Here is a 72,089-nt window from a genome sequence, read left to right as displayed (position 1 = left end):
TAGGCAGCTCATTCCTGATAGTAAATCAGTGACAAGATATTCCTTCTCTTCATCTCCCCCCAGTTCTTCTGTCAAATATCTTTAATGTGTTCTCTGGTTTCAGCTCATGGAAAGTTTCTACCTGTTCTATCAAAACTCCTCATCATTTTGAACATTACATCTCCCTTTTAGCTTTCTCTGCTCTGAGGAGAACAATCCCAACTTCCCTAGTCTCACTGAGTGAGTTCCCTGGTACCATTCCAGGAACTCCCCTCTGCACCCTCTCCAAGTTTTATGGATCCACATGGCTCCTGGATAAAGATTATTTTTCAGGGTCCATAACAGCTTCTTGAGCATGATCGAGCCAGAGCCTTCAGCTTTATGAGAAAACAGAGAGTCCAGGAACTCTCTTAGGTTGGCTGCGCAGTCAAAACAGGAATGTTCATGGATTTTTTTCAATGACCTAATGTGAGGTGGATTTGTGTGTGGCACAATTATTTTCAATAGGAGATTCATCCAGTGAATAAGTACTTCTGTAAGTGATGGGAAACCTGCTCTTATCTCTTCTGTGCAGTTCCATGCTCCATTGAAATCTGTGAACATTCATTTATCTGCAGCTAATATGAAACACTGCAGGATCATTCTTTCTGCATGTTACAGCTGGAAGTAGCATTACATTCATCACGCCCACCAACCTCAGATAGACAATACGTAAAATACATAGTCAATTACCACAGCACTGGGATGAGGGATTGGAGAGACTGGAGAAGTTGGGATTGTTTTCCTTTGAGCAGAGAAGGCCAAGGGGAAATATAATAGAGGTGTTCAAAACATGGAAGGATTGTAATAGAGTAAGCAAGGAGAAACTGTTTCCATTGGTGGAAGGGTCATTAACTGGAGGACACAGATTTAAAGTGAGTGCTGAGGTACAATCCTGGGGGAGTAGGGCCCCCGTGGAGCACAATTAACTTGCTTAATTTTCTGAAGGTGGCGGCATTCATCTTTCTGGGCCCAGAGCGGATGGAGGTCATCCTGTGGTCATCTGCAGTTTTTCCCAGTGAAAAACAGGGAGCCTTTCGCCAACCAGGCTGCAGTCACTTTGGTAACATTGTGTAGGAGCTGGGCCAGGGGAAGGTACACAGAAGACAGGCACTAAGGCAGTGCACAGCAGAGATTAGTTTACATTTGAATGCAATATTGGATGATTTGATTTCTAATTTTGACTTGGATTCTTTATTTTGTGGTGCCTTTTGTTTCTACATTATAGTCAAGTGGGCAGTTCGAGAGGGATGATAAGGAGTGTGGGACTGTAGGTGGATGGGGAATTGTGATTCTGTTTACTAGTATCACATTTGAATTAGTCCTTCATATACATCCTAGGGGGAAAGGCACTCGTTCTAGGGTGCCTGTCCCCTTCCTCTTCCTCTTCCGCTTGCTTTGCAACCTCATGCTCCTGCCCGCCAGTCGCTTGCCATATAGTAACAGAAATACCTGGAAAAACTCAGCAGGTCTGGCAGCATCGGCAGAGAAGAGCACAGTTGACGTTTCGAGTCTCATGACCCTTCATTGCTTGCCATACAGTTGGTGCTGAGGGCTGTGCCCTCAAGATGGTGAGAGTTTGCAACATGAGGCAGACCAACACGAATGTGATCTACCAAGTGCTGTCGGGCTCCTCCGAGTGACTTAGGCAGCGTTTCAGCATTCCAACGGGCTGCTCTATCACATTCCATGTGGCAGCGCGCCTCTTGCTCTTTGCATGCAGCCTAACTGCGCAGGAGTTGTGGACTGGGAAGCACCAGCCATATTGTCAGTTGATAACCCCCTTGAGTCAGCCTTTGGTGGCTCAAATGCAGCTGCCACAGTGGGACTGTTGTAGGATGACGGCAGCAACATGACTTCCGCCAGGATACCATTGATCTGCATAATTCACCGTCCACGGTCACACGCTAGCTGGACATTGAGGGGATTGGCATCCCTTTCGATTCTGCTACATGGTACAGTTGACATGCAGTGCCAGCAAAGCAACGTGTGTGCGCTCAGTGGTGCCCTGCACCATTTGGAAGTTGCAATCCTAAAACAAAAACACTTGCTCACTCTTCCTGCTGCTGTCTGGCAAGAGGAAATGGGGTATGGTTATATCCGTTTGAATAGAAAGCCTCAGTGACCTACCTTGTACAACAGTGGATGGCAAACCGTGAGATGTTCCAGATACCTCCAGCTCTAGCCTGGAAGGATCCAGATGCAGAAAGATATCGCCATGGTTTCTTTCACAGTCATTAACTATACCATCCTTGCTGTGCTCTGAGACTGCTGCTGTGGCTGCTGCAAATGGCAGATTTCAGTGGTGATCTCCTTCCTGAAACACAGACATCTCCCAAATTCTTCCTCACAGAGGTTCAGACAGGATAATCGCTCCCTGAACGCTCTCAGTGAATATGGCCACCTGTTAAGCTGGCTTCTCTCCCTCCTCTTCCTCCCTCTTCCAGCAGCTTGTTCTGTTCTGCATGACCTCTACTGATGTTTCCAATAATGCTGTACTCCAAAGGTCATGCCTACTAGGGCGCTATATCCAGAAGCAACTGGTTTGTGCAGAAGCATTGAAGTCATCACTCCTTCAGCACCTGCCACACCCCTGCCTACAGACTACTGCAACTTGAAACAACTATCCAAAGCACCAGACACTGGTAGAATCAAAGCAACAACCAGATGGAAACAGCCAACAGCTAACCTGATAGTAGTTGATGCTCCAAATCACTGGTTTGGAGGGTGTGGCCTTTCCTGCTTTTGGCTGCTTCTTCAGCTGTACAAGATTATGAGGTGGCATTAGCTGGAGCATTGAGCTCCAAAATGGCATCACTGGAATCAAATGCCTATTGTATGCAGATTGTTGCCATGACCTGCCTCATGCTGTACTGATGAAAGGTCTTCTGCCTGAAATATTCACTCTATTTCTCTTCACTGATGCTGCCTGACCTGCTGAGTATTCTTTTGTTTTTCCAGATTTTTTTTTGCTCTTGTTCCATGATCTTCCTACTCCGCATATTCCCAGGTAATGTTCACTGCACACGAACTTCCACCTGCAACAATATGGCATCTGGTGCAATGTGCCTCACAAGAATGCACAAACATCTCAGGAACCCTTTTGGAGCTCCTGTCACGCCCAAGAAATCGATGCCAATGAGCCCATTTCTCACCCAGGGGACAAGTAGAAGAATGGATGGCAACTATCCACAAATTAGAAAACAGGGAATAATGGTAAAATATGGTTACTCCAAATGGCAAAAAATTGGTGTTGTATGATGTTGTATGTGTCTGCAAGCCATTGTAATGTAGAGGTCCTTGGCAGGGCAAGGGTTAATAAGGGACGCCCACGGTATGATCTATAGAGTCACATGGTAATAGACTGAGAGAACAGTTGGAAAGAACACCCTGGAAACAGCCTGCATGGAGGTAACAGCAACATGCATGACAGTAACCTGGGATCTGTAAATAGTTAAAGGTTCATAATAAAGGGCTCATGTTTAAATACAAATCTCAAGATCTCATCATTGAGACATCTAAAGGACCCATAGTACAATGTGATGGCAGCAGTGGGATATCAGCGCTATTAGCATAGTGCAACAAAGTTGGCAATGTAGTTGCTTCTACAAGGTATCATATCAGAGATATTACCATAATACAATATGATGATCCATGGTGATATGAAAGGGGCATCGAAATGTATGAATCCAGAATATCATCCCAATGTATGAAAAACCAAAAGAAACTGAAGCTAAACTAGATAGGCTCATACCTACGAAGAAAACTTGAAGAAAAATGTTGAAGAAGCTGAAGTTGAAGTTGGAAGTGAGGAATCCACCAGAGTGAATGGAAGTCCATTACAGAAAATTGCAAGAACTTGAGTGATCTAGTTCATGAGATGGTGAGCAAAAATACAAAAAGGTAGCTGTACTTCCATTTTAGAATAGGTAGTGATCGCAAGGGCTCAGCATCCAGAGGACATCTGGAAAAAAAGAGTTAAAAAGGCACATAAAGAAGTTGTGGCCCTGAAGGATTCCTTGAAGAATCAATATATAGCCATGGAAAAACATGAGGAGCTAAAAAGTATTTTGAATATTACTTCAGAAAATGCTGCATTGGAACTATCAGTAGCAATGAAACAGTGCACTGAAGTCCAGAGTAAGTTGGCAAGAGTTCAACAAGAAAATAAACAGTTGAAAGAACAACTGATTGTCCTTCAAGATCAAATGCAAAAGGAATGTGTAACAATTTAGCAACATGAAGAGATGAAATAGTCATTCGATAGTACAGAACTTGAGTATTGCTGAAAGAAGAGACGTGTCAAGGCTTTTCATATTGCACTCTTCAGGACACTTTGCAAGAATACCAATATAAGGGGAAAACAACAATTTATACTGTATGTGAAGAGAGTGCTGATTGGTTGGCAAGCGGACTCTGATTGGTAGACGCATTGCCATAGAGAAGAATCAGCGATGGTGACTGATAGTTAACTGCCAAGCATTGTTTGAAATTTAAAACAGCTTGACCCTGATTGGTCAAAGCATTGCCCTGAGGAATGAGCCAGCGAATGTCTGTCACTTATTTTGTTTAGCTGGAACAGGCACAATGTGTGTACATGTTCTTTCTGTCTGCTTAATATATGCAGCTTTCGGTACATGCAAATGCACCACATTGCAAGCCAAACCGACAGTATATTGGTATTCTTGTGAAGCGTCCTGATGAACGCAAGACGAAAAGCTTTGACATGTCTCTTTTTTCAGAATGGAAACATGGCAGAAGAAATTCAGGGAGACTTTGCTGAATTACAGGACAACTCAAGATGAAACAAGTGAGCTTCACAGAGCAAAGGAAAACCCATTGAAACCCATCCACATGTTCCAAGAATTCCTTAGGACAAAGTTTATTCCGCTGTAAAATTATGAAGAAAAGCAAAATGTCACCCTGGAGAAACTGGAAAAACCAGTTGGCACTGAGAAGACTCAGCAATTTTTATATTCCAGGAGGAAGCCAAAAGCTACAAGCAACAGACTGAAGGTCTGAAGAAGCAGTTGAATGAAAAAGCAGGCGTCATTGAAAGGAAAAGCCGTAGAACTTTCCAAATTGGAAGCGGATAATGAAGCCATGAATTGCACCATTGCAGAACTGAAACAAGTTAAGACTTTGCCGGAGACAGATCCGGCCAACAGTGACACCGAAATGAAAGGCAAGGACAAAGTTCTGTTGCAGACAGAGAAAGAATCCACAGAAAGGAGATCGGAAAATGTCCATCTGACACTGAAGCCCAAGGCACCAAAAGAAGGAAAAGCTGAGCTGAGTGAAAAGATTCTTGAGCTTGCAAAATGGTTTGCAAATAAAACAGTAAACAAATGTTTGGCTGAGATCGTGAAACAAGTGGAAGGGAATGTTCCATTTGCGAAACTGACAGGTGCAACAGGCGGTAAAGAAGGCAAATGGTATGTTGGCCTTCACAACAGGGGGATTCGAGAACAGGAACAGGGATGTCTTGCTGCAATTAGACAGGGCCTTGGTGAGACCACACCTGGAATATTGTGAGCAGTTTTGGGTCTCCTTATCTGAGGAAGGATGTTCTTGCTATACAGGGAGTGCAGCGAAGGTTTGCCAGACTGATTCCTGGGATGGCGGGGCTGACGTATGAGGAGAGATTGAGTCGGTTAGGATTATATTCGCTGGAGTTCAGAAGAATGAGGGAGGATCTCATAGAAACCTATAAAATCCTAACAGGACTAGACATGGTAGATGCAGGAAGGATGTTCCCGATGGTGGGGGAGTCCGGAACCAGGGGTCACAGTTTGAGGATACAGGGTAGACCATTTAGGAGTGACATGAGGAGAAATTTCTTCACCCAGAGAGTGGTGAGCATGTGGAATTCACTACCACAGAAAGTAGTTGAGACCAAAACATTGTATGTTTTTGAGAAGGAGTTAGATATAGCTCTTGGGGTGAAAGTGATCAAAGTAATCAAAGTGGGAGCAGGCTATTGAGTTGGATGATCAGCCATGATCATAGTGAATGGCGGAGCATCTCAAAGGACCAAATGGCCTACTCCTGCTCCTAGTTTCTATGTTTCTATGAAACGCATACACCTAGCAAGAGCATGGCAGACACCACGGAGAAAGGAAATTCAAGCCCACTCTAGGACTGAACCGAGTGCAGAAGGAACAGGACAAACTCAGTGACTGGAAAAAGCACATAGGTTGTTAATAAAGAGAAACACAACTCGATGGAGCACAAAAAGTGAATCAAAGGAGATAACCAAGTACCAGAAACACAGAGTACTGCCACCATTCCTCCAAATGTGACAGCCTGAGATGTGGAAGAACTGTCAAGGCTCAAGACCATCTGAATTTATAAAGTCAGAGACTTGCGGTGGGGGAGAAGGGATAGCAAGTAAAGATTGCATTGTAATACTCCGTTGGAAGGGAGGAACATTTCCTTTGGGGAGGAATCAGAGATGTTGTATGACGTTGTATGTGCCTGCATGCCAATGTAAAAGTGCTTGGCAGAGCAAAGGTTAAAGTAGGACTGGAGAATAGCACCACCTCCGGTATGATGTATAGAGTCACATGGCAATAGACTGAGGGAACAGTCTAGAAAGAACACACTGGAAGCAGCCTGCATGGAGCTAACATGCATGATAGTAACCTGGGATCTGTAAATAGTTAAAGGTTAACAATAAAGGGCTCATGTTTAAATATACCCATCTCAAGATGTCATCATTGAGACATCTAATGAACCTAAATTACAACAATTGGGACAATTACCAGCTCACAAAATTAACAACTTAAAGGGAAAAAAAGCATTTGTAGAGGGAGTAATGGTAATGTTACTAGACTAGCAGTGCAGAGGCCCAGGCTAATATTCTGGGGATCGTGGGTTCAAATCTAACCATGGCAGCTGGTGGAATTTAAATTCAATTAATAAATCTGCAATTGTAAAACTGGCCTCAGTAATGGTAACTATCATCAATTGTTATAAAAATCCATCTGGTTCACTAATGTCCCTTTGGGAAGGAAATCTGCCATCCTTACCTGGTCTGGCCGACATGTGACTCCCACAGTAATGAGGTTGGCTCTTAGCTGTCCTCTGAAATGGCCTAGCAACGCTAAGTTCAAGGCCAAATCGGGGTGGTCAACAATGTGATGGTCAGTGACAGTCACATCCTATGAAATAAGTTTTTAAAAAATGAGTTGAAGGGTGCAGGAGCAAGTTTAACTAATGGGGATCTCTGCAAGAATCCCCACTGCAGAAAGTTCCTATTCAATAGATATGCGAGTGTGATCCTTTGTGACATTAATGATAGACCAATAGGTCAATGTGACGCATCTAATGTGTGGACGAAGAGAGTTAGCGTGCTTCTTATTTTTTGTCTGCCTAATGTGTAAGTTTCTCCCTGTCAGGACACAGCCTTTCCATCGGCAAGTTCTCAGCTGCACCCCCTTGTGGCAACATGTGGAAACTGGAGCCGTTGAGGCCCCAGGCTAAACAACCAGCTAAACTCGGAGGGGCTTGGGCCCTCTTTGCACCCCACCCCACCGCCCCCCCAGACATACAGTGTGCAGGCCCAGTGACATGTAGTCACACCTTGGCAATCATAAACCAAACTCCCAGCAATGGGCGAATAGTCCCACTGCCTTGTGGTACCTCGAGAGAGAGAGAGAGCTGAAGGCTAAGGGAGTAAACCTGGCAAAAACCTGGAGTGGATCCCAATGTTTAAATACGTCATCTTTCTGGCAAGTCCTGCAATCGAATTGGTGTCAAATCTAGTGCTTTGCATTCATTTTGGCTCAACCGGAGAGGGCAAGAGGGGGACCCTGATGACTGGACAGCCCAGGGTCTCCATAAGTTCTACCCAGGTTTTCACCCTTTAAGAGGACACTCCAGTTTCACTGTAGTGCTAACACAACACGGGAGACAGCAGTTATGATTAATAAGCCTAACTCGATTGGCATAAAGAACGGGCACTGTGGGCTGTCTACAATTTTGGGAGGGATCATGGCATCCCTCTGGTTAGTCACCGTCCACCTCAAATCTGCCACCTGCTGACTAGCCCAGTGCTAACCCTAGCCCACCACGGTCCACCTTCTTCTACGGGTGCTTAGAGTCTACTCAGCAAGTGGACCGATTCCATCGCAGCAGGAACACAGGGTTGACCACCTGGGCATAAACCATTGTCTCACATGACAGAAGGTAGCCAGAGAGAGGTAGGCCTTCAGCGAGAGCAGAATTTGCAACAGGGGTCTTTCCAGTTTTATTCCTTGGTTTCCTTGAGTGTGGCTAATTTGTATTCACCCTAACCTGCCCTCAGGATTGACATGATGCTTATCCTTGAGTTACCACCTGGCCAGGACCCAGTGACCCACTGCTTATCCAGGGAGACTCCGCAGAGCACAGGTAGCAGAAGGCAGAATCGAAGTGCAAAGGTCACATCGCTGGGCCAGTTTCTCATTACTAACATTTGGTCTTTTCCCCACCGCCAATCTATTAAAGTTCGATGTTAGCAAGCTGCATATCACTGTCAAGAAATGATTATGTCAGGCTGCTGACTCCCCAGGTGAGACAACGTACATGTGTGAATTATAATAATTCTGCCGGACTAGCTTAACCTGGAGTCTTTTTTGTTGGAGCAGTTTTGACCTGCATGGTTCTGTTTTCTGTTTGTCCTGAAGTTTTCCTCTAACTTGAGCTGAGTTTATTTCAGATCTAATGATGTTACAGAATTGGCCACTTTAAACACCATTACACATTGGCTTAGATCAAGATCTCAGTCCCTTCAATCATATACAAGAGTTCACAAAACTGGTGATTGGAGGTCAATTTTGGGATGTTGTTAAGAGAGATGAGCAGAGATTTCATGAGTTCCTCACACAATAATTCCCATTTCTGATTTTTGAGCAACCTTTTGATTACAGCTTGCATCAGACAAAGATAAATATTGAATCTCCTCAGCTTATATGATTAGCACACGTGTACCCCAGTTTCGAATGTCCTTCCCTCTTTTAAACACACAAACTCACTTATTAAAAGTGAGTGTCCCACAAATCTCTTGTCCCCTGCATCTTCACTCCCGCCAAGTAGCTGCCCCGCCAATCCTCCGTTCCACTAATCTTCTGTCCCAACAACATACTATCACACCAATCTATTATCCCACTAGCTTACTGCCCCACCACCCTTCCATCCCGCCAATCTCAGCACCACTAAAATACCATTCCGCTGATTCTCTGTCCTGCCAATCCGTTGTGACTGGTCTCGAGTGGCCTCCCTCACCAGCATTGATATGAAAACATAGCTGTTTGAAATTTGTCTCACTCAGATGTGAAACCTTTCTGCACAAGACAGGCAAGTTTCTCAGTCCAGGGCTTCATCCCTGTGCCCTGAGCAGCCTTCAGACCACAGTGACGGTTCAGCCTCACACTCCCTGGACACATTACTGATGCCTGACCATCGGCAGTGCAGGTCATTGCTGCCAGAATGTAGTGGGCAGGGTCACAGAGTTCCATCATTCTCTCTGTGTGCTCTCAGCACCTTTAAGGTGGGGCTGGCCCCCATCTCTTCAGCATCTGTGACCAGTGATGCTGTGCTCCTGAAGGGGTCAGGTGCTGAAGGTGGACAAAGGAACAGGCGCTTTCAAAGCCCCACTCTCCTCTGCCCCTCTCCACCTGAGCAATTGATGGCAGATTTGCCCATTGGACTGCAGGCTGTGCTCTCCGCTCAGGCACCGGCATCCTCCTAGCCTACGCTGCAAGGCTGTACTGTTAGCTTGAACCATGGGGGAGACTGGTCTAAACCACGATGCTGACATTGCCAGGGGCTGTGAGTGCATCCACCTGTCACTGCTCTATGGGGAGCTTTATCAAGGAGATTGTACAATGTGCCCAGTCATCCAACTGTTCTGCAGTTCACTAAAACGCTCATTAGTTTGCAGTCTGTGCCCGAGGGGTGAAAAGCTCTGGAGCACTTGGTGACACTTTCATGCCTCTGCATTGCTTGAGTGGACAAATAAGCTAGCGGTCCAACTCCATGCATGTCAATGTGGCTGCACCTGAACTGTGGCCACTTCCCTCCCCCCACCAACCCTGCGCTACCTTCAACCGCAGGGCAGCCCTTGGCCCCCACCCCCTCCAACGTGCTTCAACCTTGATGTCCAACAAGCAACCCAGGCACGCGCCTGCACAACATTTACTGTCCCTCAAAGTGCAGCCGCCTTTTTTATGCTGTGTGAAACACGTCGGCGTGGGCGGGCGATCCAGCGGGTGGGTGGAGAGCGATTCCAGCGGCCTGGCCTTATAATGCAGATGTATAACAACGAGGTTCCCGACGTCCGATGGTGGGAAACGCGACCCACCACCGACGAGCTGAACAGACGATTTGCAAGCTGGTTTCGTGGTTTCCGGCCTTCTCGCCATATTGTCTGATCACACCGCCGAACACACCCATCGCCAGCCAGACGGAAAATCTCCCCCCCAAGACCCTCCCTGCATGCCTGGGTGCAGCCAGTGACCCACCCTGAGGAGGGATTGCCTCTCCCTCACCCCCACGGTGACCGCCTAGCTACTTTTCATTTTTGCTGACACTCCAAAAGAGTTGGTGAGTTTACCTCAGTTACTCACCCGACTCTGCACGTTAGTTAATCAAGTGGCTGGCCCAGTCAACAATCCAACGAATGGCTGCTCCCCACCTCCCCATCCGGCAACCCCCCCCACTCCCCCCCCGGGTCAAGTTCGGGACCCAACTCCTGTTTCCTGTTCCCAAGTGAAAGTTCAGCCCCTGCTTTGTATCTCCACATTCAAGCAGAATTCAGGTTGGCAAGCTGCCCGAGAGGGATTCGAACTTACCTTCTCTGCCGTTCGAATTTAGTAACATAAAGAAAGCAGTAAATCATAAGCAAAAACTGTGAGTAAATAGATTTATCTTAAATCGACAAAGGCAAGCCTATTTTGTTCATTCATCTCAATGAGATATTTCTTAAGAGCTGAAACTAAAAAATAAGACATCATGAGAGAGTCGGATTGGCCCAGCTCATCATTCGTATTATGTCAGCAAACATCACTAGTGCAAAACTATTTGTAATGACGCCACAGGGTTTTTCAGATTCTGTGCTATCTTTATTTTCTAGATAATTATACTCACTTCTCCTTTCGCCTTAAGACTCAAGGATCAGTTATTCGTCTGCGTGTTTAAGAGCAGTGCCTACATTCAGAATCAATCCACCAGTGATCCATGAGACTGGAGGTGCAACAGTCTGCCAGAGCGCTGCTGTACAAATTAAATTATATTTTTACAGAAAACATGACTGAAATAATTATGTAAGATGTAAACACGGGGGAATTGTGTTTTTGTTAGCCTGCACAAGCCAAAAGGAAGGCAACATTGGCTTAGGAAAATAAGAAGACTATCAACATCCTGGTTGGGGGGTGGTTACCATTGACCAGAAACTGAACTGAACTATCCATACAAATACTATGGCTACAAGAGAAGGTCAGAGATTAGGAATCATGCAATGAGTAACTCACCTCCTGACTCCTCAAAGTCTGTCCACCATCTACAAGCTCAGGAGTGTGATATATTTTTTTAATTCATTCATGGGATGTGGGCATCACTGGCTAGGACAGCATTTATTGCCCATCCCTAATTATCCTTATTCCGAGGGCATTTTAAGAGTCAACCACATTGCTGTGGGTCTGGACTCACACGTAGGCCAGACCAGGTAAGGATGGCACTAAATGACATTAGTGAACCAGATGGGTTTTTACAACAATCGGCAATGGTTTCATGGTCATCGTCAGACTTTTAATTCCAGATTTTTATTGAATTCAAATTCCACCATCTGCCATGGTGGTACTCAAATCCGGGTCCCCAGAGCATTACCCTGGGTCTCTGGAATATCAGTCCAGCGACAATACCATTATGCTACCGCCTCCCCTAATACTCCCAACATTCCTGGAATACTCCCCACTTTCCTGGATGAATACAGCTCCAACAAAACCTAAAAAGCTCAACACCACCCAGGACATAGTAGCCCGCTTGATTAGTACCACATCCACAAATATTCACTCCCTCCACCAGTGACGTACAGCAGCAGCAGTATGTACCATCTACAAGATGCACTGCAGGAATTCACCAAGGCCCCTTAGGCCGCTCCTTCCAAACCCATGGCCGCTACCGCCTAGAAAGACAAGGGCAGCAGACAGATGGGAACACCCACCACCTGGAAGTTCCACTCCAAGCCACACACCATCCTGACTTGGAATTATATCAGCCGTTCCTTCACTGTCGCTGGGTCAAAATCCTGGAACTCCCTCCTTAACTGCACTATGGGTGTACCTACACCACATGGACTACAGCGGTTCAAGGAGGCAGCTCACCACCACCTGACCAAGGGCAATTACAGATGTGTAATAAATGCTGGCCTAGCCAGGGGCGCCCACATCCCATAAATGAATAAAAAACAAACTCCAGAAAGTTGAGCATTAATCTTCAATTGCTCGAGACTCCAGCTCAGTCCGGCATCACTTCACCTTCCCAACTGTATACATTACAATTGAAGTCAGTTCAATTAAAAGCTCAGGAGAGAGTGATAAAAACAGGGCTGCTACCTCATTTTCATCTGGTCTACGCTAACGAACGAAAATCAAGATCCACCCCAGTGTCTGTGAAGTGCTTCGGGAAATCCTAAAGATGGGAAGTATGCAAATATTTCTATTGAATCACTACCCATCCAGAAATGGTCGTTGACTGATTTAGTAAAGCTTTGCGTTGTCACTAACGTCAATCTGCTGTATGGCCGTTATGACTTTCTCAAACTGCAAATGTCCATCCATAATGTCAAGTTTATAAGATATGCACCAGGAGAATCTCATCCTGAAGTAGTTTGAATGTGCTGCATTAATCTGCAAAGCTGAGATGGGGTATCAGATGCCCCTCCTGACAGAATTTTCAGTGCCGCTGGTTCATCACAACAGTCAGCCTTATCTCTGAAGCCCAAGCCTTGTGATAATCTCATTTTGCAGCATGACAGGAGTATCTAACTTGTTCATTCTTACGGCACTTGCAGGCATGGCGTTCTGTATTGTCGGAAAACGAAAGATAGAAGAGCTACAGATGATGAAAATGTCAAATTAAAAGACAAAAAATTGCTGGAAACGCACAGCGAGTTATCTGTGAAGAAAAATAAAGGGTTTACATTTCAGGTGAGCATCGCATGTCCCCACCCCCGCCTTAGCAGAATTGAAAATCTAAAAGTAATTTAATAAGGTTACAATGAGAGAGAGAGAGAGAGAGAGTGAAGGAAATGGAGGATGAGGAAAGCAGCAGATAATCCAATCATGGAGTAGGAGCTTCACACTTTCCTAATTTAATATCAAAATCAACAATCTCAGATTAACCGCCACTCCCAGGTTTTCAGACAACAGTTGCTGTTTACGCCTCCTCTAGACCCAGTTTTTGTATCTTTAATTGTCCCCTAAACATCTCCTCCTGCCTTCCACCATCATGGCTTTTGTCATACAGTCTCTAATGCCTTCTCCCTATCACAGGCCTTCCCATCTGTTGTTGCCTCCCCTCCATACCAATTTTCCCTGCCTCTGTACTTCTTTAAAGCTAGTTACATCTCTAACATTTCCAGTTCTGGAAAAAGGTCACGAACCTGGAACATTGGCCCAAATCTTCCGGTCTCCAGTTCGTCAGAGACCGGACGTATCCCCCCAAAAATGCACTTCAGGACCCCGTCGAAATCCGGATGAATTGACGCCGAGGGAGTTGCCTGGGAGCTTCGAACTTCCAATGGGCAATTCCCCTGCTCCCCAGAACCCTCGGAATAGGTCTCCGCCTCTGAGTGAGAGTCGGAGACGTCAGACAGTACCGCCCTATTTACCTGGATAGTTGCCCAGGAAATGTTAGACAGAAAAATCTTAGTCTCACCCCTGGGTAACTAAGCAAGTGACACCCCTGACTCCCCCAGACCTGAAAAGCAGCATATTAATTAAATGGGGAGACAGTGCAGAAGTCTGAGATACAGAGGGATCTGGGCACCCTGGTACATGAAGCACAAAATAGTTAGTACGCAGGTACAGCCAGTGATTAGGAAGGCAAATGCAATGTTGGTGTTTATTGCAAGAGGAATGGAAGTCAGGATGTTTTGCTACAGTTGTACAGGGCTTGGTGAGACCACATTTAGAGTACCATGTATAGTTTTGGTCTCATTATTTAAGAAAGGATATAATTGTATTAGAAGCAGTTGAGAGAAGGTTCACTTGACTGATTCCTGGGGTAAGGGGTTGTCTTATGAGGAATGGTTGGACAGATTAGGCCTGTATCCATTGGAGTTTAGAAGAATGAGAGGCGATCTTATTGAAACATATAAGATCCTGAGAGGACTTGACAGAGTGAATGCTGAAAGGATGTTTCCCCTTGTGGGAGAGAGAGAGAACTAGGGGCCACAGTTTAAAAATAAGGGGCCTGCCATTTAAGATGGAGACGAGGAGAAATCTTTTCTCTCAGTAGGCCGTAAGTCTATGCTACTGTCTTCCCCAGAGGGTGGTGGAGGTGGGTTCAATGGATATTATTAAGGCTGAGTGAGATAGATTCTTGACTGACAAGGGAGTCAAAGGGTATTGGGGATAGCCAAGAAAGTGGAGTTAAGGCCACAATCAGATCAGCCATGATCTTATTGAATGGCGAGCAGGATTGATGTGCTGAATGGCCTACTCCTGCTCCTCATTTTGTATGTTTGTATGTATATTTGTATGTTTGATATCCTGAGGTCATGAAAGGGGTTATGTAAATGAGAATCTTTCAAGGTTTATTCTTGTATATATAAAAGATGCCTATTCATGTGTCTCTTGTCTGCCAGTCCACTTCACATCTCACTAATTACTCTGAAGCAGTCACTGTGAAATATATAACAGAATAAAAAGCACAAGGTATTATTATTTAGCAGTATAACCCCAGTGCAACCTAATTATTTTCAAATTAATGAGATTGTTTTAATAAGTCAAAGAAATAGCAAAATCACCATGGTGTGAACATTTGATCACATGGTATTAGACTTAATACATTAATGCCTGAAATAGACAACAAATATAATTACCTTTAATATTTCACTAAGCATATGCATTTTAATATATTTTTAAAAGGATGTTAATGGGACAACCCATTGAATAGTTAATGCCCATAAACTATTGTAGAGCCTCTTTTGAAAATATTTGGATCAATAAACCACACTCCCAGCTAGGGGAGAAAAGACATCGAGACATTGCTAACTAAAACGGAGCCTTTTGTTAAAGAGAATTCAAGTTTCCTGGGTCGTTGTGTGGCAGTCCTGGTTCAGTGGTCGAACTCTTATCGCTGCCTCACAAAATTTGTCAGTTCTAAGCCCACATCAAAGACCTGACATAGGCTGTTGCTTCACTGGAAAGGTTTGGTGCCCTTTGGATGAGAGGTTAAACCCAGAGCCAGCCTGCCCCGTCAGGTAGATGGAAAAGACCCCCTGGCACTGCTTCAAAGAAGAGCAGGGTAGCTATCCCAGGTGGACTGGCTTGCATTTCTCCCTTAACCGATATCGCCAATGACATTTTGGATCATCGTCACACTGCAGCTTGAAAACAAGGATTAAAAGTTAAAGACTTTGCTTGACCAAGAGTTAATGTCGGTCAGTAAGCACAGGACTTGGTGCAAGTTAGGACACAGTCAGCAGAGGCAACTTCAAGTTTTTTGGATGGTGAAAGGTGGCTGGCCAACTAGGATTGCGTTGGATTAGTCAAGCCCAAGGCATGGAAGAGGGTTTCAGCAGCAGATGAGCTGAGGCAGGGGTGGAGTCAGGTGATGTTACAGAGATGGGTATAGTCAGGCTTAGTGATGGCGCAGATATGTGATTGGAAGCACACCTCAGGGTCAAACATGAGACCAAGGCTACCGTGGTAAAGCGAAGTACCATGTACCTTTAAGAGAATGCAAGTGGACTAACCATGTGACAGTACCGACCAATCACCATACAGCACAGGCTACTGGTTCACTGTAAGTCTAGAGGCGGCTGTGGGAGCACAAAAGGATTTAGTGCTCTGCCTTCTCTTGCAATAAACAATCATAGTTTGTTACTATGTCGGTCTCTCTCTGTTATTGATAGCAAGCATCAACTAATGAAGGCGTGCAATTTGAGTTTACTCGATTAGTGAACTCATAGACTCAAGACATAAAACTGGCGACAAGGGTGAAAATAGCAGAAAGTAACACCCTGAATGAGAATGCACAAGACAGGTGAGCAAAACATTGGAAAGAGAATCTGTACTTCTGTTGTAAAAGAGACAGCAAACAGAGCAGGAAGCAATGCTGCAGTTTGAAATTTTTTTAAAAAGAGAGAAAAGAAAAAACCCTGTGGAATCGCAATTGTGGAGATCCCGCCAAAACTCAATAAGAGTGTGAAATCCAGCACGGAGAAGTCGACAGCTACAGAGACGGAGATGGGAAAAAAATGGTGACTGCTCTTAAAGCAGCAATACAGTTAAAGAGGTACATGCAAGAAAAATGGCTATGGACAGAAAATTATAAGAGACCCCAGAGAGAGGGCAACTCTATAGCAGGCAAAACATGAATCGATGGACAGCAGCCAAGAAAGCCACGGTAAACCAAACACCTGAATTCATCATTAACTGGGAAGCCATTGGAAGCGCAGTCCCCTTGCAGTCACACACGATGCCGCAGTTCGGGCATGTCAATCCATTCAACCCCATTTCAGGTGACTGGTCTCAGTCTGTCGAACGCCTAGCGTTCTTTTTTACCACTAACGACATCGCGTGGGAGGAGAAGAAGAGGGTGATTCTTTTGTTCACATGCGGGAGCAAAACATACGGCTAATCCGCAGGCTCATGTTACCTAACGCCCCAGACTCGAAGACATTCGACGAGTTAATAAAAGTTGTACAAAACCACCTGAGACCAAAGCCCTCAGTTACCATGCAGCACTTCAAGTTCAATTCAAGGAACAGGCTTCCAGGGGAGACATTAGCTGACTATGTGGCCATTTTAAAGGCATTAACTGAACATTGTGAATTCAGAACGTCCATTAGTGATATGTTGAGAGACTGACTGATATACGGGATTGGAGTTGGCACTATCCAAGGGCGTTTGCTGGTTGAAGTTAATCCGGACTTCAGTAAGGCATTAGAATTAGCCACAGCCATGGAGAGTGCTGTTAGAAATTCGGAAGCTAAAGGAGATGCACAAAATGGCGCCGTCCATCTGGTAAGATGGGACAGACCCACAACAAAAGGCATAAAAACATTGGACTCCACAGAAAGGCGGGAAACGCCCCCCATGTACAGATCAGTAAAAAACAGCAGTACCACAGTGAAAACCCACAAAATAAACGAGAGATTACATCCAGGCATCCAGTGGGTGATCGACAATTCAAACAAGTCGAATGCTTTATCTGCCACCGCTATGGTCACATGAGGCGGCGCTGCAGAGATCGGCTGAGGCAACATTTTAAAGACAAAGGGAGAAAGCATGCATATGTTTCATGGAAGAACCAGAAGAAAGAGAATCTGACATCCATTCATTATATAACCTGAAAGTGGGTAGAACCGAGCCAATCCAAGTAGTCATTATAGTCAATGGACAACCCATAAAGATGGAAGTTGATACTGGAGCATCGATGTCTGTCATTGGAGAAAATACATTCAGATAGTTGAATAAATCCTTTAAAATTGGACGTTTCGGACACTAAACTGAGGACATATACGGGTGAAGAAATAAGACTGAAAGGGTTAAGTCAAGTCTCGGTGACGTATGGAGATCAATCTGAAAGGTTGCCCTTGTTAGTGGTAGGTGGAGAGGGCCCAGCTTAACTGGCTCGAAAAGATTACATTGAAATAGGCTGAAATTTTTCAAATTACAATGAGGAGCTTACAGGAATTGTTGCAAAAGTGTGCTTCCGTTTTCAAAGACGAGTTAGGGAGGATTCGAGGGCTACAGGCCAAGGTCCATATAGACCCAAACACAACCCCCACATTTAGAACCTTATGTTCTTTGGGGCAAAGTTGAAACTGAACTGGACAGACTGCACCCTACAACCAGTGCAATTTCCGGAGTGGGCGGCACCCATCGTACCTGTACTGAAGCCGGACCAAAGCATATGTTTATGCGGTGATTATAAGTTAATTGTCAATAAGGTGGCCAAACTTGATAGACACCTGATACCCAAGATTGAGGAATTGTATTCCAAATTGGCAGGGGGCACCACATATTCGAAATTAGGCTTGAGGCATGCCTAACAGCAGGTAGAGTTGGAAATGGATTCTAAAGAATTTGTCACCATTAATATACACCAAGGATTGTATCAATGCACACGTCTACCCTTCGGGGTCTCCTTGGTGTGTGCTATTTTCCAAAGAAGGATTGCCCCATGTTATCGTTTACTTGGATGACGTATTGGTCACGGGACTGATCATCGATGAACACTTAGCAACTCTAGAAGAGGTGCTCAAACGCTTTGCACAAGTCGGGGTGCATTTAAAGCGAGAGAAGTATCTGTCCCAAGCTAAGGAGGTAGTTTACTTGGGCCACAAGGTTGATGCGCGGGGCCTGCATCCTGTGGAAGAAAAAGTCCAGGCCATTCACAAGGTACCAGCCCCAAGAAATACCACCGAGCTTAAGGCCTTCTTAGGCCTGGTAAACTACTCCGGCCGATTCCTCCCAAACCCCTCGTGCTGGCCCCATTGTACGGCCTGCTTAAGGAGAGCCAGGAATGGAGTTGGCACCTCGCCAGGATACCTTCCTGTAAGTGAAGCGATTGTTAAAATCATCGGCCTTGTTAGTCCACTTTGACCCTAAGAAGGAATTAATTTTAACATGTGACACGTCCCTTTATGGAATAGGGGCCGTCCTTTCACATTGGATGGCGGATCGGATCCGAATGACCCATTGATTATACATCTCGCACACTCGGTGTTGCAGAGCGACAATATTCCCAGATTGAAAACGAGGGATTATCTATTGCGTTCGGCATCCAGAAGTTTCATCAATATCTCCACAGTCGCCACTTCCATATTATAACCGACCACAAGCCCCGACTGGGATTATTTGGAGAAGATGAAGCGATGCCCCCTATCACATAGGCTGGCATCCTCAGATGGGGACTAATATTAGCTGCCTATGAATATACTTTGTTCACCGTTCAGGAATTCAAATCACACATACCGAATCACTAAGCCGCCTTCCCCTACCAGCTAATAACAGGGAGGCTCCGATCCCCAGGATCTGGTCTTAGTGCTAAATTTCCTGGATTCCTACCCTGTTCAGACCAGACAAATCCGTTAGGGGACAAGGCTGGACCCACTATTGTCTAATATCTGGGAGCAGGTATTGAATGGTTGGTCGGGTAGATCTAAATCCGAGGATATGAAGCCCTATTCTGATTGCAAATATGAACTCTCCTGCCAGGATGGCACATTACTCTGGGGAGCGAGGGTTATCGCGCCCCCCGAGGGGGTGAAGGCTGTTATTAGCCGAGCTACATAGCGCTCACCCGGGCATTAGCAGAATGAAGATCCTCGCACGCAGCTATTTGTGGTGGCCAGGCATGGACTTGGATAGAGAAACCCTGGTCAAAAGCTGTCCTCAATGTCAGCAGGTGCAAAAGCTCCCTGCCTTAGCTCCACTGCACCCATGGGAATAGCCAGGGCAGCCATGGGTGTGCCTCAATTACATGGGACCCTTCTGAACACAATGTTCCTTTTACTGATTGACTCTCACTCCCAATGGATGGATGTCTATGAAGTCCAGTCACCGACATTAGCAGCCACCATAGGCCGTTTGTGGCAGAGTTTTGTTGTGCATGGGTTGCCGGAGGTCTTCGTGTCCGATAACAGGACCACTTTTACCGGCAGCAAGTTCCACAGGTTCACGACCCTTAATAGCATTACCCTTATCAAAACGTCACCCTTACCACCCAGCACCAAACGGCATGGCTGCGCGGGCAACCCAAACCTTTCAACCCGGGATGGAAAAAGATGGAAGGGGATTCCATCGGCACGAGATTGTCTCACTTCTTGTTCACATACCGGACCACGTCACAGACGACAACTGGCATTGCCCCTGCAGAACTACTAATGAAGAGACGTTTCTGCACCCGCCTGACCCTTATCCAGCCAAACTTGGAGGGCAGGGTGGAGAAAAGTCAAGAGGCGCAGAAGACCAGGCACGATGGTCATGGTCACGAAAGAACTTCCACAGTAGGAAATGCGATCCTTGCGAAGAACTTTGGAGATGGGCCCGATTGGCTGTTAGGCGAGGCGAGTGCAGTGACCGGATCCCTCTCCTATAATGTATCGGTAAACGGCCGAATGATTGGATAGATCATCTCCACAAAAGAACGCCAGTCCCACAAGGAGAAATGCAGCCTCCATCTATGCCTGAGTCTGTGCCGCAGGTCGAGGGCAGGTCACACGATTGGGGGGTATTGCTGGGGCCTGTGGGACACGAGGGGGCCGGGGAGACAAACCTGACAATTTCTACTGAGGAACCCAGTGGACAACTGTCCCTTGAAAAGGGGGTCTCGGAAAAACCAGCCGAGGTTGTTGAACTGCAACGCTCAACACGTCTGAGAAAGTCTCCTGAGAGACTTGATTTGTAAATAGTTACTAGTGTCAATAGTTCACATGTTACTAAGTTTGTCAACTGTATTTTTTAAGTGAAGGGGGAGGGATGTGGTAAAGTGGAGTGCCTTTAAAAGAATTGGATTAACCATGTGACAGTACTGACCAATCACTGTACAGCGTGGGCTACTGGTTAACTGTAAGTCTAGAGCTGGAGGTGGCTGTGGGAGCACAAAAGGATTTAGTGCTCTGCCCTCTCTTGGAATAAACAATCACAATTCATTCTCATGTCAGCCTCTCTCCATTATTGATAGCGAGCATCAACTAACAAGTGCATATGAAGGCGTGCAATTCGAGTTTACTTGACTAATGAACTCATTGACTCAAGACATAAAAGTTACGAATAGTCTGGTTCAATGTCAGACAGTGGCTAGGGACAGAGATGGATTTGATTGGTAGAATTTGTGGCAGGAAACAAAGACCATGGTTTCACTCTTTCCCATATTCAATTAGAGGAAATTACAGGCAAGTTGTGTTCCATCTTCTAAAGCAGTGGAGAAGTTTGTGGGAGGCTATGGTGAGGTAGAGTTGGGCATTGTCCGTATCCAGGTTTAAGTTGGCATAGTGATTTCAGAGGATGTGAGACAAGGGGCAGAATGTAGATGAGAGATAGGGTGAGGTGGCGGGGGAAGCAAGAATGGATCCTTGGTGAACACCAGAGGTAACAGGAGCAGGAGGAGAAAGCATTGCAAGTGATCCTCTGGCTATGATTGGATCGATATGAACGGAACCAGGTGAGTGTAGTCCCACCCAGCTGGATGCCAGATGGAGGAAGGTGGTGTCATTAACCTTGCCACAGGTTACAAACAGGTGGAGAAAGTAGCTGCAAGGTGCACTGGGCTGTTCTGAGGTGCTACATAAATTCAATTTTTGAGTGTGTCTGGCAGTGTGGGACTGAGGCAGACAGACCAAGAGGGCCCCAGTGTTAATTCCTGGTCCGTCTTGTCTTAGTTGAGTATTATTGGAATGTCAGTAGGAGTTTGATGTTAGTTACCCTCGGGCAGAAATCTGAATATCACAATGTGTCTTCGCTCTAGCATCAAAGGTCCCCAAATGCTTAATTGTGTTTATCACCTGTGATGTTTGATAATCTCAGACATTAACAAGACATTCAAATCTTTAATGCAATTCCTCACCAATGTTTATCCAGCTATATTCTTTTCGCGCCGAGCAACACTGCGATGTTGAGAATCTGTTTTGCTTATCTGCTGCTGGCTGCAATAAACAACAAATCTTTTTATTCCCTCATCACACTGTAGTCATTTCAGTTCAAATCAGTAGTGGGCGATAGTTTGATAAATCTGCATGGACCTCCTGACATACAGACTACCGCTGATAAGATGGCATCAGTGACTTCTGGATTCAAGTTATTTTCTAAACAGTTTAGTAGTTAGGAATAAAGGGGAGAAAATGAGGGGTCTTGTTTCTGCCCAGGGGGCTATTGACATCTTGGCTTTGCCATAGGTATCTATTGAGGTAGAGACTAAAGGCAAGATTTTCCCGCCCCGTCCACAATAAGCGTCATGGCGGGCGGGAGCAGAAAACATCGTGAGATGGGAAAATGAGTTTATCGTTGTTGTAAAAGCAGCCTGCGATCATCCACTCCAGCTGTCAATGACAGGCCGTGTGTTTGCTGGGAACATCATTTTAATACATTTGCATCTCATTATAAAAGCTGGAAGGCACAAGTCAGGAGTGTGATGGAATACTCCCCACTTGCCTGGATGAGTGCAGCTGCCACAACACTCAAGAAGCTCAACACCATCCAGGACAAAGCAGCCCCGTTTGATTGGCACCACATCCACAAACATTCACTCCCTCCACTACCAACGCACAGTAGCAGCAGTGTGTACCATCTACAAGATGCACTGCAGGAATTCACCAAGGCTCCTTAGACAGCCCATAGAACCATAGAACACTACAGCACAGAAAACAGGCCATTCGGCCCTTCTAGTCTGTGCTGAAATATTATTCCGCTAGTCCCATTGACCTGCACCTAGTCCATAACCCTCCAGACCTCTCCCATCCATGTATCCATCTAATTTATTCTTAATACTTAAGAGTGAGCCCGCATTTACCACGTCAGATGGTAGCTCGTTCCACACTCTCACCACTCTCTGAGTGAAAAAGTTCCCCCTAATGTTCCCCCTAAACCTTTCTCCTTTCACCTTAAAGCCATGTCCTCTTGTGTTTATTTCTCCTAATCTAAGTGGAAAGAGCCTACTCACATTTACTCTGTCTATACCCCTCATAAGCCCCTTCCAAACCCACGACCACTACCATCTGGAAGGACAAGGACAGCAGATAGATGGGAACACCACCACCTGGGATGCCCCCTCCAAGTCACTCACTATCCTGACTTGGAAATATATCAGCCGTTCCTTCACTGTCGCTGGGTCAAAATCCTGGAACTCCCTCCCTAACAGCACTGTGGGTGTACCTACATCACAGGGACTGCAGCAATTCAAGAAGGCAGCTCACCACCACCTTCTCGAGGGCAATGAGGGATGGGCAATAAACGCTGGCCCAGCCAGCGAAGCCCACGCCCCCCCATACGTGAATGAATTTATTTTAAAAATCATCCCTCCACACTGGGTCAAGATGGCACATCAGCGTTCAGTTAGACCGACATGTTTCACAAGTGACGTGCACCTGGAGACCTGCACTTTGCTCGTGACTTCAGGTTCGTTCACCTACCTTGCATCAATCAGCACTCACGGCAACTCAGACTCAGGACCCGGCTTCGCAGGCAGCACCACATCACTTTCAGGGGGGGTGTCAGAGGCAAGTGGTAAGGTGGGTGTGGCTTTTAATGGGCTGCAGGGTAAGCCTCCCACTGGGGCAGAGGGGAAACTGGCCTCAGGCAAGGGAAGGGGCTGCACTGTGAGGTAAGAGTGGGGAAGGTTGCACTCAGACTCATGACTGGGGACAGGGCGGTGGGGAAGCATCCTCAGCACCAGGGAGGGAAGAGAGTCGGTTACAGAATGACAGAAGCGACTTTGGGCCTGAATGGGAGGATCGCTGGGTGAAGAAGCACTTCAATGTTGAGCTTGTAAAGACTGTCCTTGTCCCAGTCCAGGCAGGGGGAGGGCCGGTCAGTCCAGTTTCAGTCATGCTCAGGGTGTTGGGCGCAGTGCGTTGTTGTAACATCACACACATTGGTCTGGGGGATTTCTGGCAACATACAGGGCTGCAGATGGCACACTCAGTCAGGGGAGGCATCTTCAGCCTTTAGATGGTGAAAAGGTAATGCGGGGGCATTTGAGGGTGTCGGAAGGTGGGCAGGGGTTGGTTGGGAACATGCACAGTGTTCTCAAGGGGAGGAGTGAGGTCCACACAGGCGTAGGCACATCTACTTCACCATGTTCTGGGGGTAACAAAGGGATATCCACTACAATCACTATGGGATCAAGGAATACTGGGGGTGGATTGATATGTTCTTGGAAGCAGGGAAACCTGAGCATTAAGCCCTGCAGGATAATGGGAAGGATTTCCACACTCACACAGGGAGGGTCCAAGCTGGTCTGGCAGTGAGACCTCAGCACCACCATTTTCCAACCTCCAGTAATGGTGCCGCACAAAATCACTGAGGGCCAATTGGAGGGCAGGTGTATGCATGAGGGTGGGGTTGGGGTGCGATTAAAGGGACACCCAACTGAATGGTGCATTCCCAAATGAGGAGAGATGCACAGCTGAGACATGTTAGGAGCCTTTCAATGACAATGCAAGGAATCAGGGAAGTTATGATGTGCTTTAATGCAAAATTAATCCCATAAAGTGCCAATAATCGATCTCCTTGTATTAACCCCTTGCGCTCAGCATGGAGATTCTCCAGAGCAGTAACGCACCCCAGAGCAATTGGGCGACTGGACAAGTTTCAGATGCTTGTGTTACAATCGTGGGACTGGCATCTTCACAGAAGAGAGGCCTCAGGCGCCCCCCCGCCTCAAATAACCTCAGTTCCTGACTAAACATTTTTCCTCATGTATTGTAAAGAGTGTGGTATCAGAGTGCAGTGATCCAAGCACCTGGGCGGTGGTGTGGTGGTATTATTACCAGACTAGGTAATAAGGGCCGGTTGGAGAGCAGGTTCATGCACTGGGGCGGTAACCCTCTGGGGGCCTGGGTTTAAATCCCCTCATGGCACATGAGGAAATTTGAATTCAATAAAAATCCGGAACTGAAAGCCTTGATGATGACCAGAAAACCATTGCCGATGGTTGTTAAAAACCCATCTGGTTCACTAATGTCCTTTAGGGAAGGAAATCTGCCGTCCTTACCTGGTCTGGCCTACATGTGACTCCAAACCTACCAATAACGTGGTTGACTCTTAAATGCCCTCTGAACAAGTGCAATTGGGATGGGCAATAAATGCTGGCCTAGTCAGCGATGCCCGTATCCCATGAACGAATTTTTAAACAATCCAGGTGCCTGGCCAAAGCAATCGCATTGCAGTTGGCCATGTAAAGGGAGGGAAGGGTGGTGGGGACATGCAACTTGAAACGAACCCTGGGCTGGCCTGGATTTTTGGGGCGATTAGTTTTTGACACTGGAACAAAGCCCTTGATCCCACATTCAGTGACAAGTCATTGACAGGACCTTGGCAGGCTGATGCTGACTGGTGTCTGTTTCTCGTTGATGCTGCAGAGAGGAGACTTGGGTTTATTGCTGCCTGTATAATCGTACACAGGCAGGAGAGATGAAGAAGATCTTCGGAGGCACCAGGTTCACCAGAGGGAGGAGCTAAACCCTCAAGACCAAGGGGCAGCAGGTCCCCCCTAAGGACACAAAGGGTGAGGCCCACAGAGATGCCGTGCGCAGGTAAGACCAGATGAGCTAGAGATCAATGTTGCCAATGCCTTCACATATCCAGGGATCTGCTGACTCAAATTTGCCACATTCTCCCGGAATTGGCGGCGCGGGGACTTGGTGGGTGGGGGGGCATCCATTGCCGCTGTCTGTTAGAATAACCGCCACAATGAACTTCTACACAAGTAGCGAATGGGCTCAACTGGGCCCCCGTGGGACCTCTTGAGCATCCGCTCGCAAATGCATACATGAGGTGATAGATGCCCTTTTTAGCTGAGGCCCACAATTAGGTCAACTTCGATAGAGATCAAGCAAGCCACGACACCAGAGCACTGGGCATTGCAGCAATTTCCAGATTCCCAAAGCTGCAGGGTGCCATCAGCTGCACTCATGTGGCTATGAAACCTCCCTGGCGACAGGCATTCCAATACCTAAACAGGAAAGGCTTCCATCCACCCAATCACAGCTGGTCTGCGACCATAAGAAACCTAAGCAGATTTGTGCCAGATACCCAGGAAACGTCCATGAATCACTGAATCACAGAATTGTTACGATGTAGAAGGAGGCCATTCGGCCCATCGCGTCTGCACCGGCTGTCCAAGCAACTTAACTTAGTACCAATCTCCCGCCTTTTCCCTGTAACCCTGCACATTTTTTTTCTATTTAGATAATCATCTAATGCCCTCTTGGATGCCTCCATTGGACCTACCTCCACCACACTTCCAGCCAGTGCGTTCCAAACCCGAACTACTCGCGGTGTGAGAGTTTTTTCTCACATCGCATTTGCTTCTTTTAAACGTTAAAACTGTGCCCTCTGGTTCTCGATCCATTCATGGGTGCAACTCATACATCTTGTGCAGATCACAGATCCCAGACATCTTTGAGGGACCCAGGGTTGGCTCCTCGGTAACAAGGGATACCCACAAAGTGCATGGCTGATGATGCCTGTGCGGCACCCACAGAATCCTGCGTTGTCTAAAGCACTAAAAATAAAGCTGCTGCACAAATTTAAACTAGTGTCATCTCTGCATGGGTCCGAGATATAAAATATACAACAACGTACCTAACACCATCCTTGTTGACAAAACAATTGTTGCCAGAGGCTTTCTGTTCTCTCCCCTTCTCCATGGTTCCATAGACTGAATGGCCAAACGTGCATTGGACTCCTTGAGGTAGAGTAGACCGTGTCATGAGCAGTGAATGCGAATTGGAAAGTCCAGGGAAATCAACATTTTATTGTAAAGAAGTGTTTGGGGCCCAGGACAATGGGGAGGGAGAGGTGCAAGGGCAGGTGTTGCATCTCCTGTGCTCGCATGGGAAGGAGAGGCGACACTTGCCTTTCACCCCTTCCCTTCCCACCATCCCAGGGCCCAAAATATTCAATTTTAATGACCACCTCTGTTGGCCAACACATTTTTTGTTCCAATCAATTGAAATATTCTCACAGAGGATTGAAAAAGCAAGTGAATCAGTAACATTTCACCCTTAATTGATTAAACATATTAAGTACATATTTATTCCTGTAAGCCAAAAATTGAGGATTAATTGTACCACATTCATGCATAGTTATGACCATAATTCATATTGTGTCTGTGCTCTTTTATCGAATGATTAGATTTTTGTTTTCAATCTTCTCCCCGTACCTATGCTGATTCTTACCTTGGTTAATCTTCAGCTTCTCGCCAAGTTTCTGCTTGAGGCCAGGTAGTGAGTGTTAACAGGCAATTGGCTATTCAGTTAATGAGGTCTCGTAATTTATTTCAACATTGGCCCAGTGCATGGCAAGAGTGTAGCTTGGAAGGAAACAAGGAAAGGTGGTGGCGTTCCCATGTGTCTGCTGCCCTTGTCCTTCTAGATGGTAGTGGCCGTGGGTTTGGAAGGTGCTGACTAAGGAGCCTTGGTGAGTTGCTGCAGTGCGTCTTGTAGATGGTGCACACTGCTGCTACTGTGTGTCAGTGGTGGAGGGAGTGAAGGTTGAAGGTGGTGGGTAATTGCGTATCAAGCAGGCTGCTTTGTCCTGGATGGTTTTAGCCATGTCTCTTTGTTATCAGACTTTCTTCTGAGTCAGAATGTAATGGGTTCAAGATCCAATCCTTGAACTTGAGCATAAAATTTTGGTTCTCACTCCAGTGCGGTACTGTGGGTGAACTATACTTTCGGATGTGTCATTCGGATGAACCGAGGCCCTACCTGCCCTCTTAGGTGGATGTAAAAGATATCAGGACACAATCTCAAAGACGTGCATGGGAGTTCTCCCCAAAGTCCTTACCATTGTTTATTCCTCAATCAACATCCCCAAAGCAGATTATCTGGTCATTATCACATCGCTGTACTTGGGAGCTCGCTGTGTTATAAATTAACTGCGATGATTCCCAGATTACGACATTAATTATGACAGTGGAGTCCAAAAGAGAAAAGTTCAACTTAGGCAGGGAGGGGTAAAGCAGACAGGGGTGGATATGAAATCTCCATCCGTTCAAGTTAATCAAAGCAGGACAGGGGGTAAATGAGGCAGCTGAGCTGCTAGTGTCAGCCTTCCACCCCTGCTGAAGCTCAGATTCATCATGAACTACTTCCCCCTCTCATAAATCAGGACTGATGTATCTTCTCCCTCACCCAGGGAGCAGCCTCGATCTGCTGCATCTGAATCCTGTCACCTTTGGCTTGAACTCAGACAAGGAGACCTTTAGATGCAGTAACACTCTGGGTAGCATATGTAAAGATTTCGTTAGTACTGTTACAGACAGATGAGAGATGGTAAGGATAGATCCCCCTCTCGACTGACAGCAGAATGGGTTTCAAAGAAAAAAGTGTTTAACCGCTTGAGTGCTGTGGCTCTCAAGAACAGACAGAAGACGGGTTTTCTCATAAGTTTAAAAAGGCCTAAATGTTTACTTCTCAACACCTAAATGTATTTGCAACAGCACCCACTCACTCACACATATAGATAGATATATATAAACACACACACATGTATATATATACATACATAAGAAAAGGTGATTACAAAAAGATACCATGCACTTAGTCCTTAAAGGTCCAAAAATTCCCTTTTATACTCCAGCCTTTTGAGATGGAAGTTTGCAGGCCTGATGATTCCCTTTTTGCTCACTGAACAAAAGGAGGTTGGAAGTTTCCAGCAACTTCACAGTGGCTTACTGCTTGCAGCAGCACGTTTCTGGCTTCACTCCAGCTGAGGTGCAGTCAAACCCTGTAATAAACATCTGGTTTCGCCCTTCCAATTGGCAGGTAAAAGTAGCCCCAATTCTCTGTCTGCTGGTGGGTTTTGGGCAGGGTCCTTCTTCTGCTGGCCTCTGTCCCTCTGCCCAGACTGACTGACTGACTGACCTCAGAACGTGAATTAATAAACGTTCCTTATCACAACCTGGTTTCCATCAGGTGACCATAGTATCTGTTTGTCCATTATCCACACACGAATGACAACTGGGGCATTGCCACAAAATACCGTTTAAGTTTCATCCCTTTGCATTTCCTGGTGATAGAATGGGCTTCTTCTCACATTCTGTGGAGTTCCATTCCATACCTAAGAAATCTGTAAGGCCATTGTGAACTAGCTTTTGTAGGTATTTGAACAATAGTAGTCATTAAATCCACAGATTTGTTCCATTTTAATGTCTTCTCAGTGAAATGCACTGGAGGGGGTGCAGAGGAGATTCACCAGGATGTTGCCTGGGATGAAACATTTAAGCTACAAAGAGAGGTTGGATAGACTTGGGTTGTTTTCGTTGGAGCAGAGAAGACTGAGGGGGCGACCTGATCGAGGTGTACAAGATTATGAGGGGCATGGACAGGATGGATAGGGAGCAGCTGTTCCCCTTAGTTGAAGGGTCAGTCACGAGGGGACATAAGTTCAAGGTGAGGGGCAGGAGGTTTAGGGGGGATGTGAGGAAAAACTTTTTTACCCAGAGGGTGGTGAGGGTCTGGAATGCACTGCCTGGGAGGGTGGTGGAGGCCTTACATCCTTTGAAAAGTACCTGGATGAGCACTTGGCATGTCATAACATTCAAGGCTGTGGGCCAAGTGCTGGTAAATGGGATTAGGTAGATAGGTCAGGTGTTTCTCACGTGTCGGTGCAGACTCGATGGGCCGAAGGGCCTCTTCTGCACTGTTGATTCTGTGATTCAGTGAATTTGGATGAACTGACCTGATGATGCAATTCCACCATATGATGAATTGCATTTGGATGAACTGACTGGACAAGTGGGTTATCTTCCAGCCTTGGTTTCATGCTTCATGTATATTGAGAGAAACAAAAATCAGCCAGCTGACTCCATTCCTGTTTCTAAGCAGATTGCCCACTCCCCATTTTGTTTTTTAAAGTGTCCATTTCCCATAAATCCATGAATATAACTGTGTTGGCTTGACAGTACTTACAGGCATGAGGAAAAACCACTTTGTTCACCCGGGGTCTATGTCAGAATGTGCTGTAACTTTATAAACCCCCAGTGCCTATTCAGTTTCTTCTTGAGAGAGCTTAGTACAAGATTCTATGGAAGCACATGAGGATGTCAGGATGGTGAGGGGCTCGGAGGGGAACTTACAGGTGGCAATGTTCCCATGTGTTTGACACCCTTGTCCTTCTGGATGATAGTGGTTGTGGGTTTGGAAGGTGCTGTCTATGGAGCCTTGGTGAGTTTCTGCAGTGCATCTTGTAGATGGTAAACACTGCTCGGTGGTGGAGTGAGTGAATGTTTGTGGATGGAGTGCCAATCAAGTGGGCTGCTTTGTCCTGGATGGCTTAAAGTTCTTCAGCGTTGTTGGAGCTGCACTCATCCAGGCAAGTGGAGAAAAATCGATCACACTCCTGAATTGTGCCTTGTAGATGGTGGGCAGGCTTTGGGGAATCAAGAGGTGAGTTATTCACCACAGGATTCCTAGCCACTGACCTGCCGTTGGAGCCACAGTATTTATATGGCTAGTCCAATTCAATTTCCCCCAGGATGTTGATAGTGGGGGATTCAGCGATGGTAATGCCATTGAATGGCAAGCGGAAATGGTTAGATTCTCTCAGGCATACGTTAGAAATCCCCCTGCTATGTGACTAGGAGCAGTCAATGGGCGGATCCCAGGTTTGCACTAAGTGCATTAGCGGGCGGGCAAAGGAACGATTTATCTGCCAACCGCAGTAATGGCTTTTCATGCCGTATTGTCCCATCCCATCTCATTAATCATGCATTCCCGGGAAGCACACCTAGTCACGGCAAGGTGTCCTCTCAATTGCCTGACCTACCATCTCATCAGGCCTTTAGTAAACTGGATGCCATATTTAAATGCTACCCCTGCACAGGGCTAGCGCTCTTCAAGGGATAGGAAGCTGCTGCAAAGTCACGGCTGCCAAAGGGAGGAAACATGCTGCCCACAGATTTAGCAATGCCTCCGTCAAGCGCCAATGGAGACAGTGGAGGCCCAGTCATGAAGTCCTCTACCCCCGGCTCTGGGTAAAGACCAGCAAGTATGGCCACCAATCCGGCTTGGGAGGTGATGGCAGCGGTGTTCAGTGCCAATGCCCTGCAAAAGAGGACAGCCACCCAGTGCAGGAAGAGGATGAATGATCTCCTCTGTTCCACCAGGGTAACTCACACACTCACAAACCCATCACACAGGGACCCCCCACCTCAAGGGACAACACCGTTAACTCTCACCCACACCCTCACACCTCCATCAGGCTCATACCCTCTCGAGTTCAGGTCTTCAACCCATCCATGGCTCCACTCACCACACAAACATTCCACACAGTGCCATGTGTCCTGCTCATACTCTCTCTGTTTTCATGCAGGAGAAGCTGGCTGACAACAGTAGGTGAGGTCCCAGACCAGGGGTGGATTGGCCCACATTAGGCCCCTGACTCACTTTGAGGCGTGTGCCATCGCACTGACTGGTGAGGGCGTGGACACTGCCTGCAGCAACAGTGAGGTCAACGATGAACTCCTACTTGAGGATCCTGTACCACACCATCACTCCCTCAATGTAAATGTGGGTGCTCCCTCTCGTGCTTTTGACTCTGCTGCCATGCACTAATAACCTCTACTTTGGTTCATGGGGAGCTCTGTCAAGAGGCCGACACATTCAGCCAGTCAGTCCCTTATCTCCATCCAGGTCCTCTTTTCCAGCGAAGAGGACACCTCCTCCATTGAAGAGCCGGAAATATGTAGCCTGGAAGATCTGTCACAGCGCTTACCCACACCCTCCACCAGCGAAGAGACACATACCTCAGGTTCACAGTCTGGTGGTCAGCGAATGGACACATGTCCGCAGCAGCAGGAGGCAGGTTCAGCCGAGCTCCCAGCGTTCGAAGGACTGCTGGGGAAGAGGTTTCTGTGAGGTCCGAGCAGGATGATAAGCCTCTGGATTCAGCCTTCCAACTCATCCTGGAGAGTCAGTAGAAGGTGGGGGAACATCATGCAGAGCCATTGGAAGCCCTCAACAGAGTGCCACACGAGTTGGAGGAGTATATCCGCCTGCTCTCTGATGAAGTGGTGCCCACATGTGCCGCATGGAAGCCTCCATGGGATGGATGGTGGATGCCAGGGAGACCCTGGTGCAGCAACACATGGAGATGGGTGCAGACCTGCGTGGTAGCCATGGGTGAGTTCCTCCAGCGGCAAAGTGAAGTGGGGCACTCTGACCTCCCTCCAGGTGCTCTTTCCCTTCAAGGAGTCATGCCAGAGCTCTTGGGCACCCAAGGGGAGGAGAAGCGGCAGCTGGAATCCCCTGGTTCATCCACTCAGGAATTTCAGAGGTTGTACTCTCCATCCGAGTCCCCTTTGCCTGTCACCCCCTCAGCCTCGCCTAATGTCACTGGAGAGGGAGCAGCTGGACCACAGGAGGACAGCCAAAGCAAGCCAGGGCTGTCAAAGCCTCGGCTCTCCAGAGGACACATGTCAAAGTCATGAGAGGCAACAGGGCCAACCATTGCACAGGCTGTCTCCAGCCTTCCTGTGGATGTCAGGGCGGCACCAGGAAGTATTAGGCATAGAAAAGATAGGAAACTCTGATCACAAGTAGTTGCATGAGTGAACACATTTTGTGACTTTATAACCTGAACATATATTCACTTTCACTGAATAATGTATAATGGTTTATTTCAGCTTCATTGCCAGGCTTTGCAAGTCCTCCCACTGCATCCCCCACTCCCTTCAACTAACATTTAAGCTGCACGCAGCTGGACCATGAGTGATTATAGAGAAAGAATTGTGTGTGTTGGGCAGAGCTTTTCAGAGCCTCATGCAAGCACTCTCCCCTGCATGTGGACCCTTCCCCCGCTACACTTATCTCAATGTTGTTACGAAAGTACAATAATTTTCATAATATTTTCCTGGCTTATTGTGAAGTAGGTTTATGGGTGTAAGTATAGGTGGTTCTGTCTGTGTGATTTAATTACATTTGAAGTCAAGTAGACTGCAAGCTTGAAACCATCAAAAGAAGCTAGGTGTAGAAATGTGCTTGAAATGCTAATGAGTAAACATGGATGCTGTCTTAGCATGTAAGGTGTGAAGGGAATTTGCATTTTTAGACAAGTGAAAGGATTGCTTGGATTCCAAAGGCATGTTAATTTGTTTACAACTAGCCAGATAAGCAAGGCTAAAGAGTGTGTTTATTTTTCCCAAAGGTTACTGACAATATTGGCAACATGAAAGTTTTTTATATAATGTGAAGGATACAGTTTCAAAGACATATGGAAGAATAGAATTAATATGTTAAAGAGAGAGAAACATATATAAAGGTGAATAAAAGGCTATGTGAGGAGAGGGCCATGTAAGATTTAAGAGGACGGTGTGAAACAACCTACAAGAAGCCTCCAGCCATTTGTACATAAGTCAGCTGTGTTCAGTAACTGAAGTTGGAAAAAAAAACATCTAGAATTCCAACATCAAGTGGGTACTGTGTTAACTTGCTGGTTTTGTTTTTAAATCAAAAATCTATTTTGGGCTGTTGCTTAAAGGGGGTGTTATTGAGAGTCAGATTAATTAGGAATTTTGGGAGCTGTTATAGTAATAAATAATTTTAGTCTTATGCATGTGCTTGAAGTATTTCATTTTGTTCATAAATATTTTAAAATTGATTTTTAAAATCTCTAAAGGCCTTTAAAGGTGGACTCATTACTTGTGAATTCAGTGCACACATCTTCTCATAATAAATACAAATTGCAAAACTGTTGTGATAGTGCGGCCAAGTTTCCCTTGTGGATTTGGTCCACCTGGCACACATCTTCGGCCACGTTATAACAATATCCTGAGCATTTTCAATGCTGCCTGCTGGGGTTCACCTTCACGTGTCCATCTGAGCCGATCTGCATCTCCGTCCACCCACTGAGTACATTCCCTTGCAGCATCTGTTCCCACCCACCACCAGTCTCCTTTCACTTTCACTTTTAGAAGCATGGTGCCGGGAGAATTTTTTTTCAGCTCCCTCACCCTATCACCTCCCCCATTCACACATGTCTTTTCCCCATCACCGTTGACCCCCCCTCGTCATCACCGTCCACCTCCCCACCATCCTCTACCAGCCAGAACCCTTTTCTTTTCCAGATGCCCAGGTGAATATGTATATTCCCTGCCTTCCCAAGAATCCCTCCCCCATCCAAATTCACATCCCTGACCTCCTCCTTCCCAACTCAAGGGTCTGTGCTTGCTTCTGAGTCCCCACCAACCACCCTCGTTGTCCTTTGTACCGCTACTGTTGAACCCTCACTCTCCCATCCGACCAGCACATTCTACCCTCCCTCATTCTCGCCATTCCCGCCTACCATACCCACCCTCATTTTGCTCCCAGGAGACAGTCACCGACTCCACGGTCCCCTCCCTTCCACATTCACCTGGACATCCCCTGCCTTACTCCTTCCTCTACCCTTACTCCTTCTTCCCCTCCGGACACCTCCCTCCCTCCAGACTTCTCCTTCACCCCGCACTCCTTCCCCCACACGATCCCTTCCCTCCTCCAGACTCCTTCCACCCTCTGGACTCCTTCCCCCTCCACCCCCCGGACTCCTTCCCACCTTGGAACTCCTCCCTCCACCTGAAGACCTTCCCCCCTTGGAATTCTTTCCCGCACCTAAAGTCCTGTCCCCCTCCAAACTCCTTCCCCACCGTGAACTCCTTCCCTTACACCTTCCTCCCAGCTTACCTCTATCTCCCTAGTTGTCGTATTCTCCCCTGTTACACCCTCCTCCCTCCACACTCCCTCCCCCCAACCTCACCGACACACCTCCCCCTCCCAGTAACACTACACCTTCCTCTCCACCCCCTTGACGATCATCAATTGCAGACCATGGCCAAGACACTGATGTCCCAAAGCAGACCCTCAACAGTGACCTTTCACCTTCCGCGAGCTGCTTTGCAGTGGAGCCGTGTCCATGAGAATCCACCCAGCAAAAAGCAGTCATGAGAGAAACACACAAAACAGAATTGTACGTGCTGCATAGTGTCTTTCTCTCTACTTTTGTAAATCAACTCATTGCAAATAAATTCGACCCATATTTTTTAGCCTGTTCTGAGCAGCAGCTGTATCTGATAGTCTTTACCCTTCAGAGGGGCAGGAGGCTAAAGTTGCAGTTGGCAGCATAGCTGCTGATTTGGATAATTCTTAGCTTTCTGTTGAGCTAGCTCATTATGACAGAGTGTAAAAGTTGCAGGTTTTAGACTGTCTGTTCATGGAAGCTGTAATCAGGCAATTTACACAAGAAAACAGAGGCAGAGGGAGATTTAAGCTTAGCACTGATCTCATGGGTTTGTGTAGCAACTAATTAGACAAAAGGGGAGAGAAAGAAACAGTCCTTCAACATGAGGTTGGAACAAATTGGAAAGTCTGGCACCATCAGCCAATGTTTCTTCCCAATTAAAAGACATTTAGTGATGTTTTAAAGGACCTACCTGCAATATTAGCACAGTGCACACAAAGAGCCAGGAACAGGAAGGTCAGAGGTCAGGGCCCAAATGTTCAGAAGGGTCACCTGCCCACCAGCTGCACTGTAAGGCAAAATATTCGTGACTTTCACTTCAGGCTTTTAACCTCAAACCTGTGCCCTCTAATTCTGTGCCTGTGGCCTAAGATAAATCATCTGTCCACACCATTTAGCGTGCTAAAGAACTGAATCACACCCTCTGCTAGTGTTTTGTGTAATTCGCATAAATCCTATGTTTGTATGTAAATTAGGAGCAGGACTGGGCTATTTGGCCTCTCGAGCCTGCTCCACAATTTTGGCCTGCTGCTTTGTTCCAGTGAAGCTCAACGCAAACTGGAGGAACAGCACCTCATCTTCTGACTAGGCACTTTACAGCCTTCCGGGCTGAATATTGAGTTCAACAACTTTAGATCTTGAACTCTCTCCTCCATTCCCACCCCCCTCCTGTTTCTTCCCCCTCCTTTTTGTTTTTTCCAATAATTTATATAGATTTTTCTTTTCCCACCTATTTCCATTATTTTTAAATGTATTTCCACCCATTGTTTAACTCTACCTTTTAGTATTCCCCCACCCCCACTAGAGCTATCTGCACCTTATCTGTCCTGCCTTCTACTCTTAATTAGCACATTCCTTTAGATAATATTTAGATAATAACCTTCAACACCTCTTTGTTCTTTTTTCTGTGACAGCTTTTGGTTATCTCCAACTATTACTGGCTGCTTGCCCCAACAACCCTCCCCCCCACCCCCACCCCTTAAACCAGCTTATATTTCACCCCTTTCCTATTTTTACTTAGTTCTGTTGAAGGGTCATGTGGACTCGAAACGTCAACTGTGCTCTCCTCCGCCAATGCTGCCAGACCTGCTGAGTGTTTCCAGGTATTTCTGTTTCTGTTTTTGTTCACAATTTGATAAGATTATAGCTGATCTGATTGTGGCCTCAACTCCACATTCCCGCCTACCCCTCCTCCACCACCCCCACCAAGTAACCCTTTGACTCTCTTGTTAATCAAGAATCTATCTATCGCCCCCTTAAAAATATTCAGTAACACTGTCTTCATCGCTGTCTGGGAAAGAGGATTACATAGGCTCACACCCTCTGAGAGGAAAAAATTCTGCTCATCTCCATTTTTGCCGGGAGCCTCTTATTTTTAAACTATGCCCCCTGGTTCTAGTCTCCTGGCAATCCGTTAGTTTCAGATCACCACTACTGATATTAGCTTTTTAATTCCAGATTTATTAATAAATTGAATTAAAATTTGGCAGCTGCTGGTGAGATTTGAACTCATGTCTCCAGGTTATTAGTCCAGGCCTCTGGATTACTAGTCCACCAACAGAAGGGCTATGGTGAACATTAATAAAAAATGCCATGACACTATTTTGGACAGGAGTTATCGCCAGTGTCTTGGACCATAGTTACCCCTCAGCCAACATCATTTAAAAAACTAAGATAAAAGCAAAAAACTGTGGATGCTGGAAATCCAAAACAAAAACAAAAATACCTGGAAAAACTCAGCAGGTCTGGCAGCATCTGCGGAGAGGAACACAGTTAATGTTTCGAGTCCGTATGACTCTTCAACAGAACTAAGGAAAAATAGAAAAGAGGTGAAATATAAGCTGGTTTAAGGGGGGGGGTGGGACAAGTAGAGCTGGATAGAGGGCCAGTGATAGGTGGAGATAACCAAAAGATGTCACAGACAAAAGGACAAAGAGGTGTTGAAGCTGGTGACATTATCTAAGGAATATGATAATAAAGGTACAGATAGCCCTAGTGGGGATGGGGTGGGGGGAAGGGATCAAAATAGACTAAAAGGCAAAGATAAAACAATGGATGGAAATACATTTAAAAACAATGGAAATAGGTGGGAAAAGAAAAGTCTATATAAATTATTGGAAAAAAGGGGGATCGGAAAGGGGGTGGGGATGGAGGAGAGAGTTCATGATCTAAAATTGTTGAACTCAATATTCAGTCTGGAAGGCTGTAAAGTGCCTAGTCGGAAGATGAGGTGCTGTTCCTCCAGTTTGCGTTGAGCTTCATTTAAAAAACAACTCGTCACAAACGCATTACTGTTGTTGGGGGTTTGCATGCAAAACCTGCTTACCTCATTTCCCACATTACAAACTTGATAATTCTTCAAAAGCACTTCATTGGCTGTAAAGTGCTTTGGAATGTCTTGAGGTCATAACTGGTGCTTTATGCTAATTCAGAAGTTCACAATTGAATTGCGATGGCTGTTACTGTGGTGTGGGAACCATTTTGTGCATAGAAAACGGTAATGAGATGGATGATCTTTAATGCTTTCCTGATGGTGTTTGTACTTAACTTGTACACATTAATTTTCAAAAAACCCTTTATATTGTACTAAAAACAGTGGCTCGAAAAAACCTGCATTGGGTAATTGGCAGGGGAGAGATAAGAAGAATTATTTTTATACATCGAATTGTTATGATCGGGAAAGCACTGGGTTTGGTAAAGAGAAAGGTAGAGAAAGTGTTTCCAATTAGTGTGCTGGAGTCCAAAACTAGTGACCATAAATATAGGTCACTAATATATCCAATAGGGAATTCAGGAGAAACTCACTACCACAGTAGGGTGGTTGGGGGTAAGTAGTTTAGATGAATTTGAGAGAAAACTAGATGAACTCATGAGGGAGAAAGGGATAGAAGGTTATGCTGATAGGGTGAGATGAAAAGGGGTGGGAGGTGGCTCATGTTGTGTATAAATACAGGCATGGACCAGTTGGGCTGAGTGGCCTCTTTCTGTGCTGTAAATTCTTTGCCACGTTAAAAAAAAAATGGATCAAACAATTTAAAAATCTCATAGGAAACTGACTGGTCAAATCATCCACGTTCTCAGGCCCAAGAACCTAGTCAAGAATTTTGACCAGAAGCATGAAAAAGAAATAAATGAAAATAGAATCCCAAACAAAAGACGCTCATGCTTAATTCCAGGTGCTTTTTAATTGGGATTGAGAATGTCGTTCACTGTCGGCTCTGTGCCAGTACTAACAGGAGGTGAACGATCCCATTGGTAAGTTGAAATCTCGGCAGCCTCAAATAGGTCTTCAACGTTCTTAGCGCCATCATTTCAGGGCCACTGTCTTACTTCAAGACAATACGAGGCAGTGAGCTCCTCGCCTTTTGCAGTGACTCAAGCTGTTTTGACAGCAGCATGCCATTTACCAGATCTTTTCGAATTCCTGGACACGGGTGCTGTAAATATTCATAGCCTTGTTAAAGCTGTCGAGTGAGCTACATCAGCCGACTGATGCAGCAAATTATTCCACCTTTTGCACAGTTTTAGCTTCTCAGATGCTTCCTGCTGTTTTCGATGCATTGTTTGGTGCTTCCATTGTGCCACAGAACAGCACGACCCACTGCTGCGTGGCTGACAGCGTCAAAATACTCAGCACTGGGCAAAGACAGCGCAGCATAGACAGAAAGACTTGAGGCGAATTGGGGAATCCGATTGGAAAAAAAAACAATGCGGTTGATCCGTGGTATAGGTCTGAATTTACTCCTTGAAAGGGAAAATGTGACAAAGCCCTACTTCTCCTTGCTTAAGATTGCACATGAATCGAATGCGTAATTCCTGTGCTAACGATGCAAAGCTTCACAAGAGCATTATCAGGCAAAAGCATCCCTGAAGAGGTCAAAAACATCCCCACAGAATCATATCATCCCTGGCGTGTGACCAACCCAAAATAGACAAGGCTCACTCCGGAAGGCACCAAAAACGTCAAGAGGCTTTGCCAGGAACATGCAGAGGCGAAGCTGAGGCATCGGTGGGAGCGCACAAGCCTCCAAACAGGTCATCCACCCAACCCTTCAAGTACCAGCTGTGCCACGTGTGGCAGTGTCTGCAGATTGGCCCAATGGACTTACGAACCATCTCAGGACCCACCACACCGAAGTGGGAGCAAGAATTCCCAACCCGAGGGACTGCTGGGGAAGAAGATCAGACATGCATTGACATCGGGGCAGAGAAGGAAACATTAGCACTTGTTGTCCAATGCTTGAAAAAGAAAGAGATTTTAAGGAGCAACTTAGAGGAGAGAGAGGCAAAGCAGCTCAGGGAGGGAATTTTAGAGATAAGGAACCACACAGCCAAATAGTGGGGTGAAGGAAGGCATGGATGAGCAAGAGGCCAGAACTGGAGGAGCAGAGAGATCTCTGAAAGCTGTAAGGCTGAAGGAATTTACAGGGATAGGGAGGGGAGGCGCGAGGGCATGGTGGGGTCTTCAATGCAGCAACATGAATTTTAAGTTTGAGATGTGGCTCAACTGGAAATCAATGATGGTCAGTAAGCACAGAGGAGAGGTTTATTTACACATATTCTCAGTTTATTCTCTTCGGAGACTAAAGAGATCAAAGTCACCACCCAGTAAAACTGATAAACAGTAGCAAACACCAGCGCACGCTTTTTATTCAGGCCCAGCACACACTATGAGGTTTAGACAGTGAAAGCGCTTGAGTTTTTCTTCCATTTTGTTTCAAAAGTTTTAACTAAGTAAGATTGACTTATAGGAATAATGTAAGTGCTTCAAATGACTGCGTGTGGCAGTAATATTGTACTTTAAGTTCCCTCACATTGACACAAATCCTTTTTGTGTTTCTCCCATTCTCCTCCTCCCCAGTTTTCTCCCAGCGCTGCACCGAACAACCTGATTCAAACAGGGAGCTGGTTTCACAGGTAAGGTTAGTCACCCAACATCAGTCACGTTTTGTAAAAAGAGTTTTTGTTCAGGATGGGAGCATCGTTGACAAGTGCAGCATTTATTGCCCATCTCTGATTTTGCCTCCACACAATCTTGCTGGGACATGTACTTGTACATTTACAGTCCATCTGGTCCCATTGGCAGCGGGCGTCATGGTGGGTGGGTGGGGGTGTGGGGGGGGGGGGGGGGTAACAATTCAGCATGAGGGGCAGAAATAGGTTTCACGCCAGCGGTAAAAGCACAGTGGGAGCATCTGATGGTGTCCGCCATGGCAGAACACGAATCCCGATGGAGACCAGTGTGACCCCAATTTTCATACTTAGGCAGCCCCACCCAAACCCACGACCACTACCATCTAGAAGGACAAGGGCAGCAGATACATGGGAACTCCACCAACTGCAAGTTCCCCTCCAAGTCGCTCACCATCCTGACTTGGAAATATATCCCCGTTCCTTCACTGCCGCTGGGTCAAAACCCTGGAACTCCCTTCCTCACAGCACTGTAGGTGTACGCACACTACATGGACTGCAGCGGTTCAAGAAGGCAGCTCACCACCACCTTCTCAAGGGCAATTAGGGATGGGCAATAAATGCTGGCCCATCCCACGTCCCTTGAATGAATAAAAACAGTAAGGCCCGACTGGAATCACTCTCCCCCATGCCAGATTTACCATTACACTGGCAGGAAAACACACTGGCCCAGAAAACACCTGGAGAAGTGTGACTTGCAGAAGTCGGGGCTTACCTTTAGGACCTTGCTCAGATCGCGGGCATCCAAGGAGCAGAAGATGCTGGAGCCCTGACAGTAACTGAATACTGGAGGAACACATGCATCGCATGTCAGGTGGATTCTCATTGACATGGCTTTGCTGAGAAGCAGCTGAAGAAAGGTGGGTGGCCCCTGTTGATGTCTCAAGCCTACTTCAGAACATCACGGTCTTGGCCATGGGCTGCTATGGGTGATCGGTGATGGCGGGGGGAGAGGAAGGTCCACCTGTGAGTTAAGAGAGGAAGGTGTACCGGGGTGGGTGGTGAGATCGGGAGGGGGGATGATGAAGGTATCGGCAGGGGTGAGGTTGGGATGGGGCAGGAGGGAGTATGGGGTGGGAGGAGGGGGAGAACGTGACGAGTGGGGAGGTAGGTGTAACGGGGGAGGAAGGTGTAAGGGAGGGAGCTCGGAGGTTGGAAAGTGTCCGGGGGAGGAGGGAGTAAACGTGGAGGAGGGAGTAAGGGGGAAGATATCCAGGTAAACATGCAAGGGAGATTACTGTGGAATCAATTACTCCCTCCCGGGAGCGAACTAAGGGTGGGCATGGTAGGAGGGAATGGTGAGTGTGAGGGGGGCAGAGGGAGCTGGAAGGGTGGGAGGGAGAGGATGTGTCGGTAGCGGTAGAAAGGATGGCGAGGGTGGTTGGTGGGGACTGGGAAGCAGACACGGACCCTGGGTGTGGGAAGGAGGAGGTTGGGGCGGTCAATGTGGATCGGGGTGGGATTATCTGGAAGGTAGGGAACGTGCACGTTCACCTGGACATTCCCTAAAGTAAAGGTTTTGGGTTGGTAGGTGATGGTGGGGGAGATGGGAGGTGATGCCAGGGGGATCGACAGTGATGGGGAAAGGACATGGGTGAGTGAGGAAGGGGAAAGGATGGGGGAGCTAACAATATACCTGACCTGTCGAAATCGAAAGCGAGCAGAGACTTGTGTTGGACGGGCACAGGCACTGCATGGGACTGAAAACAGTGGGTAGACCACTCAGCTCCTGACCTCATTACAGCCTTGGTTCAAACATGGACAAAAGAGCTGAACTCCCGAGGTGAGGTGAGAGTGACTGCCCTTGACATCAAGGCAGCATTTGACCAAGTGTGGCAACAAGGAGCCCTAGCAAAACTCGAGTCAATGGGAATCAAGGGGGGAACTCTCCACTGGTTGGAGTCATACCTAGCACAAAGGAAGATGGTTGTGGTTGTTGGATGTCAGTCATCTCAGTCCCAGGACATCGCTGCAGGAGTTCCTCAGGATAGTGTCCTAGGCCCAACCATCTTCAGCTGCTTCATCAATGACCTTCTTTCTATCATAAGGTCAGAAGTGGGCATGATCGCTAATGATTGCACAATGTTCAGCACCATTCGCAACTCCTCAGATACTGAAACAGTCCATGCCCAAATGCAGCAAGGCCGGTACAATATCCAGGCTTGGGCTGACAAGTGGCAAGTAACATTCATGCCACACAAGTGCCAGGCAATGACCATCTCCAACAAGAGAGAATCTAACCATTGCCCCATCATGTTCAATGGTATTACCATCACTGAGTCCCCGAATATCAACACCCCAGGGCTTACCATTGACCAGATACTGAACTGGACTAGCCATATAAATACTATGGTTACAAGAGCAGGTCAGAGGCCAGGAATCCTGCAACAAGTAATTCACCTCCTGACTCCCCAAAGCCTGTCCACCATCAACAAGGCACAAGTCAGGAGTGTGATGGAATACTCCCCACTTGCCTGGATGAGTGCAGCTCCCACAACACTCAAGAAACTCAACACCATCCAGGACAAAGCAGCCCGCTTGTTTGGTACCACATCCACAACATTCACTCCCTCCACCACCGATGCACAGTAGCAGCAGTGTGTACCATCGACAAGATGCACTGCAGGAATTCACCAAGGCTCCTTAGACAGCACCTTCCAAACCCACAAGCACTACCATCTAGAAGGACAAGGGTTACCGATAGGTGGGAACATCACCGCCTTGAAGATCCTCTCCAAGCCACTCACCATCCTGACATAGAAATATATCGGCCGTTCCTTCACTGTTGCTGGGTCAAAATCCTGGAACTCCCATCCTAGCAGCACTGTGGGTGTACCTACACCACATGGACTGCAGCGGTTCAAGAAGGCAGCTCACCACCACCTTCTCAAGGGAAACTAGGGGTGAGAAATAAATGTTGGCCCAGCCAGTGAAGCCCACATCCCATGAATGAATAAATAAAAGGCAGAGATGCAGGTCAGCTCAGCTGGACAACTGAGAGGGAACCCCTGCAGGCAGCATTGAAAATGCGCAGGACAGTGAGATGACTGTGATGGATGAAGGCTCCGCGTGCATGGGAGAGTGCTTGCACAAGGCTCTGAAAGGCCCTGCCACACACACACATTTCCCTCCAGAATCTCTCGTAGTTTGGCTGCGTCCATCTGAACTCCTAGTCGGGAGGTGATGCAGGGGGAGGACTCGTGAAGTCTGTCAGTGAAGTTGAAAGACACCATTACACATTATTCATTGAAAGTGAATAAACTTTCTGACTATATATGACAAATATATGTCACCCGTGCAAATACTTGTGATCAGACTTTCTTAACTTTTCTAGGCCTACCACTTTTTCTAGGTGCTGCCCTGACATCTGCAGCAGGGGTGGAGGCAGCCAGTGCAATGGTTGGCCCTGTTGCCTCTGATGACTCCAGCATGTGTCCTCTGGAGATCTGAGGCTTTGATAGCCCCGCTTGCTTTGCTGTTTTCCTGTGGGTCAGCTACTCCCTCTGCAGTGACAGAGAACAAGCTGAGGGTGGGGGGTCACAGGGAAAGGGAGCAGCTTCTGAAATTCCTGAGTGGGTGACCCAGAGGTGGCCAGCTGCTGCTCCTCCTCTCTTCAGGTGGCCTAGGGCCCCAGCCTGACTCCTTGAGGGGAAGGAGCACCTGGAGTGACATCGAGGTGCCCCATTTCCCTCTCACGTTGCCACTGGAGGAAGTCACCCTTGGCTACTGCGATGCTTGGTCTGCACCCATCTCTGCGTTCTGCAGGACCAGAGTCTCTGCAGCATCTGCCATCAATCTCATGAAGACCTCCATGTGTGCATATGAGGGCACCACTTCATCAGAGACCAGGCAGCTCCTCCAATTCACATGCCTCTCTGTTGAGGGCTTCCAACAGCTCTGTGTGATATTCCCCCGCCTTCTGCTGACTCTCCACGATGAGTTAGAAGGCTGAATCCAGAGGCTCATCATCTGACTCGGACCTCACAGATGCCTCTTCACCAGCAGTCCTCCAAATGCCGGGGAGCTCGGCTGAACCTGCCTCCCTCCTGCTGCTGGCGCCTGTCCATGAGGTGACCACCAAATTGTGAACCCAAGCCTGCTCTAGGTCTATGTCCCAGCGAGGTGCGTGACTCTGTGCTGGTGGAGGGTGTGGGTAAGCGCTGTGATGGCTCTTCAAGGCTGCTTATTTCCAGCTCTTCAATGGAGGAGGTTTCTCCTTCACTGGAGATGAGGACATGGATGGAGCTGAGGGACTGGTTGGCTGAGGGTGTCGGTCACTTGCCAGGTCTCCCTGTGAACCAAAGCAGAGATAATTAGTCATGGCAGCAGCAGAGTCAACAATAGGAGAGAGAGCACTCACAGTTGCTTTGAGAGAGGGATTATGTGGTGCAGGATCCTCACGTGGGTGTTCACCACCTACCTCACCGTCACTGCAGGCACGGTTCACATTCTCACCAGTCAGCATGATGGCACGCTCCTCAAAGTGAGTGAGGGGCCTAATGTGGGCCACTCCACCCCCGGTCTGGGACCTCTCCCTGCTGTTGTCAGCCAGCTTCCCCTGCATGAGAACAGATGGAAAGAGTGTGAGCAGGACACATGGCACTGGGTGGAAGTTTGTGGTGAACAGAACCATGGACAGGATGAGCACATGAGCTCCATAGGATATTACCCTGATGGAGATGTGAGGGCGTGTGTGAGAGTTAGTGGTGTTGACCTTTGAGGTGTGAGATCCCTGTGGATGTGTGATGGGTTTGTGAGTGTGTGAGTTGAGAGTGATGAGGCGGTTGACTTACCCTGGCGGAACGGATGAGACCATTCATCCTCTCCCTGCACTGAATGGCTGACCTCCTCTGTGCTCTGGTGGCGCTGACCTCCGCTGCCACCACCTCCCAGGCCAGATCGGTGACTCTGGTGGACCTCCTGCAGCCAGAGCTGGGGTAGAGGACATTGCAGCGGCCTTCCGCTGTGCCTAGCAGGCACCCCAGAGAGGTGTCATTAAATTTGGGGGCTGTCGGCTTCTTGGCGTTTGGGGCCACCTGTTGCCTGGAGCAGTCCGGGCCAGTAGACGTGGAGTAGGCTGCGTTCTGGTGCGTTTTAAATAAGGCGCCGAGGGTGAGGAAGTGATGAGATCACAGCGCGTTGGGACACTCCATGCCCAGCCACCAGCGGCCCAGAGTGTTTCCCTTGGATACATTCAGGTGAGGTGCATCGGGAAAGGGACGATACCACATGAAAACCCCCGATTACAGCGGTGGGTAAAACATCGTGTTTCACGCCCGCAATCGCGCTTAGTGCAAATCTGGGACAATTCCATCCCGCATTTTTTTGTACAGTTTTGATATGGCCAAGTGATTTGCACAGTCACTTCAGAGAGCAATTGAGAATTAGGCACATTGCTGCGAGACTGGAGTCACATACAGAACCAGACCTGGTAACAATGGCAGGCGTCGTTCCTTATTACGAGGCATTAGTGAACAGTTTGCCTTTTTACAACAATGCAAAAGTTCCCTGGCCACTCTTTTGTTCCAGGGTGGGATTTGAAAGATCATCTAGATTATTAACCCAGTAACAGACCTGCTAAAGTGCTCTACCCAAGACTCTGGCCTAGATGCAAAGCTCACCAGTGAGAGTGAATAGGCTTTGGGGAATGCTGGGCTAGATCCAACCCTGCCGTCCTCACAAGAACAACCTGACTGATACCTACCCTCCCTAACGTAGGGGAACTGAAGGATCATTGGCAATCGGCCTGAACATAAGAAATAGGGGCAGGAGTAGACCACATGGCCCAGCGAGTCTGTCCCAACATTCATTACAATCAGGGCCGATCTTGGGCTTCAACCCCACTTTCCCGCCTGCTCCCCATATCCCTTTGTTTCCTGAGTGACCAAAAATCTGCCTGTTCCAGCCTTAAATGTATTCAACGATGGAGCATCCACAACCTTCTGGGGTGGAGAATTCCAAAGATTCACAACCCTTTGAGTGAAGTAATTTCTCCTCACCTCAGTCCTAAATGATTGGCCCCTTATCCTGAGACTGTGCCCCCGTGTTTTAGATTCCCCGACCGGGGAAACAATCTCTCATTATCCACCCTATCAACCCACTTCAGAGTTTTGTATGTTTCAATGAGACCCCCTCTCGTTCTTCTAAACTCCAGAGAATATAAGTCCAATTTACTCAGCCTCTCATCCCAGGGACCATTTGAGTGAACCTTCACTGTAGAGAGTCCTAAAATCACCTAAATCGCCATATGTTTAAGGATCAAACCTGGGACGACCTGGGCTCAGTACCACCCCCAGAATCATGAGGTAATGATATAAATGTGCCCATGATTGGCACGCACCAACAAGTTTTGCCAATAAGCCAAACTGTTACTGAATCAATCTTCATTTGTCACTATTCTTACGTCCAATATGCTTCTATAAAAACCTGCAGGGCGTCTGGCAAATGGAGCAATTGTGACTAGCGTGTCTCTCGAACAGATTGCAAGAGAAGCAGATGGAAATAAAGTTTGGCATTTTGATCAGAACCTGATGCATTGTCAGAAACAGAAATCTGGGCACAGACTTAAAGTAGCTGGTAAAAGAACCAGTGGGGAAATGGGAGAGAATTATTTTTTTGTTCTGAAAGGGTGCCAGAATCAGATTCAATAGTAACACTCGAAAGGGAACAGGATACTTCAAAAGGAAAGATTAGCAGGGCCATAAGGAAGGAGCGGGACAGTGGGCCTAATGGGATAGCTCTTACAAAGAGCAAGTACAGGCACAAAGGACCAAATGACCCCCTTCCTGTAAGACTATAGTCATTGCCTGTTAGCTTCATTAATAAACTGTAAATTCCATAGGCATTTTTATGCGTTTTAAGTATCTTGTGTGTAACGCTGCCTCAGACTGGACTGATTTCCATTCTGACAATGCATCAGAATCAGACAAAAACTCCCCCCAATCTCTTTCTGTTGGCCTTTTTTTTCAATTGGACTGAGGAGTACACGAGCTGTAACTGCTCTGCAACAAAAGAAATCTTCAATCACTGCCAGCAGCAACACGAGGACTCACGGCTTAGATTAGATGGAAAAAGTTCTGTAAAAAAAAAGAGAAATGAAAGCTATTTCCAGGCAGAAGGATTCTGCGATAGCTGCTATGGAAACCAGTAGCGATATTAACCTCAAAGGCTCCTTGATAGCTCCATGTGGTTACCCTGAGCCTTTGAAGGCGATGTTAATCCAAGGTCACACCTGCCTTTTCTAATGCACATTAAAGGTCCCATTCCACTTGATGAGGTCAAGGAAATAATCCCGATGGCTTAATTGGTCTTTCATGTCATGGAATCTTGGAATCTTACAGCACAGAAGGAGACCATTTAGTGCATCAACCCATCAAAGAGCTATCCAATCAATATCGTCGCTTCGTCGTACACAACTTGGGTGTTGCTGAGAAAAGAGACATGCTGTTGAAGCTCTTCAACTTGCACTCATCAGGACAGATGTGCGACTTGGCATTCTTGCACCCGCCCTCCGGCATCTGTCCTCCCGAATACAGGGCAAAAAGCTTCAGCAACATCCAATAAGTCCCGCACCAACAACTTTCTCCCCCATGATCCTAAAAGTTCGTCATCTCCAAAACACCATGGCTACCCTCTGGGATGTACACTGATACAGAATGGCTGTTGAGTTTCATTTTAATTTGCTCTCGGCCTGTGGCCATTGCTGGCAAACCCAGCATTTATCCTCCATGACTAGTTGCCCTGAAACGGAGGTAGTGGGCTTTTGTTTTCTTTGTAGGGGTTTGATGCAACTGAGTGACTTCCGTGACCATTTCAGAGGTTAGTTAAGAATCAACCTCATATAGGAAACCTAGATTCAATAGAACCGTACAGCACAGAACAAGGCTATTCAGCCCATCATGTCTGTGCCAGCCCTTTGAAAGTGCTATCCAATTTGTCCTACTCCCCTGATCTTTTTCATAGCCCAACTTTCCCCTTTTCAAGTTTCATTCACTCCTTCCCTCAAAGACCTTAGTTTTATTTATTCTTTCACTGGGACCTGGTCATCATTGTCAAGGCCAACATCCCTAGTTGCCTTTGCACTGAATGGCTTGTGAGGCCATTGCAGAAGACAGTTAAGAGCCAGCCGCATTGCCATGGGTCTGGAGTCACACGTAGGCCAGACTAGGTAAGGATGGCAGATTTCCTTCCCTGAAGGGTATTAGTGAACCAGATGGGTTTTTCTTTACAATCGATGATAATTTCATACTCACCATTACTGAGACTTTTCCAGATTTATTGTTAATTAATTAAGTTTGTTAATTAATTGATTCAAATCCACCAGCTGCTAGATGGTAGGATTGAAGCTCATGTCCCCAGGTTGTTAGCCCGGGCCTCTGGAATACTAGTCCAGTGACATTACTACAATGCGAACATGTCCCCCCAGTGAGCCTGCTAGGTTCATACCGCAATGTGTGGCTCCATGGGCATTTTCACTGGCACCAGCTTTTTATTTCATTAATTTATTTAAACAGAATTAATTCAAACTCTAAAATATGTCATTGTGGGATATGAACCCACTTTCTTTGAATTATTAGTCAAGACTTCGGGATTACTAGTCCAGTAATGTAACCTTGATACTGGAATCATTTTTAGTCCATCCAAGATATTTTGTGGCAATAGACTGTATGGAGGAACTTTTGATCTGTCAGGAATTTTTTTTTTTCCCACTAGCCTGACTCAGGTGGGGGGAATCTGGAAAGTTAGGTGTGCAATCCCACCGGGCTTCCCACTGGAATTCTGGCACAGCCAATTGTTATGACCGGTCCCCGGTCAAGGCTCCTCCAATTTGTTATGATCCTAGACGAGTTACCCCAAATTGTTATCCTCCCGGGTAAGGAGGTGCGAACTAGCTCCCTTTCATCTGTTCGTAGCAAGGTTAATTTAAAAAGGATCCCCTTCCCTCGTGGGTACCTTTCCCCAGTCCAAGTGTATTCATGTTTTAAAAGGAGCCAATTTAAACAGGCTTTTTTTGAGTTTAAAAAAAAGAGTGAATTTATTAGTTACTAAAACGTGAGAAAAAATAATAAAGAACGCAACGCACATACGCACAGGTTAGAAATGGGAGGTGAGTCCAGAAATAAAAGTTAAAAAGATGTAAGTAAATCAGTCCTTTGGCTGGTCCGTGAGGAGCAGATGGTGAAACGTTGCAGCGGTTAAGTTGGGTGATTCTGGTAGCGCTGACTTTGGCAGTTGAGCAGTTGGGTTGGAGATTCTTGGTTCCGCAGGTTACCTGAAAGGAGTTGTCCTGTTTCTTTTTTCACCGTGGCTTTGCTGACTTGTGACTTGCTTCCAGCGATCAGAGAGAGAGGATTTTTTTTTTACCTGCAAGCGCAAAGATGCCTTCTTGATGTTCTTCAGCTGTGACCTACACAGCATACCCTCACACACCAGGCCTGGGGCACCAAAACTAGTGGACAGAACTAGGGTTGCAGTTGGCTTTTTAACCCCCTTGCTTGTGTATTACTGGAAGGGAAAAAACAAACATGTCTTTCACCCAGATCTGCTTTCTTTTCAACTCACATTACGTCCGCAGTCTGGGTTATAACTCACAGGAGATGGTTCCTGCTGAGGTGGTAATCGGCCTTCATTATCTCCGCAAACACAGGAGATTACATTTACGTTTTTTCATTTCATCTTTTCCTTTGAAGTGTCCCTGTCTATAGTAGGTCTTGACCCCTTTTTAGGTGTGACATTTCATTCTCTCTGGACTAATTGGTCACATGTAATCCATTTAGGAACTTTCCAGCAGGTGGTCACTTTACAATCTCAGCAAGCTTTTGCTTGTATGTCTTTTTTAAAAAAGAAAACACATGCCTTACTTAAAAGTTCAATAAGTCCATAAGTAATTTGGGCTATGACCCACTGTCATGATGCAGTTGTCAGTTTGGGCACTGTCACACATTCTGCCATCCACAGCGAGATCCTGCTGTGCCTTCAATCTGCCAATCAGCAGTGACTGCGAAACAACATCTGTGTGTGTGTGTTTGAAGTAGCTCCTAATGAAGCAGAGGCACTTTTACTTTTCTCTGCCATGCTTTGTCCGTTAGTATCGGCCAAGGCTCAGCCCGGTAGCACTCTCACATCTGACGTGGAGATTTTGAGCTGAAGCCCTGGAAGTTGCCTCACGTGGATGTTAAAGGTCGCGGGGCGCGATTTCAAGTGTAGGGTGGTTCTTCATGGCCACTGTTTACCCTTCAGCCCACATCACCAAAACAATCGATCTGGCCATTGAACTCATTCCTGTTTGTGGGGCCACGATGTGAGCAAATTAATTCTTGTGTTGCTTACGTTACAGCAGTCAGTATACTCCAGAAATACTTCATTGCCTTTGGAAAGCTATTTGGAAATTCCTGAGTTTGGGAAGAACACTATAAATGAAAAAACGTTCTTTTCTTTTTAGTGAATTTTTTCAAGGTTTTCCTTCATAGATTTTTTTTGGGGGGTGAGGGGAGGGTTTGGCCTTGACCTGTCACCTGTCTCAATTTTGTTGTCAGAACACGGGTGGAACGGTCTGATGGAATAAAGAGCAAAATAAAATCAAATGACTACAATTTGCAAAGTCCCCAGGAATAAATTGCACTAATAACAAGCATTTAGCAGAGTTCAGGAAAATACAAGTGTTCTTTGTGTGGAAAAGATTAAGGGGAGATTTAATAGAGGTGTTCAGTCAGTAACCAACGGTTACAAATTTCAAACAGTTGGCAAAAAGCCGGGCTGGGAAGATGAGGAGAATATAATTCACACAGTGAAGTGTTGTAGTTTGGAATGCACTGTCTGAAAGGGTGGTGGGAGCAGGTTCAATAATAACTTTCAAAAGGGAATTAGATAAAGACTTAATGAGGAAATATGAAATAAATGCAGGGGTCTAGGGAAAAAGCAGAGGGAGTGATACTAATGCTCATTCAAAGAGCTGCCACAAACACAATGGGCTGAATAGCCTCCTTCTGTGTTGTAATAATTCTATGAGCTGATAAATGGCTATGGAAAGTAGGCTCTTACCACATAATCACTTCAACTCACATCATCTAATGTATGCTACACAATCCCACGTTGGTTAATGGGACCAAACTAAATTAGGTGGAGTTTGCTTTGAAACATTCATTCATTCCATTTCTTGATAGAAGTGGTGCAAAATGAGATGACTTTGTCAGGCAAGCACAAGAGATGCCATTAAACCACCAACTCTGCCCGTTGAGTCCAGCACAACTACTAATGGCCGAGGATGATTGATACCATTGTCTCTGATTTGATGTCAACTGCAATGACAACAGGAGCAGCCCTGCAACCTTCCAAAGCAGGGATTGGATTCCCAATGTTAGTAAAGGGTCAGCACCGCCCAACAACGTTTATACATTTGTCGTCGGTGTTCACTGTCCCTTGTTTCGTCTATTCAGGGTCACAAGTTTCTGTCATGGGTCTTCATGGGACTGAACGAGGCCGATTCCCAGCCCTCAGACCTTTGGGCACTTGGGGAAGGATGTCCCATGAGGCAGTGAGATCCGGAATGCAAGATTCTCTTCCTTTTCTTTCCTTCAATGCTGCCGTTCTGCCTCATCGTTCAGATGTGCTGACCCAAAGCATGAGGCAGCTTGATGGATGATTGGCAGCAAGTTCCTCCCAGCCATTAATGCCAATGCTGCCATGCTTCAAGGAGAGCTTCAGAGTGACCCACCTTCCTTAGGGTCATCAACTCTGATTGGGTGTATTCCTGGAGGTTTTACCACATGACTTCCCAAATGAAGTGCCCTCTTGCCATTGGCCCATCCTCCCGCAGGCACCATTGTCTCCTCATGGCCAATTGGAAAGCGAACGGGGGTTTTATTACCAATTGGATTAATGCTGACTTAGGCAAACAGATATTTTTCCCGCGTTTCCAGCACTTTTATTATTGTTACATGTTCAAAGAAAATGAAAAAAAAACAATTTATTTTAAAGCCGCCATGGTTTATCTCCTGGATTCCCATCCTGAAGATTGATCTTCAATTGCTGCAAACTCCTGGTCAATGCTAGAGGCTTGGTTAACTCTAATCCCCATCCAGGCTAGCCTTGGATACATGTGAAAAACCAACCGAGAGCCACTGGAGAGTTACCCGAGGATGATCCTTAGAGTTGTGAGCTGCTGCATGATCAACTTCAGCAGAAGGCAAGAAAGCATAGGGGAGAATTTTCCCCATGTCGGGCGGGCGATCGGGACCGCGCCGCCATTTTATGCGGGCGGGCCAATTAAGGCCCGCCCAGCGTGTTTCCCGGCTCCTGGGGACGGTGGGAGTGGGCGGGCAGCAGCAAATCGGCAATCACCACCGGGGCCAATGACGACCCGGCGGCCTGTTTAAAGGGCCAAGCTGCAGCCGCTCCAAGGCTGCTGTACATGGCCAGGGGTCGGGGCCAACGCGGGGCCAAGGTAGATCCAGACTGGCCAGGCATGAGGGTAGGGCGGGTGGTCAATGTGCACCCCAGTTTTCGGACGATTGCCTTGCTGCCCTCCTCGAGGTGGTAGCAGCACGGCGAGAGGTGCTTGTCCCCCGGGAAGGGAGGAGAAGACCACCCCATTGACCAAACGTGCGTGAGAGCAGGTAGCGGAGGTCATGAGGTCCCACGACGTGGTGTGACGCTCATGGACCCAGTGCCACAAGCGTTTCAATGGCCTGCTGCGCACGGGGAGGGTGAGTAGCATGTTGGCATCGTTCACTTCACCCATCATGTAAGCTTCTCCCCTGCTAGCGCCCCACCCATGCCTGAGTGGCCTGAGTGCAATGAGTCAGTGATGGCCTGTGTCCTTAGCTGGGCGGCCCAGCAGATATTCCCTATGCGTTGGTCAGCCTGAGAGGGTGGTGATGAGGTGGGTTCTGCACCCGCAGCATGTGGTGCAGTGACACCCACATGAATGTGGTGGGGGCAACCTGGAGGGATCTGCCCCCAGGCGCAGTGCTGGAACTCCAGGACATGTCGAAGTCAGGGTGATGAGATGGTGGGAAGGGATCTTCAAGGTGGCGTTGGCACAGATCGATCTGCTGCCCTTTGCGCTCCACGTCATTGTGCCTCCTTGCTATGGCAGGTTAAACTGTGTGCTCCCAAGTGCGATGAAGGCAGCACATGGACAAGGGGTTGGGGAGGGGGGGGTGAGTGTGGTGGGGGTAAGGACACACCTGGCATATTAGTGTGAGTGCTGGCCAGCAGGAGGGTAAAGATGCCCTGCACCTCTGCAATGGCCAACTGGGCATGGGGTGGGCCGGCCGCGAGGAGATTGATGGTACAGGTATCACTTATCAATGCTCTTTTCTCATTTCCAGGGGAAGAATTCTCAAACACCGCTGAGCGGCTGAGGACCTGCAGGGGGCCAGCCCACCTTTTACTGCTCAGCTGTTTCGAGCAGGAGACCCTTGACCTGGACAGGTGCCATGCGCCCAAGTCCACTGGAGCCGGAGAGGCTGGGGTTCCTCGGGCAGGTATGTGTGGCCAGCACTCACATCACCAGTCGTCTCCCAACATCCATGACAGTGCTGATTGTCGAGTGAGTGACGTAACCGACATGACTTGTCCAGTGCGTGTGGAATGATGAGCGCTTGATGATCCAGGGGACAGGCAGGTACATTGACATCGCCCGCAGGCAAACTGATCGAATTTCCTTACTCTTCTTTTCAGCATCAGTGGTGCAGGGCTGGGAGCAGGAGCAGCAGGACACCCTCTGACACCTGAGGGCCATGAAGTTCCAACATCAGAAGCGTCACACTATCTCTGCCAGGCAGGCACCAGCGCAGACACTGGCACCTTGGCGGGCATCAGACCTCCTGCTAGTGTCCCCGGGCACAGCGGTGAGGGCACTTCACAGTCGCATGAAGAGCTGACAGAGACAGAAAGTGCCAATGTCTCCAGCAGTGGGAGGACTGTAGGGGCCCAGGCATATGCTCAGTCCGTGGCTGACGATGAGCCTCTGGAGTCGTCCATGATGCAGCCAACTCATGAGATGTGGCCGGGTGTGCGGGACCATCTGGTGGAAATCCATGAGGCTGTTCTTGGCTTGGTGTCAGTGGTGGAGGCGTCTACATGGACTGTAGCCGATGCGATGAGCCTCATGGATGAGTGCCAAGCTTCCTCATGGAGAGAGTGGTGACTCTCATGGAGAGGCAGCTCCAGGGACAGGATCAGGGGTTCCTGGGGTTGCGCTCGGACCTGCAATCCCTCACAGGGGCATTGACCTCACTTGGTCAGTGCCCGTGTGGGCGGTGTTTTGGGCACCAGGCATCCCACCTCAGTGCCCATCCATCTATGGTGAGCAGGGAGGGCCAAACTGACCTCACGTCAGCGGAGCAAGTGCCTGCCATCTCTGCGGGCGCCTCTCTGGGCGCTGCGGATGAGGGTGGCAGCTCCTCCGCCCTCTCTCCCAATGACCGCAGCACAAAATGAGGCTGTGACGACTGGGGAGATGCCAGCTGTGGAACTGGCAGCTCCCTCCCAGGCGGGGCCAGCACAGGCTCCACAGGCCAGAGGACGCCCGCCAAGGTCATCGAGGCCAACAGGACAGCAGAGAGAGCAGGCTGGCTCAGATGCCAGTGCCAGCGAGGGGGCACCACAAAGATGTAGCACTCGCAAACGTAAAATGAAAGCGCCTTAGGCACACCCCGGGTTCATTACTGGTGTTTTTTTGTTGGCCTCCTCTATGAGTTCCTTCTGATTGTGAGTGAAGTGCAACACCATTTAATTTGTGGTTTTTTTGGAGACTTTTGTAAAACCATTACATTAATGTTGTGAAAGATGGCTGGGGGTGCCTCTTTTCTTGGGTAGGTTGATGTATTCCTGAAATGTTATGAGTGATTTGACATTTATTGACATTTATTGACTGGGCCCATCATCAATGCTCCTATCCTGACTGATTTAGGACTAAGGTCTCTAGGATAGAGGCTGCAGGCCAGGCTTGTGTTGGAGGTCCATCTGTGCTGTGCTAGGTAAAGGTTCCTTGGATTAGAGCCTCCCGGGTGTCCCTGCCTCCCTGGATTATGCCCGGATCAGCGTCTACCCCCTCAGCATTTCCCTGTGTGTGCTCATCCTCGGACTCACTGCTGGACTCATCGTGTGCAGCCGCAGCCACTGCGTCGATGTCTTCATCGTCCACTGTGTCCCCCCTTTCCAGTGCCAGATTGTGGAGAGTGCAGCATGTAACCACTATCACCGAGACACGATCTGGGGGGTACTGGAGTGCGCCCCCTGAGCGGTCCAGGCATCGGAAGCGCATCTTGAGAAGACCGATGGTTCTCTCACCCACAGCCCTTGTGGAGCCATGGCAACTAATGTACCACTGCTCAGCTTCTGTCCTTGGATGGTGGAGAGGCGTCATGAGCCACCTTCTGAGGGGATAGTCCTTGTCACCCAGCAGCCATCCATCCAGCCGGGCTGGAGCACTGAAGAGCCCCGGCACCTGGGAGTGTCTGAGGATGTAGACGTCATGGAAGCTGCCTGGGTACCTTGCACAGACTTGTAGAATCAGCATCCTGTGATCACACACTATCTGCACGTTCATGGAGTGGAAGCCCTTCCTGTTGATGAAGGCACCGGGCTCACCTGCTGGCGCCTTGATGGCCACATGTGTACAGTCTATAGCACCCTGGACACGGGGGAAGCCAGCAATGGCCACAAAGCCTCTGGCTCACTGTGTCTGGCTGGCCTGGTCCCAACGGAAGTGAATGAAGGTCAATGCACATCTGAACAGAGCGTCTGTAACCTGCTTGACACAAGTGTGGACAGCTGATTGGGAGACACCACAAAGATCACCCACTAACCCATGGAAAGAGCCGGAGTCATAGAAGTTGAGGGCAGCTGTGACCTTTAGAGACTGGACATGGAGTGTTCACCAACACAGTTAGGGGAGATCTCTGGACCAATCATCTGACAGATATAGTTGACTGTCTCCCTTGAGAGACGGAGCCTCCTTCGGCATTGCACCTCAGACATATTGAGGTAGCTGCTTCGCCGCCTGTAAACCCTGGCAGCAGGATAGTGGCTTCTTCTGCAGCCCCTTCCACCTTGGATTAACCTCTTGGCCCTGCACCCCTTGTGCCTGAGCCTGTCCTCCCAAAGGTGGCTCCCCTGGGGGCTGAATTGTGCACTCCTGGCCTCCTCCCCCTTCTAGCCCTCCCTTCCTCCTCAGACGAGGTGCCTCCAGTGAAGAGATCACCTCCCATTCCCAGGCTCAGGGAAGGCTTCCTGAAACCTACAGGCCCCAAAATAAATGCTCACTGCAGAGTGCTGACCTGAAGGTTATGAGTCCAGTCCAAGCAGCTACAGTGCGTTTGGAACTTTTCCACCTCACACAGGCGAGTTTGTCCTACTTTTGAACATTAACTTTTAAACGTGTAGAATCACAACCCCACTGAGCCCTCTCCTCCCACCCGTGGGTGAGCTTCATGTAAATTTCTGCTACCCGCCTGCCCACTGCGCCGAGCGACGAGCCGAAGATCGCACGGGTGACGGAAAATCCCCGTCAATTGGAGTCTCAATGGCCTTAAGTAGCTCGTCATTTAATGGCGGGCACGCAACGGACATGGTCGCCCGCCCACCGAAATATTGCGATGGCGCGCGGTGACGTCAGGACGCACGCCCGACATCACCGTGAGTTATTTTACACGTCGGCGTGCGGGTCCCGCCCTCCTCTCGCCGACGGAAAGATTCTGCCCCTAGTAACGAAGAAAATGAGTGAGGTGAAGGAAATTTACCCATTTGAATTGGCAACATCCTTACTAATGAAAGAATAAAGTTGAGAAAACACGAGCAGGAAAAGCTGACTTTCTCTTTAATTTAGCAGGAGTCGAATATTAAGGGGAGGCGATGGTGCAGTGGTATTGTCGCTGGACTAGTAATCCATGTATCACCCAGGGTAATGTTCTGGTAGGACCCAGATCCAAATCCTGCCACAGCAGAAGGAGGAGTTTGAATCCGATTAAAAACCTGGAATTAAAAGTTTAATGAAACCATTGTCAACTGTTGCTAAAACCCCATCTAGGTCACTAATCTTCTGGTCTGGCCTACATGTGACATGCAATGTGGTTGACTCTTAAATGCCCTCTGAACAGGGAAATCAATGCTGGCCTAGCCAGTGATGCCCAAAAAAAAAAACCAATGTGATAAAGCCCATTCCTTCAGCTGACCATGTACAATCAACCTCTAACAATTTAATCTCTTGTGCGGATGTGTAAACTCCAGGTTACTTGTTCAACTTCACATCTCTACCATTCCATCCAGGCTGACTGCTTCATACAATTCATGAAGCTTAAGTCGATGCTAAACCCTGTGACATTCAATTCTATTCCCAGCTCTTTTACAAAGAAGTCAATAGATAGACCATCAGCAATTCTGAAGCATACAGTCAGGGGACAGGAGGCAGTCTCCCATGCGTAGGTGTCAAGTAAGTGAACAGGACAGAAATAATAATGACAGAATGCTGCCCCTTATTCCTCCCTCCTCAAACTCCTATGGTTTCTTTTTTATCGGGTTAGTCTGCTTTAGAAAGAATGTGTCTTAGAATGTGGAAGCAAGGGAAGTTCCCTCAGATAAAAGCAAAATACTGTGGATGCTGGAAATCTAAAACAAAAACAAAAACAAAAATACCTGGAAAAACTCAGCAGGTCTGACAGCATCTGTGGAGAGGAAGACAGAGTTAACATTTCGAGTCCATATGACTCTTCATCAGAACTAAAGAAAAATAGAAATGAGGTGAAATATAAGCTGGTTGAGGGGGGTGGGATAGATGGAGCTGGATAGAGGGCCAATGATAGGTGGAGGCAAAGAAGAGATTGCCAAAGATGTCATAGACAAAAGGACAAAGGGGTGTTGATGGTGGTGATATTATCTAAGGAATGTGCTAATGGTGACATTAAGGGTAGAAAGCAGGACGAGCAAATGACAGATAGCCCTAGTGGGGTTGGGGTAGGGGGAAGGGATCGAAATAGGCTAAAAGGTGGATATAAAACAATGGATGGAAATAAATTTAAAAATAATAATAGAAATTGGTGGGAAAAGAAAAATATATTTAAAAAATATATAAATTATTAGAAAAAAGGGGGATCGGAAAAGGGATGGGGATGGAGGAGAGAGTTCATGATCTGAAGTTGTTGAATTCAATATTCAGTCCGGAAGGCTGTAAAGTGCCTAGTCAGAAGATGAGGTGCTTTTCCTCCAGTTTGCGTTGAGCTTCACTGGAACAATGCAGCAGGCCAAGGATGGACATGTGGGCATGAGGGCAGGGTGGAGTGTTGAAATGGCAAGCGACAGGGAGGTCTGGGTCATGCTTGCGGACAGACTGAAGATGTTCTGCAAAGCGGTCACCCAGTCTGCGTTTGGTCTCTCCAATGTAGAGGAAACCGCATTGGGAGCAGCGAATGCAGTAGACTAAATTGAGGGAAATGCAAGTGAAATGCTGCTTCATTTGAAAGGAGTATTTGGGCCCTTGGACGGTGAGGAGGGAGGAAGTAAAGGGGCAGGTGTTGCACCTTCTGCGGTTGCATGGGAAGGTGCCGTGGGAGGGGGTTGAGATGTAGGGGGTGATGGAGGAGTGGACCAGGGTGTCCCAGAGGGAACGATCCCTGTGGAATGCCACCGGGGGGACTGAAGGGAAGATGTGTTTGGTGGTGGCATCATGCTGGAGTTGGCGGAAATGGCGCAGGATGATCCTTTGAATGCGGAGGCTGGTCGAGTGATAAGTGAGGACAAGGGGGACCCTATCAAGTTTTTGAGATGGAGAGGAAGGTGTGAGGGTGGATACGGTTGAGGGCCCTGTCAACCACCATGGGTGGAAAACCTCGGTTAAGGAAGAAGGACATGTCAGAGGAACAGTTTTTGAAAGTGGCATCATCAGAACAGATGCAACGGAGGCGAAGGAACTGAGAGAATGGGATGGAGTCCTTACAGGAAGCGGGGTGTGAGGAGCTGTAGTCGAGGTAGCTGTGGGAGTCGGTAGGCTTGTAATGGATATTGGTGAACAGTCTAGCCCCAGAAATTGAGACAAGTTCCCCCAGAGCTGGTTAAGTCCGCAATGCGACCAGTAAAAACTGTTTAATTGGACTGGCTCTTCTAAATGTTCACCAGGACATTGCTGTGATTTGTAGTAAAGTTGTTGATAGATGCATGGCCTATAGCCAGTGCCTGAACTTTGCAATATGATTTCTGTACGTCTAGACTGTTTCCTTTTTTCATTTGGTTCATTCGAATTGCTAGATCAGTGGTTCCCAACCTTTCGTATGTCGTGGTACACTTCTCTGCAGTCAAAAAAAATGGAGGCGCGCCTCTTATTTTCTCTAACTGCCCTCTAATGAAATCTCTAAAACCTCCTAAAAACATGTCAAGCCACCACCTAATACAATTTTCGTTAGTTTAAGTGGTTTACAATGACAGCCCAGTCACCAGTTTCATGCCAAATTCAATATTATTTTCAGAAAACGTACACAACTTAAAAGTGTTTCCCATTAACGGTTTCAATGGTTATCAGTTTTTTTTTAAGTCTGCATTTCTCAGTGTGTGAAAGTTTGTATTTATAAAACGATAAAAAAAAGTTCAGTTCCCATTTCGTTAAGGAAAATACTTATTGAAATTAAAAGCATATAAGATCAGCGCAAAACGCTGTAAGCAGCATCTTATTGACAACGTTAGTCTGACACCCTGGCCTGCCTCTCTGGGCAGAATCTCTTGATTCTGGGTGGGGGGGGTGGGGGTGCGGCGGGGGGGGGAGCGGGTGAGCGGGGGGTGGGTATGGGGAGGGGATCGCTGTTGACAGGGCAACTCGGGGGTCTTGCTCCTCTGACAGGCGCTCCTTTCTTTTGATTTTTTTACATAAACCAGTGTTGAGAACGCCAACTCACACATAGAGGTTGTGGGAAACGGGAAGAGCGCTGCTCTAGCACAATCTGAAATCGATGGATATCCTCGACTCACAAGCAACCAAAATGTACCCAGAAGCATCTCTGCAAACTTCAGTGTATGATACACTCCGGAGCTCTGCGAATTCCTCTTGTTCTTTTAGTGGCAACGCCTTCTGATGATTCAAAAGGATCACGTACCCGGTCAAAGTCATCCATGCTCGTGAAGTTAGGGTTACGCAAGCAATACGTGGATGAATTTCCTCTATAGTTGCAACCGAAGATACACGTAATCAGTGTAAAAAAAATCAAGCAAATTCACTGCTCTTGACGACAACAGGGAAAAGCCATTTACACGAGTGGTTAGGATTTGGAATGCATTGTCCGACAGGGTGGTGGATACAGATTCAATAATAGCTTCAAAAATAAAATGGATAAATATCCGGAGAAGAAAAAAAAATTGTGTGCGTAAAGGTCATGGGACTAATTGGATTGCTCTTGGAAAGAGCTGGCATTGGCTTGATAGGCCGAATGGCTTCCTTCTGTGAAGACTGTTCTTCGATTCTATAATTAGTGTGTTACACACACACAATTTCATCACACATGAATGTCCTCATTTAGCCTGTTTATCGATCACTGTGCCTGAATGTACATCATCTCTTTATAATGGCTCAGGGCGAAGGAGCCAGACGTGCATCTTTACTCTAATTAACCTGGTTCAAGACTGAGGTAAAATTAAGCCTGAAGTTTTTAGTCACACAGGGAAGCAAAGTCATTTATTTGCTGTTTTGTTCCTTCCCCCAACTGACCCATGCCTCTGATTGGGCCTGGGAGATAGATCCCAGCAGAGCAGACCCATGCCAGTCGTTGGAGCATGACTTGAGACCCAAGTCCGAGCAATTAAAGTGCCAGTCTCATCGCGCCACACAGCCCAATAGAAGATTTAGTGATTGATGTTTTCGCAGCAGCCTCACCACCACCTTCTCAAGGGCATTTCAGAATGAGTAACAGAAGCTGGCTTTGCCAGTGACACTCACCTCCCATGAAAGAATTAAGAAGAACAGGTTGCTCCTCAATATTGAGCCCCTTGAAATAAAAAAATGTTCAACATAAATGGCAATATCCCTTTAATCATTTCACTGCAGCTAAACCTTTTAAAACAAATGTTGCTCTGTTTATACACCCTCCGGACCTGTCATTTTATTCAATGTGACAGGATAAGGTTATCAATCAGGCCGACTGCCCTCAATCAATGCTCGGCGAGCTCTTTGCTCCATATTCACCCAGATGTATTAGTTTTTTTTTCCAGTCATATGGATACAAGGGCCACTCAGGTGCATTTATGCTTTTGTCATCTGCCTCCACCCCACTAACTTTTTCTTTCGTATCCTTGACTCAGGATGGGGTCAATCTCCTTTATATAATTATGTTTGGCTGGGAACATGCAGTTGTATGAGATGAAATTTGCACCATGTTATTACTTCCCTGCACATCCACTCCACCCCCACCACCATCCCCCCACCGGCCTTTCCCAATACCCCCTCCCCCCCCACTATGTGAACTGAATGGGATAGAACTTGGGAGGGAGATATATAATTACATGAATGAGAATGTTACAGCTGAACAAAATTTGGACAGACTGAGCGACCCAGATAACCGGAGATGTTAATTTTAACCCTAGTGAAGCAGACGTAATCTTAGTTAGCGTTTCAAGTCCTTATGACTCTTCTTCAGAGCTAAAGAGAAGTAAAAGTATAATGAAATTTATACTGTTTAAGGGGGGGGAGGTGGAGCAAGTAAATTTCATTTTAAATTTCAGTACATTTTTACTTCTCTTTAGCTCTGAAGGAAGAGCATAAGGACTCGAAACACTAACTGTGTTTTTCCCCTCCGCAGATGCTGTTAGACCTGCTGAGATTTTCCAGCATTTTCTGTTTTTGTTTCAGATTTGCAGAAATCCTCAGTATTTTGTTTTTATCTTTGACCTAATCTTCAAATGGCCCTTGGATACTCAATCAATGGTGGTCAAGAAGTTTTGGCTGGTACTAATTTGATCATGCCGAAAGTTAATTTTAGCAGGGAAACAGGAGGATTATAGTTCAGATGTAACTGGCTCAGAGAAGAAAGCATCTCAACTCGTAGCTCCTGAGCCTATATAGAAAATTTGACAAAAGTCACCAATTACCTGTGCCCTCCAATGTCCAGGGAATTAGCTGGACCACCCCACCACGTGCTGCTAAAACAAAGCTCATTTATTTCACATTCCATGTGGGAGATGAAGTGGAACATTTTTTCTATGTGTGATTAATGCTAGTGGTAACATCCTGAGTCAAAGCAGTATTGCAAAGCATACTAACTATAAATAGACACTCGGCTAATCAGGGTGCAGATGGGGCCTTTTTGACGGTACTCAGTGATTTATTCAACTGTCCATTTGACCAAGTCCTGATCAAAGGCCACAGGCCTGAAATGTTAACCCTGTTTCTCTTCACACGGATGCTGTGAGATCTGCTGCCTATTTCCAACATGTTCTGCGTTTATGTCAGATTTTCAGCATCTGTAGTATTTTGCTTTTGTATGTCCATCCTAGGTATTGACACAAGAATAATGAGCTGTCTTTCCACCCGCTGTGATACAATCCAATCACTGTGCCTGCCGTATCTGAGCACACTTGTCATCCTGACAAAGGTTCTTTTATTTCTCTCTTTGAGGGGTTTGAAGGTGAAAGAAATGCCTATTGAAGGATGCATGCTTAATACTGGCTCCAATGGGCACTCGGACGAAAATTCCCAACGTCTTCGAACCACCACCTCAATCGAACCTGCCTGACCAGCTTTGTGTGTACTTCACACCTTGGTGATATCATCTGTTTACATCCCTGCCTCAGCTCATCTGCTGCTGCCATAACCCTCATCCATCACCTTGTTCCTCCAGACTCGACTCTACCAATGTTCCCCCGGCCGGTCTCCAACCTTCCACTCCCAATAAAGTTAATCCATCCAAACTCTGCTGACCATATTCTAACCCCCACCAACTCCCGTTCACCCAACGTTAAAGTGATCATTGACCCTCATTGGCATCCAGTCCGGCAATGCCTCAATTATAAAATTGCAACCCTTTGGTTCAAATCCCTGCATGGCCTCACCCTTCCCCATTTCTGTAACCTTCATCAGCTCTTCAACTTTCTGTGACCTCTGTGCTCTTCCAATTCCGACTTCTTGCATTTCTCAGATATTAATTGTTCCACCATTGGCGGCTGTGCCCCCAGCTGCCTGGATCCAAAGCTCTGGAATTCCCTCCCTAAATGTCTCCAGCTCTCTACCATGTCTTCCTCTTTGAAGCCACACCCTAAAACCTACTCTTTAAGCAAGCTTTTGGTTGTCTGTACTAATATCTCCTTATGTGACTCAGAGTCAAACTTTGTTTGCTAACAATCCTACGCAGTGTCTTGGAAACTATATAAATGTAAAAACAATATTGTGACTATTTTCCTCATTCTCCACACCATCTATCCTGCGCCCTCTCTAAGTGAGATTTCCAATTAGTAAAGAATTAAAAGCAGCTCTATACTGTGGATCACTGTACATCAGAAGCTGGGTTGTGATGACCAAACCTGTTTCACAGGAGCCCTGGACGGGCTCGATGCTGGGTGGGTCCACATAATCATGAGGGAAGTCACGTGGCCCATTCCCGCCAGTAGGAAAACGGACCACCATTTAGCCAGCAGCAGGAATGGGCCGACACCGGGATTCATCCACTGGCTAATTCGGCTCATCATTGAGCGACCTAGAGGCTGTTATTTCTGAGCCCACCAGGATTTAGTGGTGGCTCAGGGGTTCTCTTGAACTCAAGTGGATCTCCCTTGCCTCCTTAAGCCACCCAATAGGCCATCAGGGTTACCAACGACCTTAAGTGGTGCGGGGTGGTGGGATAGGCATATGGGACACTTGCCTTTATCAATCGAGGCATAGATTACAAAAGTAGGGGGGCCATGTTGGAGTTGTATAGAACCTTGGTGAGGCCACAGCTGGAGTAGCGTGTGCAGTTCTGGTCGCCACATTATAGGAAGGATGTGATTGCACTGGAGGGGGTGCAGAGGAGATTCACCAGGATGTTGCCTGGGATGAAACATTTAAGTTACAAAGAGAGGTTGGATAGACTTGGGTTGTTTTCGTTGGAGCAGAGAAGACTGAGGGGCGACCTGATCGAGGTGTACAAGATTATGAGGGGCATGGACAGGGTGGATAGGGAGCAGCTGTTCCTCTTAGTTGAATGGTCAGTCACAAGGGGACATAAGTTCAAGGTGAGGGGCAGGAGGTTTAGGGGGGATGTGAAGAAAAACGTTTTTACCCAGAGGGTGGTAACGGTCTGGAATGCGCTGCCTGGGAGGGTGGTGGAGGCGGGTTGCCTCACATCCTTTAAAAAGTACCTGGCTGAGCACTTGGCACATCATAACATTCAAGGCTATGGGCCAAGTGCTGGTAAATGGGATTAGGTAGGTAGGTCAGGTATTTCTCACATGTCGGTGCAGACTCGATGGGCCAAAGGGCCTCTTCTGCACTGTTGATTCTGTGATAGAGTATCTCTCTTTCAAAGGCACTTAGTGCCCAATTGAAGGACTAGGCATTGGGAAGTGATGGGAGGGGGGGAGGTGGGGGGGTGTTCATGCTGAGAGCCATTCCCCTGCTGGCTCAACCAGCAACGCCCACACCCCCTAAATGAATTTAAAATAATCCGTCCAATATCTTTACAACTAGGAGGCAGAGGGGGCTTGGATCATCTTAGACCATTAGTTTAAACACAAAATTGTCAAACTTTCTCAAAGAGGCTGTTGCAATATCCCTTTTAGGGACATCGGCATGGCATCAATAGAATGGAAATGTGTCATGTGATCCAGTCTTAGCTTCACTTTTACTTTGAGCAGAGCACACGCACACGGCTCTGATATCTTCAAGATTTATGCCTATGCGGAACTGTTCCCATGTGCCTAGTCTTAATAAATGAACCCACAACGTGTTTACCCAATTCCTTATGAGACGTTGGTGCCTTGTGTCTTGTCCAGTAAATAAACCCACGGTGTTATTATATCATTACAATAACATAACAGAGGCTACAGGGGAAAAAGAAAAGACAACCTCACAATGTTTGTACATGTAGCTTTACGCTCTGCACTCTCTCGAAGCTCCAGCGCGCTAAATATGACATTCACAGCCCGAAAACCAGCTGTCTAATCAACAACTTAACCAATATACTTTAGAGTGCTATTGGACTCTGTCTCACTCCCCCTGGGGCCTAGCACCTCACTCTCTGGACATTCCCTAATTCTCCCTCCCTGTTGCGGATTGAAGGTATATTCCTCAGCAGTGAACTGGGTTTAACATTGCCTGGATAAGAAACTCATTCTCTCGTTAAAAAACCTGGACTTTTGACATTTTGGCATCCAAAATTTCAGCACAGTACACACTGCAGTTACAAGATATCGGCATACGTTCCTGAAAGAAAGGATTTGATTTTCTGAGATCTGTGCCACCTTTGATGCCGGCTGTTGTAGGATGTTGGATACTGTTCGATAGGTCTTAATGAAGTCTTCATAGCCTTAAGTAGCTTCAATTTATTAACTGCAAGAACTATGTGTGTGTATATATATATATATATATATATACATAAAGCAAAGGATTCAAGCTAGCAGTTGTCTCCATGCTGGCTTGTGCACACAGCTCTGTCCAATCCTAGACTGATCCCGAGGTGTGGGTCATGTGTTCTCTTAGATCACCGTGTGGGTAGTACTGTACTCAGTCTCACACTTACCCTATGTGTCCCAGGCCCTAATGCTAACCCGGCAACTGCCTAGGATGTCACTGGCATTGACGTCACAGACACTGCAATTACACATGTGGGAAATGTATCCTCTGCAGTTGTGGAACTCAGCCTATTAGGAAAATGAATTCATTGTACTAAGAAATTAGGAGGATAAAGGCAGAACATAAGAAGAAAAATAAATGGTTGAGCTGTCTAAAGTTGTAAAAGCACAAAATGTCACAAAGGCACAGCAGACTTATCAGCACCCACAGTGGAAACAGCACTTACCAACTCATTCATTCTGGAGGGGAATCACGTTGAGAATATTAACCCATTCATTTCAGATTCTGGTGTACCTGCCGTACTTTTCCAACATTTTTTTTTTGATATCCAGCAGCTTCTCTTTTTATTCAGGCTAAACTTTCGAAGATACACTTAGCAGGACAGGCGGAGGATAAAATATAATTCCTCTGCTAAAGAAAATATTGATTTAACTGTTCAGCACTGATTCATCTCCAGGCTTCCTAATGGGTGTACAGAAGGACTCAAGGACTGAATTTGCTGTTTTATATGCATGGCTGTTAGCTGTAATTATAACTAATCCATTACGAGATTCACAGATGTAAGCAAGTACTTCAAGTGACAATGGTAGTGTGTTTGCACTTAGCTACCCAGTACTGTACTGTAAGCCTCTAGAAGTGAGGTAATTAATTGGTTAAGAACAGAGACCATCCGCCATTCCAAACAGATGTGCCTCCTCTTGGGGCAAAAAGACCTACATTTATATAGCACCTTTCATGACCTCAGGACATCTCAAAGGACTTTACAGTCAATGACTTACTTTTAAAGTGTAGTCACTGCTGTAATGTAGGAAACACAGCAGCCGCTTTGCACACAGGCAATTTGATCATCTACTTTTAGGTGCTGCTACAAGGATGATTGTTGGCCACGACCCTGCGGAGAACATTCCTGCTCTTCTTTGAATTGCGTCGTGAGAATTTTTTACGTCCGCCTGAGAGGGCAGAGTCTCAGTTTAACCTTTTTCCCTGGAAGGCGTCATCAGGGCAGTGCAGCATGCCCCCAGTGCTGCACCAGAGTGTCGGTCTAGATTTTGTGCTCAAGTCTCTGGGGTGGGTCTGTCCGTTCAACCTTCTGATTCAGAGGCTAGATTGCCACCCTCCAGAAAGCCAGATTAGCATCAACGCTCTGGTTGTGCAACTAAGTCCTCTCTTGGCAGCCTGGTCAGCACATTGGAGTGGAAATTTAGCCACTGCTAAGGACACCTGGGAAGGTTCCATGGCAGTCAGTGTCGAGAAGGGATTCCCCCGAACGACAATGACAGGGAGCTAGTCTGCAGCAGCCGGGGCATGGCGTCGAGGGAAGTCTCCTAAATTTGGTACGCTGTTGATGGAGAACCCCCCAAACAGCAGGTAATCAGGAACGGAGAGGCCCATGGATTCCTTGCGGGGCCTATTGAACAGGAAGCCCCCTGCTCCTCCTGGCCCACAAGGAGTTCAAAGAGACGGAGAGTTTTTTAAACTTACCTGAGGCCCCTCCTGGCGGGCTGTCACTCCTCAAGCCAGGTTACCCCTGTAGCTCAGCAGGACTACCCTCTGCATGAATGCTAAATTTACATCACACCGCCAGTAACATCTTCGAACTGCAGCTTTTGCATCTTAAAGAGATTTTAGTGAGAGGCCTGGCTCATGTCCTGAATCACTACCATTAATGTCAGGAGAATTGGAAACATGATAAGTTGAAGGAGGGGAGCTCAAGGTTTAGAGTTTCAGCCCCTCACCTAATGCTTTCCTAGCCCATCAGGATGGGAAGTATGGTGGAGGCTTGGGGAGGGATGGAGTAAAAACAAAGCCAATAGATAAATAAAAGCAAAACACTGTGGATGCTGGAAATCCAAAACAACAACAGAAAATGTTGCAAAAACTCAGCAGGTCTGACAGCATCTGTGGAGAGAGAAACAGGGTTAACGTTTTGAGTCATACGGACTCGAAACGTGAACTCTGTTTCTGTCGCCACAGATGCTGTCAGGGCTGTTGTGTTTTTCCAATAGATATACAGTTTTGCTGGACATTGTGAGCAGTGGAAATCCTTTCTTTACAGTATTGCTAGCACCTGGAGGGGGTATATTTGACCAATTAGCATTCCCTACTTGTGATGGAGAGCCTGCAGGAGAATTGTAAATTGGACATCGGCAGGTGGGGCACAATCACCCACCTCTTAATTTTAGAGCTCTGTCTCACTTTGAGCTCTGCACCCAAATTCCCAGTGCTCATTCTCACTGCGTCGAGCTCCTTTAGGTACCATGCCCTCAGGTGGCATTGGCAGCCATGGACTTCCTTTGGATTGGTCCACAACTTTGCCTGGCAAAGTACTGCAGAGGTTTGCCCTTGTCATAGAATATACCTCCATGTTTATAGACCATTCCCAAGTACCTGTTTGTTGGCCACAAAGGTCAACAGCAGAATTAAACAAGGCTGGGGCAAAATTGGGGGTGGGAGGAGGTCCTCTTCACAGCCCAATTAGTCACCCAAAGGTCAAAATAGACTCTTGGTGCCTGTATATTGTTTTGATGGCTAGGCTTGTCAAACTGAATTTCAAATCTGGAACTCCCTCCATTGTCAAAAAAAGGCCTTGGGATGGGGGTCAAAACTGAGACTGATAAATGTTTGTGAGGCACTAGTGTTAAGGGTTACAGAAGCAAGGCAGATAGATAGAGTTAGGGTATAGATCTAATCAAAATTTGGGATAGGCTAGAGGGGCTGAATGGCCTTCCCGTTCCTATGTTTCTGAGTTAAGTGCAATAATAATTTTTATCTTCCTTTTTCCTTTAGGACTTAAAATGTTTGTGTTGGTAAAGAGAAAACAATAATGGAAACTAATATAGATAAGGAATATCTCATTGACAGCATTGAATCAAAACTGATTTTTTTCATTAAAGACTCGCACTGAGGAAATGCTACAGGCAAATGATAGAGCACCTTCAACTTATCATCTTTTCCAAGTTATCCACTTTTCTTCTGCGGCTAAACAAAACATTGAATCTCACTCTAGGCTTTAAATTATTTCAAAAATATGACGCGTGACCCCCAAAGCTAGGTGGCAAGTAACACAAGAGAAAATGTTAGTGCTTATAGGTTTCACATGTGAATTCTCACTTCACCAAGCAGTTAAGTCATTATTCAGGCCTACAGGAAAGCTCAATGAATTAACATACATGGTACAGCTCAATGCGACAGATATATTGAACTTGAGAGTCCAAAGATAGGCCACCAGTGCTGTTCACAAAAGGAGATTCCATCTCTCTTTGATTGATCTAACCCTGCCAACCTGTGGTGATTGAGTGACACTTCAGAGTATTGAAAGGGGCCTTCATTTCATCATTGGCCTTAGTCTAGACTGTATGAGACCTGCCTGAGTTCTTTAGCCATGAGGGTCATTTCTATTAGGAACATTATGAAATACTTGATGATCACCTCCTTGTGGACCTGGGATGTATATATATGTGGGTCACTGGGTGACTGCTTTGCAGAACACCTTCGGTCTGTCCACAAGCATTACCCAGACTCCCTGTCGCTTGCCATTTCAACACTCCACCCTGCTCTCATGCCCACATGTCTGTCCTTGGCCTGCTGCATTGCTCCAGTGAAGCTCAACGTAAACTGGAGGAACATCTTCCGACTAGGCACTTTACAGCCTTCCGGACTGAATATTGAGTTCAACAATTTTAGATCTTGAACTCTCTCCTCCATCCCCACCCCCTTTCCGTTTCTTCCCCCTCTTTGTTTTTTCCAATAATTTATATAGATTTTTCTTTTCCCACCTATTTCCATTATTTTTAAATGTATTTCCACCCATTGTTTATCTCTACCTTTTAGCACTTTTAGTATTCCCACACCCCCACTAGGGCTATCTGTACCTTATCTGTCCTGCTTTCCACTTTTAATTAGCACATTCCTTTAGATAATATCACCACCTTCAACACCTCTTTGTCCTTTTGTCTGTGACATCTTTTGGTTATCTCCACCTATTACTGGCTGCTTGTCCCAACAACACCCCCCCCCCCCCCACCCTTAAACCAGCTTATATTTCACCCCTTTCCTACTTTTACTTAGTTCTGTTGAAGGGTCATGAGGACTCAAAACGTCAACTGTGCTCTTCTCCGCCGATGCTGCCAGACCTGCTGAGTTTTTCCAGGTATTTCTGTTTCTGTTTTTGTTTTGGATTTCCAGCATCCGCAGTTTTTTGCTTTTATATATATATATATGTGTGTACCTGGAGTTTCTACTGGAACCATCCCAATTCACCCAAAATTGACCAAACTCACACCAAAGATCGCGGAATTTCAAGCGCAAATTCTGTCCAGTGCAAATCCAGTTTCTGTCATCTTTTAGCTGGTTTAAGTAAACATCACGCTGGCTGTCAGCCCATCCCCCAAAACTGACCACCTCCCAAGGCTTAATTAATCACCGTGGCAAGTTTCCACTATCTTTTTTTCATCCATTCATGGGATGTGGGCATCGCTGGCTAGGCCAGCACTTATTGCCCACCCCTAATTGCTCTTGAGAAGGTGGTGGCAGTGAGCTGCCTTCTTGATCTGCTGCAGTCCGTGTGGTGTAAGTTCCCCAACAGTGTGGTTAGGGAGGGAGTTCCAGGGTTTTGACCCAGCGACAGCGAAGGAACGGTGATATATTTCCAGGTCAGGATGGTGAGCGACTTGTGAGAGGAACTGCCAGGTGGTGGTGTTCCCATGTGTCTGCTGCCCTTGTCCTTTACCTGTTGCAGCCTTCGAAGAGCCTCTTAAAGAATAAAATTCTTATTTTAGTTGCAAAGATGCTGAGCTTTTAAATATTATTTCCTTAATTTACTGAGAAACCGATGGCTGTAACAATGCAATTAGGCCCTGTAGAGTTATTTAAAGTCATTTTTGGTTATTTAACTCTCACAGGTGGTGGGCAAGATGCACTGATAAATACACATACTTTTTGTGATAAACATATTATCAGCTGCTTTAATCAAGCTGAACCAAGTTACCCCTCTTAAATATATTTCAATGAACAGTTTTTAAAGCAGATTTTTTTTTAAAAAGGTCTAAAACCCTTATCGATTGTGCTAGTTCATGGAAGACTTTGTGTTCTGAAACATGCAAATTAGTTTGAATGAAGCAAAAAATTCAATTTGTGAAACCAACGCAATTTTGAACACAATCTGTGCCCAAATTTCAGATTGCACCCAAAGCGGAAGCTTTTGTCTAAGATCAAACTAGTTCAACACAGGAACATAAGAAATTTAAGGGAGAGAAGGAGACCATTTAGCCCATCGTATCTGTGCTGGGTGTAAAAGAGCCACATAGCCTAATCAAGTTTAACATCTCATCTGAATAGGTGGCACATTTGGCAATGCAGCACTCCCTCAATAGCGCACTTGTGTATGAGCCTATATTGTTGTATTCAGGTATAGGTTAAGTGAGTGGGCAAAAAATTGGTAGATGGGGTGTAATGTGGAAAAATGTGAATTTGTCCACTTTGCCAGGAAGAACAGAAAAGCAGCATATTATTTATTAATAATAATAATAATAATAAAAACAAAAACACTGCAGATGCTGGAAATCCAAAACAAAAACAGAAATACCTGGAAAAACTCAGCAGGTCTGGCAGCATCGACGGAGAAGAGCAAAGTTGACGTTTCGAATCCTCATGACCCTTCAACAGAACTAAGTAGAAATAGGAAAGGGGTGAAATATAAGCTGGTTTAAGGGTCGGGGGGGTAAGAAGTCGGGGCGGGGGGGTGTTGTTGGGACAAGCAAGCAGTGATAGGAGGAGATAACCAAAAGATGTCACAGACAAAAGAATAAAGAGGTGTTGAAGGTGGTGATATTATCTAAAAGAATGTGCTAATTAAGAGTGGAGGGCAGGACAAGCAAGGTAGCTCTAGTGGGGGTGGGGTGAAATAAACCATGGGTGGAATACATTTAAAAATAATGGAAATAGGTGTGAAAAGAAAAATCTATATAAATTATTGGAAAAAACAAAAGGGATGAGGAAGAAACGGAAAGGGAGTGGGGATGGAGGAGGGAGTTCAAAATCTAAAGTTGTTGAACTCAATACTCAGTCCGGAAGGCTGTAAAGTGCCTAGTCGGAAGATGAGGTGCTGTTCCTCCAGTTTGCGTTGAGCTTCACTATATATCAGCATATTATTTAAAATCTGTGTACAGGGAGATCTGGATGTCTTCGTACATGAATCACAA

Source organism: Cetorhinus maximus, chromosome 10 (assembly GCF_964194155.1).
Source record: "Cetorhinus maximus chromosome 10, sCetMax3.hap1.1, whole genome shotgun sequence".
Lineage (NCBI taxonomy): Eukaryota > Metazoa > Chordata > Chondrichthyes > Lamniformes > Cetorhinidae > Cetorhinus > Cetorhinus maximus.
This window is presented reverse-complemented; position numbering follows the sequence as displayed.